General features: G+C 35.0%; 2 protein-coding genes across 2 annotated transcripts in view; one reads left to right on the forward strand and one right to left on the reverse strand.

The window, feature by feature from the left end:
• LOC110466990 (cartilage intermediate layer protein 1-like) overlaps nucleotides 1-7,051 on the reverse strand; it is a 13,903-nt gene extending 6,852 nt beyond the window's left edge. The window contains exons 1-7 of the mRNA XM_021523832.1: nucleotides 6,740-7,051; nucleotides 3,886-4,263; nucleotides 3,446-3,541; nucleotides 2,302-2,466; nucleotides 1,699-1,863; nucleotides 977-1,270; nucleotides 615-723 (exon numbers count right to left, since the gene is read on the reverse strand). Of these exons, the coding sequence (XP_021379507.1) occupies nucleotides 615-723; nucleotides 977-1,270; nucleotides 1,699-1,863; nucleotides 2,302-2,466; nucleotides 3,446-3,541; nucleotides 3,886-4,263; nucleotides 6,740-6,986 (1,454 nt within the window). The 5' untranslated portion in view covers nucleotides 6,987-7,051. The remainder of the gene's footprint in view (nucleotides 1-614; nucleotides 724-976; nucleotides 1,271-1,698; nucleotides 1,864-2,301; nucleotides 2,467-3,445; nucleotides 3,542-3,885; nucleotides 4,264-6,739) is intronic.
• A 19,431-nt stretch (nucleotides 7,052-26,482) lies between these two features.
• LOC110466974 (von Willebrand factor A domain-containing protein 7-like) lies at nucleotides 26,483-54,764 on the forward strand. Its single transcript, XM_021523809.1, has 22 exons — nucleotides 26,483-26,527; nucleotides 28,366-28,773; nucleotides 31,586-31,708; nucleotides 32,358-32,540; nucleotides 32,882-32,963; nucleotides 33,472-33,566; nucleotides 34,600-34,785; nucleotides 35,473-35,691; nucleotides 36,504-36,623; nucleotides 37,790-37,945; nucleotides 40,181-40,302; nucleotides 41,342-41,501; nucleotides 42,397-42,470; nucleotides 43,297-43,450; nucleotides 44,033-44,202; nucleotides 45,144-45,255; nucleotides 46,362-46,560; nucleotides 47,121-47,190; nucleotides 48,359-48,546; nucleotides 49,354-49,477; nucleotides 50,177-50,406; nucleotides 50,758-54,764. Exons 2-22 carry the CDS (start codon nucleotides 28,533-28,535, stop codon nucleotides 50,867-50,869), a joined length of 3,120 nt encoding a protein of 1,039 aa, XP_021379484.1. The 5' UTR covers nucleotides 26,483-26,527; nucleotides 28,366-28,532; the 3' UTR covers nucleotides 50,870-54,764.
• The last annotated feature ends 6,184 nt before the right edge of the window (nucleotides 54,765-60,948 follow it).

Below are 60,948 nucleotides of genomic sequence, written 5' to 3' on the forward strand. Positions count from 1 at the left end.
ACTGGTTGTAGAGGGTGACTGGTTGTAAAATGGAACTGGTTGTAGAGTGGGACGGGTTTGAAAGTGAGGCTGGTTGTAGAGTGTGACTGGTTGTAGAATGTGACTGGTTGTAGTGTTAGACTATTGGGTTGATGTTGTAGAGTGGGACTGGTTGTAGAGTGGGACTGGCTTAAAAGTGAGGCTGGTTGTAGAGTGGAACTGGTTGGAGAGTTGGACTGGTTGTAGTGTGGGACTGGTTGTATGGTGTGACTGGTTGTAGAGTGTAACTGGTTGTAGAGTGCGACTAGTTGTAGTGTGTGACTGGTTGTAGAGGGTGACTGGTTGTAAAATGGAACTGGTTGTAGAGTGGGACTGGGTTTAAAGTGAGGCTGGTTGTAGAGTGGAACTGGTTGTAGAGTTGGACTGGTTGTAGAGTGGGACTGGTTGTACAGTGTGACTGGTTGTAGAGTGTGACTGGTTTTAAAGTGAGGCTGGTTGTAGAGTGTGACTGGTTGTAGAGTGTGACTGGTTGTAGTGTTAGACTATTGGGTTGATGGTTGATGGTTAAAAAGTCAATAACATTTCGGTGCATTGTATCTCATTCAGTACAAATGGTGTTTAATATGACCACATACCATTCATAACTGGTGATAGCAGGGTTTCCGTACGCTTCACAACAAAACGTGACATTTTCTCCCTGGACACGGACACGTGACTTTGGATTCAAACTGATGGCAGGGTACTCTACAAGTTATTTAATGTTTGAAAAAAACTAATGTCTGTATATACCTTTTCCACATGATAGGTTTACTGCTTCAATTACAATATGTAAATAACACAATATATTCATCGATAAAATAATTACAACAAAAGCAATTAAGAATGATTGGAAAAATGGTTTACTTTTACTAGACTTATTCATGTTGTCTTACTAAACTAATCATCTGAACTAAACAACTAGTACATATTAATTATAAAACACGAAGAAGATGCGTACCTGTAAGGGACATTTTTATAGTGACCGTAGTGCCTGTTACTACAACAGTGACGTCAGCGTAGCCAGCCTTGGTGACGACAACTTCTACAGCCTCACATGTCGTGTCCAACACAAAGCCACCAGTTTCACTGGTTGTTGCTAACGTCTTGTATGGAACGCTAGCGTGTGCAATTGAAGCCTCGTGTAAGGGGACGTTAACATGGTTACGTACAATTCCCTGCACAGTGTTTGACGTACATTCACATGCTGTACAATCGGCGTTTAGGACACCAGTAGTACAAGTCTGAGAACAATCTAAAAAGGAAGGTAAAACAAACAAAATCACTTCTATTCTGTGATCTATTATAACCTAATATGTATGTAACAGCCGATGAAAACAGGACGAAATAATATCTTAATGGCGAGCAGAGTTTACCACCTTCAAGCTTGGGTCAGTGGCTTCATGGGTGCGCGCTCGCATGTTACTGCATAGTTGGACAAACTAGCTTGGCAGTAGGGCATTATAATTATAAATGTAAACACTATCTACAGACTCGTTGTTTTTTTTTCAAAACCAGCTTAACATAGATAAATACTGCATATATCGTCAAAATTCCGAATATTTGATCCAAGAAAATGTATCCTCATGGGGTTTTTTTCGTTTCTCCACATTCTTTTTGTCACAATCATTTTTTCCTAACCCTTAAATATATGTTTGGTTTACCACGGATAAGGGATCGTACCTGGACAGCCCCACGTGTTGCATGTCTGAGACTGTGACGGACTTCCAACACAGTCAAGGTCTGAGGAGGATGACTTCTGACAAACTCTCGTCCTTAACTGTGTACCTCCTCCACAAGTGACGTCACAAACTACCCAGCCTGACCAAGTTGTCCATACTCCGTACACTGCATAAAAACAACAATGATGATATGTTAAAGTTTGGCATGTTTTAAACTTACAACGCAGGCGTTTCAGGACCAATGAAAATTAGCCCAAAGTGCTATATAAAAGGGCTTTCAAATGTTTTAAATGCGTAGACATAGACAGTTCAAAAGGCCTCAAGGGTCTGTTCTGTGACCACGATTATGTTATGACCCTGTCAAAGGGCTAATATATAGTTTACCTATTGACCAAATAAAATCAAAGGAATAAGAACGTCATTGATTGAAGTATTATGTTTTGTTAGAGTTTGCTGAAAAGAATAGCCTAATAATATATCTAGATAATACACGGATGAACTTATTATGTAATCATAACAACCAAAACATGATTTTTTCATTTAGATATTTTGCAATGTCTATTGTTTAAAGGCCGATAGTTGTTTAGATAATTACAGTACGTACCTGGACAAATTGCCACTGAACATGTTGTCGTCTCCACATATTCGCCCTGACAGATCGGGTCACTCGCCGATGTTCGAAGACACGTTCTGTATCTGGTGTGATATCCGGTGCCACAAATGGCTCCACATGACGTCCACGATCCCCAATTATTCCATGTTCCAGGTGCTGTTGATTAACGTTATGTATGTTAATAGAACAACTTGAAAAAAAAAAAATTGTGTTAAATATCTCATTATATAATTGGGATGAAGCATCGATAAAGTGCGTTGGCCTCTCGATTTTATCTACGTGCTCGCGATGAGAAAATTGTTCGAACGACAAACCCTGAAAATACGGTGCGATAATCTATAAATTTATAAGTGCTTCATCCCAATAATAATGTATGATAAACTATTTATCATCTATATACTACTACCTTTTATATTTCTCTTTTAAAAAACTCAACTAAACACCATGTTTTCCAAATGACTTCTTAGGTCAATGGTCAACGATCGCTTGTGGCAAACGTAATCAAATAAAAAAAAATGCGAAGGAATACAATGGACCTTAAAACTACGTAGAAAAAAAAATTAAAACAATCCTATCGTCATTGGCTTTTCCTTTTGCATATTTATACCTGAAATGGTGTTGTTATCCTCACAATATTTTTCTGTAACTTTGTATAGATATATTTATGACGGACTATTTTCTTACGCTGATCACTTTTGTGTAGACACTATTTCCGGTTTCGGACGTCATCTTGCGTGAGCAGACGTTCTTGTTTGAGAAAATACGTTCCCAAGTGCTGGGGAATGGGAATTGTTCTCAAGTCGTTCTCAACTTCTCCTCATAGTGACAACCAATGATAATGATTTTATCATGCTACCGATAGGTGGCAAAAGGTAGTATATAAATGATAAGTTAAGATTTTAACATACGTCTGCTGGATAACCGAACTACTCGGTAGTGAAGCGGACGTAAAACCTATCAATCAATCAATCATTTTAACATATTTTGTGACCGACTTATAATTAACACAACTTCGAACATCATAGGCAATGGATAATGGCATTATTTATAACAAATTCAACCTGAAATGTTTAGTTCTTAATTATTGGGCATGTAAATAGATATATGTTTTTGATAAAGCGTCAAAAATTACTACCTGTTGCCGGTGTGGTTGTCTCTAATCCAGAAGTACTGACGGCTGTTGTTTCGACACCTCCACCTGTATTCTGAGTACTGCTTGAGAGTGGAGGACCTATGTAATTATAAGTACACATATTAAGTACGTTTCAAAATAGGTAAAATATTGAGAAGAAATTAGGATCAATTCGGACTCTCGAAATCGCTCAGTTACAATCACCTGGACTTGTACCAGGACCATGGTGTGTATGAATGAGATAATTGTTACCAAACCAGGGTATAAATGTTAGAACTATTTGGAAACTTTACTATCGATATAGTCCCACTTCTTGCATTGGTAAAAACATTGTCATTGCTAGGGTACAGGAAATGAATCCATAACACATCCTGTCTTCTCCATAACGAAATATTATCACAAAATCAGTGAGAAATTATTATCAATGTCAATTACAGTATTACCTGTTGTAGTGGAACTTGCTGTGGTCGTAGCGGAACTTGCTGTGGACGTAGCGGGGGTCGTAATGGGACTTGCTATGGTCGTAGTGGGACTTGCTGTGGCCGTAGCGGGACTTGCTGTAACCGTAGCGGGACTTGCTGTGGTCGTAGTGGGACTTGCTGTGGTCGTAGTGGGACTTGCTGTAACCGTAGCGGGACTTGCTGTGGACGTAGTGGGACTTGCTGTCATCGTAGCGGAACTTGCTGTGGACGTAGCGGGACTTGCTGTGGTCGTAGCGGGACTTGCTGTAACCGTAGCGGGACTTGCTGTGGTCGTAGTGGGACTTGCTGTGGTCGTAGCGGGACTTGCTGTAGTCGACATTGTTGATGCTATTGTTTTACCTAAAGAAAAAAAAAAGGTTATTTAGATCATACAACCAGCATTAGTATTCGGATGTCGTTAGCCCAAACACTAATCAAGAGGCTTTCAACAAATAGGGAGTTTTGATTTTATGGAAGTCCACGATTGCCAAAGAGAGAAAAAGAAGAATAAAGTATTACATGCAGACAACAAAATGGAACTAAATTTTGGTTTAGCGAAATCTAGATGAAGGAGTGACTAATGCAAATAAATACAAATAGTTTAACATCTGATTGAATGGTTTAATTTAATTCAACAGGACTTTGATTTATTGATATTTATTGATAGATCCTAATTCCAGCAATGTAAGAAGACAAAATATAATGAAATAATTCGATCTGATCTTCAGCAATAATGCATAGCAGTCCGACTTTATTAGAAATCACTTGTTTAGCTAATAACCCAGCTATCGTAAGATATAGTAACTAAGTTGGGTTACACCGGCCGCTACAATAAGACAATTTTACTGATGATCAAAAGTAGCAACAGAGACAACCTCAAATACATCAGAACTCTCTCTCTGACGATGGTCATAAAGTCACCATTGGTTTGCATGTACGTAAGACAGGAGTTGACACCAATGGAATAAATGGTTACTGTGAAATAACTAATTTTCTTGTTGTTTTTTGTCATGGATCTATGATTTCGTGGGTTATCGCATCCACGAATTCATAGGTCCTTGAAGTAATTACAAGTTTGATATAAAGCATTTTCCTGTTTGAGCTGGTACTCGTATTCCACGAATTTATGTACCAACGAAATGGTGTTTTGTCGGAAAAAACACGAACTTTCTTCCATACGGAATATATCGATTTTACATAATGTACTTATCCCTACACGTGTTAAGTAAATATCCTATTTATTGTCATAGACTTAATTTGGGTTTTAAGCAACAGTACTATGAACGAGTTAACACCCTTGCATTGTACCCGCCGTGTAAAGGTAAGTAGAAACTCATTGTGGAACTGACCAGGACGTTTCGTATTTTTTGCAGCAAGTATTAATGATATATATTTGCATAATAACACCAAGAATCGCGTTTCTGTTTACATTACCATAATGCATATTATGTGAAATCAAGTCCTGAGATGTGACTGTCAATGCAGAACTAATCTTCCTGGTTGAGTATTAATCGGTAGGCATATTTAGTTAATATTTTTTTAAAAAAATCCATATGTTAAAGGTATATGCTATACGCAGGAATACTGGACGAGGTTGCATTACTGTTATGTATGCAGAAGGAAAACCCAGTGAATGATTTTAATTTCGGGTTATGCTTTACTCGTCATTGGTAACTTATTGAGTTAGAGAGCCCAAAAAGTATACCAACCAGCACACATGCACTGTATAACACACTACGTGTTATCGGTATAGAATGTCAATTGTGTCAAAAGCCTGACTTGATAAGGACCACGCTGATGCGTGACAAAACAATCGCTTTAGTAAAGCAGTTGCCATGACAGTTACCTGCTAACTAGGGGTAACTCCTTATTACTAAAACAGTTGCCATGACATGTACCTACAAAGTATGGGCAACTTCTTATTACTAATTTAAAAGCAGTTGTCATGACAGTTACCCACTAACTAAGGGAAACTCCTTACTACTAAAGCAGTTGCCATGACAATTACCTCCTACTAAATATGGGCAACTCCTTATTACTAAAGCAGTTGCTGTGACGGCTGCTGTGGGCATTTGTGTATACATCTAAGTCAGAAAAGAAACCCTCAAAACGCTTTAGGCTAAAGCTTTTAGTTAAAAATACACGATAAACATAATCTAGATATATAAGATAAGAAAGCATCTATTCAGACATTTAGTTTGAGATCATTTATTTTGAACTAGCAATAAAGAAATAAATATTTTACAAACATCAATACTGATATTTTGTAGACATCATTAAATCATCAATAAAAGTAGTTTACGCACATCAATAATAATATTCTAGGCACATCAATAATAACCTTCTACTTACATCGATAAAAATATCATACAAACATCCATGATAAAATCATACACATATAAATAATAATAAAATCTTACAAAACAAAGTTATGTTTCGACCTTAACACAGAAAGCAGTATTTTGGCCTTAAACACGGAAGAACGTTCGACCTTACAACACAAAACAATGCTACTGTTTAAAACCTCAGCACAGCGATATTGCGACCTTACTAAAAACAACGTGCGACCTTAAACCAAAAAGCAGAGGACCTTAAACAAAGTACAATGTTATGATCTTAATACACGGAGCAATGTAACGATCTAAGTATACAAGGAACGTTCGACCTTGAACCACAAAGCATTTTTTCAAACTGAACACATAGAGCAAAGTTTTGGCCTTAACACAGGGCTATAATAAAAAAACATAAAACAATCATCGACCTTAAAACACAAAAAGATGCTCCATCTTAAAACACAAAGCAATGCTACGATCTTAAAAAAAACAATGTTACGTACCTAATTTTCCCAGTGGTGGGTTATTCTTGTTAACCATATCCGGGGAATTTATGGTCAACGCCATGGCAACCGATATTGCTACAACGAGACATATGTCTGTGCTGACAGTTGCAACAATAAGGAAAGTTTTAAGACGACTCGTAGAGGACACCGGCTTTGCTGCAATTTGGTACACATCGGATCGCTTTCGTTGTAACTTCATGAAGACACTTAAAGGCCCCAACTTTTTGTTTCCCTTGGTATCCATGACGACTAGTCAGTCAAAGTGATATGGTTAATACCACGAATAGTAACCGATGTTCATGATGACTTACGATAGGCTTACACATACCAGGAAGTAGAGATAATTGGTTGTAAAACAGATTGCAGAATATGACGCATGATGTTATTTAAATTACAATAGGACGGGTTTCGTCACCAGGTGTTACATAATGTCATTATGCAACAATTGATAACGACAGGCTTTAAAACGCTCAAATTAACAACAAGCCAAAAACATCAAGATATTTGTTCCAATGATGAAACACTATTATCTTTTACATGGTATACACATGTATATGTCTTATACAGATGCGATAAGGCAATTTCGATAGACTTTTTGGTATCAGGACGTACTAATGTGTTATTTAAATAAGAATAGGACAAGCTTTGTCTTACACCTGCACCATGTGTTCTTTAAAGGGGATATCTTGACCTGGGTTGCAAATATTGGTTACAGTGAGTTCATATTTCAAAGCAGCACAAGCACGAGGCTTACGTCATTTTAAACGTTCCACTTTTGTAGTGATTTAATCAGTAACTGTTAGTTTGTAACGATTATGTATAGAGATTACAAGAGAATAGGGTAGGTGTCTTCTGTGTAATAACCAACACCCGTCATTTTAATATACTTATATGAAACCACTTTTATTTTTATATTAAAATTTCCTTGTTTCGCGTATTATTTCAAAAATTGACTATCTTGAAATTGAGACAATAGACATGAGTCAAAATTTCATCTTTGAATAATTATTTTATGATGCATGCACTTCTTTAACAAGGTCACCGCCCTGTCGTCATCAAATATGGGGTTTAGTTGTTGTAATTTACACACTTACATACCAACCATTTTGCCCTTTGTCAAGATGTAAAAACATAATTTTGTTCAACACGTTTGGAAAAATAAGGATTAATCGGCGAAAAACATTTGGCATCAATTCTAGATACATAATTAGATAAAGTTCCTTTGAATTACAGGTGGTCTATAATGTAGATCTCCAAAGCGGCTGTCATATTGACATCTTGGTGTCCCCCTTAACGTTGATATACAGATACGCCTGATTAAAAAATGTCCCTCCTATAACATTTGAGACTTCTTCGAACATTTTAAAATGCTTTGATCCACACACACAATGTTGAAACGCGTTTATAACAGTATAATACGTATAGCGATCCGTCTATAACTACCACCTGGTGGTCACCAGTTATAACATATATACCACCTGTCTATAACACCATGCGCATAAAACAAATACATGTGTATTATTAACTTTCACTAATCCATAACATAGTTATCACGTGTCTCATCCTCTAAACTACTACCACCTGTCTATAACGTCCATATGTATACAACTACGACCTGCCTATAACTACTACCTGACGTTAACTACAATCAGTCTATTACTATCACCCGTCTATAGCTACCACATGTCTTCACCTATCACCTGTCTATACCTACCACACGTCTATAATTACCACATGTATATAACAACCTGTCTTCAACTACCACATGACTATAAATACCATATGTCTATAACAACCACATGTCTATAGCAACCTGTCTACCACATGTCCATAACTACCACCTGTCTATAACTTCCACATGTCTATAACTATCACCTGTTTATAACTACCACCTGTCTATAGCTACCACATGTCTTCACCTATCACCTGTCTATCCCTACCACACGTCTATAATTACCACATGTATATAACAACCTGTCTTCAACTACCACATGACTAAAAATACCATATGTCTATAACAACCACATGTCTATAGCAACCTGTCTACCACATGTCCATAACTACCACCTGTCTATAACTACCACATGTCCATAACTACCACATGTCTAAACCTACCACCTGTCTATAACTACCACCTGTCTATACCTACTACATGTCTATAACTACCACATGTCTATAACTACCAGATGTCTATAAATACCACATGTCTATCACTACCACCTGTCTATAACTACCACATGTCCATAACTACCACATGTCTATAACTACCACATGTCCATAACTACCACATGTCTATAACTTCCACATGTCTATAACTACTACCTGTCTATAACTACCACATGTCCATAACTACCACATGTCTAAACCTACCACATGTCTATAACTACCACATGTCTATAACTACTACCTGTCTATAACTACCACATGTCTATAACTACCACATGTCTATAACTACCACACGTCTATACCTACCACATGTCTATAACTACCAAATGTCTATAACTACCACCTATCTATATCTACCACCTGTCTATAACTACCACCTGTCTATACCTACCATCTGTCTATATCTACCACATGTCTATACCTACCACCTGTCTATATTTACCACCTGTCTATAACTATCACATTTCTATAACTACCACCTGTCTATACCTACCACCTGTCTATATCTACCACATGTCTATACCTACCACCTGTCTATATCTACCACCTGTCTATAACTACCACATTTCTATATCTACCACACGTCTATACCTACCACATGTCTATACCTACCACCTGTCTATATCTACCACCTGTCTATAACTACCACATGTCTATAACTATCACCTGTCTATAACTACCACCTGTCTATAGCTACCACATGTCTTCACCTATCACCTGTCTATACCTACCACACGTCTATAATTACCACATGTATATAACAACCTGTCTTCAACTACCACATGACTATAAATACCATATGTCTATAACAACCACATGTCTATAGCAACCTGTCTACCACATGTCCATAACTACCACCTGTCTATAACTACCACATGTCTATAACTATTCCATGTCTATAACTACCACATGTCTATTACTATCACCTGTCTTTAACTACCACATGCCTATACCTTCCACATGTCTATAACTACCACATGTCTATAACTATCACCTGTCTATAACTACCACATGTCTATAACTACCACATGTCTATACCTACCACCTGTCTATAACTACCACCTGTCTATAACTACCACCTGTCTAAAACTATGCCTATTCATTGAAATCATTTCATCGCTATCAGTCGTGCTGATAACTGTAGTTACACTCACTGTCAAAAGAATAAACAAATCAATGTCACCAACAGTCATTGGCAGTCAATGTAACGTTTGAAACACAAATGAATATGAGTACCAATGTCGTATTCAATGTATTAAACGAGTTAAAATAGTATCATCATTATAAACTATAACATAACCATCATTAAATATCATATATACATTGTTTCTGTACTACGGTATAATGGGCTATGTACATACCTAATCATTAAATATCATATATAATACATTGTTTCTGTACTACGGTATAATGGGCTATGTACATACCGGGGTCATTAAATGTAGCTAGCACATATTTACCTGGCGCATTTTCGCTCCCCTTTACTTCGTTAACTCCAGCACGTAAAGCTTCCTTTACCGATGCTATGTCGTTTCCCATGGACCCGCTAACGTCGATGGCAAATGCAAGGGAAGATGTCGTTTTAGTTGCAACCCAAGTAGTTTCGCAACAGCTGTTTGAACCGTATCAGTGAGTATTATATTTGCTTTAAAGACAGGCAGGGTTATATTTATTAGAGGTATGGTAAGGTTCAATGATATCTCCTATCAATATCACTAACATCGAAACCAGAAGGTCTTCTTTGTGTCCCCAAAGTTTGCGGTGGGACCTATGTTAACAGGCTTTTCTGGAGTTTCATTTCACCTGCTATCAGAAAGTAAAAATGCTTTCCCTCCACCAGTGTTTTGGTTTTAGTTTAAAAACTAATTATATTTCTTGGTCTTGTAAAAAATAAAATTGTGAATTGAAATTATTCTGGCTTGATTTACATGTTTTGAATAACAAATTATGTGGTTTAAGTATCGTTATGAGTGCGTATCATAATTAAGGGTTATGTAAGTCCTCTATTGTTTCAACTTAACTGATTTTGCAAAACATATTTACACAAAAGTGAATTCGTTGTGACTTTCACAACACTTGATGAATTCTTAATGATTAAATTGGCCAAATGGTGCATTTAATATTTCTTAATCTAAATGTTAAAATGTTCGTATTGTTAGCGATTACCATGGAAATGCATGCCGAATAGTTTATGATGTACTTTGAACTGTATTTCAGATTGTTGAAATGTTGAGATAAATATATGTTTTGTGTTATCGTGAACTAGAATCTTTAAACTAATATTCTCACTTACTTGAATTCATAGAAAATGCCACTGTTGCCCTAATAGCAGCTTCAGAGGCGTCGTTATGCAGATGAGCATGAGGAGATAGGTCCCAGTTTGTGGTTTCTTTGTTGATACCCCCGGCTGCCGGAGTAGTCCTCCCGGAATCCTTTACGCCACCATGACTGCATTTCCCTGAAGTATGAGCTGGGTTAGCTACAAAGTAACACATTTACATGTAATGTTATACACCGCTGTATAAGGCCAAGAACTCCGAAAAGAATCACATTATTCCGCATAATACAAATGCGTGTATGTTAGATCGCCAGAATAAGAAAATTATATTTTTAGATAACAGTTCAATTTCTTTTGCAGGAGGTTGATTAAGACGGTCCATCATTTTCTTTCCATCAATGTCTTTTCTGTATGATTTAAATATTGCACCATCTCGGAATACGTGTTTGTCTTTGAAAAATTCGTTGGCAAACATCTGTTTGAAATAGATAATGCTGGAAAGAATGTGACATATTGTATGAAACGGTTATATTCATAATGTAACTATATAACTCATATTACAATTCAAATAATGAAAAATTACTATAACCAATAACATTCGACTTCATTTAAGAAGACATAGACGAACATGCAAGGTCCTTTCTTACGGTGTATTGTACGTCCATACTGTAACCTGGTTAAGCTATATCATTTTCCCGAACTTGCGAATGGTTTGAGTCGCTGATGGCAACCTTTCATTAGCTTTATCGTTAACTGTATTTTGCTTGGATATACCAATCTCCCCTGTGTAGTTTCTGTTACCTGCCATACAGCTAGTTCAATAATCATGATTTCCTCGACAGATCATTTCATTTGGTTATTTGGTCAAGTTCTTTCAATTGCTTGTTTTTCTCTCCCGGTCCTGGTTCCCTATTTTGCATTGCATGTTGATGACTTTGGATATATTTCCCTTTGTTTTTTATATAGATGTATGCATTCAACCTTTCATCATAATTGTTAAATTCTATTTGAACGGATAGTTACCTGTTGGTTTTGGGGAGTGAAGCTGCTGACAAATATCCACTTGTGAGCCGATCAGAGAAAACTAAGTTGTTGTTACAGGACCCGAGTTTAAGCCTGCAAGATTGTGGTAATATATATAAGTTTTTGATTAACATTTTAAAGACATAAAACACAAATTGGTAGAAAAATATCCATTACCTTAACGTTTTCTCTTTTAATTAAATATTACTAGTAACACCGATGTACACCATAGTATGTCAAATGCAGACAGTCATATAGAGCCTATAAGTGAGTTGTTGTTCTATATCATATCTATTATATTTACTTAAATTCTTAAAATTGGTAATTACATGTACTGAATTTAGGGAAAACACAACAACTAGCCCGTCATCAGTATTATGTGACGTGGTGCAATACTGTGTTGGATACATTTTAGTGAAGTAGCACTCGGCAGTCGGCATCAGATCGGAGTAAATGCAAGAAAGTAAATACCTGAGCATAGTACCTCTAAAACATGTGCATGTTACACACATGTAGGAATGTCCTTAATAACCTTATCGTTTGAAAGGATACTTAACCATATTAACCAAACTGAACAAAATTGATTTTGATTTTGTTTAACTTACGCTGCACTTCTGTCGTCACAGGTCCAACAAGTTGCATCACTGGATGAGGCTATCTGCATCAAGTTCCGTGCCGCTAGTGAACCTAAACCAGAAGGGGCGGAACGAATCGTGATCCGTAGCATATCATTTTTCCTTGTCAAAATAAACCCTATATCACTAACACTACTAAGGTCAAGGCCTGAAAGTCCTAATATATTGCTTCACTAAAGATGTAAGGGATGCAATGGAATATATTCACATTTGTTGAATAAGTTCTGTAGCATGCAGTGACATTTACACTGTAACTACATGTAAAAATCGATGACAGTGAACAATGTTTTATGGTATAAACCATTCATAAGCAATGAAATTAACAAAAGATAAAAACAAAACAGTACGCAATCGTCACCAGATTACCTAGACTGGCCCCCATCGCAAGAATATAGAATCATTTAGAAATAAATAAACTCTAATAATTTTGATCATTTTAATGTCTGATTCTAGGTTCTCAAACTAGAGGGAGATAAGCTAGTAGTACAATGCAGCCAGGAAATTCTTCATGAAAACTGTATACGCTACTCCGCCATTCATCTCGACCCAGTTAGTGTTACTGTAGAATGACTGGACGATCATCAAACATTTCCCAATCTTCTCCACCAATAATGTTATTGCTGTATCACCTAATGTTCCTGATGAAAAGATACTTGCTATCTCTAGTCGTGTGTCCTGGACTATTGTATGTGCTACAAAGGAGACAGTTATGATTGACGTATACGTACCATAATAATGTATACAAAACCGTAATACAATACCGATTAATAAACGGTAAAAATATTAACAAAGAGAGATTTATTTGTGGATCATTATAAAGTACAAGGATATTAAGATCAGGTGTTCCAAAAGCGAAAGTTTTTTTTGCTGCTTTTATGTTTATATAACTTAATTATGTTAACAAATCGTTACTCAATATCGATTAATAGACGGCAAAAATATTAACAAAGAGAGATTTATTTGTGGATCATTATAAAGTACAAGGATATTAAGATCAGGTGTTCCAAAAGCGAAAGTTTTTTTTGCTGCTTTTATGTTTATATAACTTAATTATGTTAACAAATCGTTACTCAATATCGATTAAAATACGGTAAAAAAAAAATGAAAGAATTAATTACAGACGATTTCATAAGTACAAGGATAATAAGACCAAGTGTTTCGCAAGGGAAAGCACATGTTGATATAGGTCAAATCCAAGTATACAAATGTGTATACAAATATCCTGCAAGGAATACATTCATTTCTCAAGGAGATGGTGACCATAAAGGCTTCCCTATCGACTTCATCAAAATAATATATCCTTCAGGGTGCGGCATCCTCCATTTACACTATTTCAAGTCTGTTCATACATATTTAACGAACTTTAAAAAAAAATAAGAAATTAAATAATATATTTTCATTAGTTCTATTATATTGATAAATCAATAAGGTGATTTGACATCTATTAAAATTAATTTCATTACCAACCTTCGAGGATTCGTTCAGAGTTGACGGTATACTCTGGATTGGTACGATAACTCTGATACACCTTTGACACTGCGTTGGCAAATTGCTGAGCCCTGTTTTTGTAGAATTCGTACCTGTCAGAGTCTGGTTTGAATTGAGATTAAAAAAACATATAAATACAAAAGGAACTCATTATCCGGCAGATAGGATTTTTACCGGGTAAAAATATAGAGCATTTATAAAATAGGGTAATATATCAATCCTACTTTATGTGCATTTGTGTTTTTTTGTGCATGCAAATCTTTTAAGTTATCGGGCATTTTTAACCAATGTTCAACACTCCAGGCAGATTTTGTTTCTGTGCCTTCTAATCTACTGCAACCACGGTAACATTTGGTAATTTCTGCTTTTTTGAACTCCTCTGTCGTTGCCGAACGCTTAACTTGGTGATACGTCACTTTTTTACTTTATTTTAAGCGTTCTTTGAAACTGGAAAGGTTCAGGCAATTGTCCAAGGATCGAAACAAACCATCGTCCTAAATATGCTTAATATTAAGCAATAAATAAGTGGTAAATGTGTTTGTTTCCTTGTTAGACTTTAACGGCCGATCGACAACTATGGTCATTTAGCACCGGACTTATATTTTAGTATGGGGCAACAGTATAATAAAATCTAAATTAAAATCCTATAAAAAGTTGTGTATCTTATAAAATCAGCAGCAGAAAAGGCCTAGACAGTTTAAATATTGCGATGGGATTTAATATGAACATTTCGTTTAGGACATCGTGTAAAGATTGAAATGGAAAGAGATTTGTATAAATGACATACAACAGACATGTAGGTCGGGAATCACAATTCATTAAACAAACCAATGTTTTTTTATATAGTTAAATATGCCTCAGAGTCTACGGACGTGAAAAGGGTTTTCCTGTCAAAATTGGTAAACAGGTGGTACGAAATGATTAGCTACACAGTTGTCATTATAATGTGACCAGACCATTCTGTAGTATCCTGGCTATGACATATCAGTGAGATTGCACTCTCAAGTAATCCCATCACCCGGAGACACCGTCTTCATGTGATCTTAACTATTGTGAGGACGTAAACCCAAAACAATCGTGAATTTGAAATGTAAGGTGTCTCATTGTTTCTTGTTGTTATGTTTCTATCTGCTTTGAGTTCCAAGTTTATTCTTATATATTGTGGTAACTTTGTTTTGTTTTACTTTGAATAACAAATAAATGTAGGTCAAAATCATAGGTTGAAATAAACTTGATAGCCTTTCGCCAAACAATATCAAAAATAGATGGAATGTCACTGGATACTAGTATTTAGAACGAAACAGACATCTGGAAGAAATCGCTCGTACATTTTTTAGCATATTCGACCAATGGACCTCAATAAAGGTCAACTTCATATTTTAACAATTTGATACTCCTTTATCCCTGAAGGCACTGTAAAGGAAGAAAGCACCAAGTGTATGCCTAATAGATTATCATTGCACAATAGGTTGACCTCTGTGACCTTGCTTATCAGTAAAGCTCATGTATTTGGTTGATTGCCCTTAATTCCCAGCCAGATAAAAAGTAAGAGGTTGTGATTAGCTGTTATGCACCTGTCCCTCTATTTCAAGAGTAGTTTAGACAATTTCGATTTTCTAACTTTTTGGTCCCTAGATTCAACGATGAGTCCTAGAAGAACGAGATAGCTGAAAGTAATTGTTGACATATTGTATCTCTTACTAAACTGTAAAGTCGCAACCAATCATGTGCCTTAAGGTTCATCATATCATTGAACTGCATATGCAGATTAAATAACTACTTGATTTGTGTTTTACTTCACACATAACATGTAAACCCATACACACTTATACACATATTATACTAAATGGAACATTCCTGTAATGTAATGCAAATGTGTTCATGTAATAGTATCATTGTAACAGCTCATTCGTTCACGAAGGCGCCCTATGTATCACATAATGATAGTCACACTATCAGATAAACCCCACTTACATACAACAGTTTGCATTGTATAAATAATAACTACACGCTAGTGTACGCATGTTGCTACGTTAAAAACAGATAAACTGTGTGTATCTAACCTAACAAACTCTATAGATTGTTTAAGACAATTGCTGGTTTGAATACGTTCTATCTGGTGAGTCCTACACAAAATACTGCAATGATCGTATGATCTCATTGTCACATTATATTAATTGTTTGCAATGGATAAGCGATGGTGTGATTATAAGAAGACTTACAAGTATGAAACATTTTACACCACAGAGTCAATAAATAAGAGCGGGACTGGATATCAAAATACTTACAGCTAAGTTGACAAATCCAATGATACAAAATGTTATACTTGGAAAATTTGATCAAATCATCGGCATAAAACTACACACATATTCAACCGTGGCAATACACAAGGAAACATTACACATCAAAGCGTCAACACGCAGGTAACAGAATACACAGAATCAACACACAGGTAACAAAATACACAGAATCAATACACAAGTAGTAAATGCAGTAAACAGCCAACACACAAATACCTGATGTACCACAGATTCGACACACAATGACAAAATATAGCAGAGCGTTAACTAACACTGACAAAATGTACCCCCCACATCGTAAACGCAATGGCACAATATACCACAGCCTCAAAACACAAGGACAAAATATACCATTTTTGCAACGCTCAATAGCAAGACATTCAACAACATTAACAATGACAACATATATAACAGAGTCAACACTCAATGAAAGATTATAACACAGCGTGTACCCAAAAATACCAAAAATACCACGGCGTCAACACACAAGGCCAAATATGCAACAGTGTAAACAACACAACAAAAATATATGCTACATCAACAATACACGAGAAAAAACATATCTCTGCTTCAATAGATCAGGACAAATTACACATCTTCTTCCATTAGAAAAAAACAACAGGAGCTGAAGTGATATAATAACCAAATGAGAGAGAAAGAGAGAAGACAGACAGACAGGCAGACAGACAGACAGATAGATAATAATTACAATAAGTTTATATAATAATACTAATTATTTTATGAATGAACCTAGCGACTAAACAACGACTGTTCTGAGTACATCTTGACTAAATTAGATGAACAGACCACATGGGCTTTGTGAACAATGTTTACTTGCCGAAATATACGCAATTTAAATTCCAATTTAATCCGCCTTGCTACTTCCAGTCGCCATTTTGTAAACAGGACCTAATCTCGAGCTGATGCGCGTTTGAAAGAGTTTAAAGTATTGCAAAGCTTCTAAACGATCGTGCCCAGAACATACTCTCTAAGGATGATGTTTTTGATAAATTTACTATCAATTATTTACTATATTTCCTTCCTGTATCACTTCATTAATTCATAAAAGAACAAATTTATTTTTTACCGTTCAAACTTTTTTCTTTCAAATGTTAAAACACATTTTTTTGGAAAAAAATGTACTAGTTTCCAGATTATGATCAAACGTCGTCTGCTTCGCAAAAATTCAAGAAAATAATATTTACAATGTATTAATATTGTTTATGTTAACTCGTTTATTCTTTAAACTATCTTTAATTAATAAATTTTCAAGATTTTGTGAAAAATTGCTTTTTTTACGTAACCGGAAGGTTACGAGAACGTAACCCGGAAATACCTCGCAACATAATCAGGATGGTAAATAAAAAACTGACGTGTATCGAACATTAACATATTAATACCGTATGTATTGAGACACTGATGTGCTAGAATACAACACAAGGTAACATTCATTGAACCCATTGCCATCACATCAAGTACTAATTGAAATTTATGCGAAAATATCAGCATTAAATGTTTGCGATCGTGCAGACCTACTTTCGTTTTACCCGTTTACAGTTTACATACCTTTGTACATGTCGGCATCAACAGCAGTGGCGGATCCAGAGACCTATCGGGGGGGGGAGCCATGAGGAGAAAAATTGAGGAATATGGTGAAAATACATGATTTTTAAAGAAAATTCTCAGGGAGGGGGGGTTCCTGAAGCCCAAAAAAAACCTCTGGATCCGCCACTGAAGAGTATACCTTAACTTGTGTCCTTCATCGTGCCGAAGTTTATACATAGGCGCGTTCGAGGAAAAGTTTGTGATTAAAAGCTTGTGTGTGTTTTTTTTTTATCTTAAAACTATTGGTTAAAAGCATAGTGGCATGTTACATCAAAATACAAGATACACTGCACTACATACACTTCATTTTATTTGTTGACATTTTTCTGCTACAGTACATGGAGTTTCCTCAAAAGATGCTGATAACCGAAAAAGAGTCTGAAACTTTAATCATATCTTTTAGAATACTGTTTAAAAAAAGGTTATACCGGTACAGTACATTTCACCTGATATCACGTCTGTTAATGTCACTTTTCGGTTATTATCATATATTATTGATGCTCATGTATCTCTTCAATTCACTTAACATCAACAACAACAACATTTAAACCCTAAATTTGTGATTAAAAGGATTGTAAAAAAAAAAAATATGTGTTCCGTAAATGTTAAAATATATCTGTTCAACATTCATATTTACAGTGGTGTTCAAATCCACTAATACATAAGTTAACATAAAATTGTACTGCAGTATTTTTCGGTCTGATTTTTGACAGCTTAATAAGTCTCATCAAGGGTCATTGACCTGTCAGAAGTTGAAGTAGCCAAACTTATTTGACTTTGGTGAAGAAGTATCCTATAAATAGAAGAAAGTAAGGGCTGGATTTTCACGAACTTGAAGAGTTGTGCCCCTTTGTTTGTTTTCCTATACATCTTATTCTGGCAGTTTATCATTCATATTTTTATTTTTCCATTTGTTATGCACTTCATATACATCTGATGAGAACGGGAGATATTTAAAAATGCACAAAATTCACCAAGAAAGCTGAAAGTCACAAAAGGTGAAACTTTACACCATGCAGGCCAGGTTTGAACATTTTACTGTAATGTTTGTTTTACTTTCCATGTGGGGAGGATTTTGAATGCATCTCGACTGTTATATCAATCAATTAATTTTCATTTAGATGGTGTCCCTGAGAATTATCTCTTATATAATTTAAAATTTGTTTCAAGTGATACTCATACTCTCTGTTTTAAACTAGGAACACTTGCTATGTACATGTACTCTAAGTATTTGTGCAGTTATGATTGATTGTCTTCCTTTTGATAATATTCCTGTGAGTTGTGTCCCTCACATGATTTCCTCACATTCCTTTCTGTTATACATCGGATATATAGTTTGTTACTTTGATAAGTTCCAAGTTTCCTTTTAGATAAAATATGTCATGTTTAGGTGATTTTTGAGAATTAGTGGTTTTGCAAAATTTGCTTATTGTTTTGTAAAGAACCAATATTTTTATGTTTATTACATATATAGGGTGCTCCCATAGCTACCACTTTCTTTGAAATGTAGATTTTCTTCCCGTTGTTTTTGGAAAAAAATATCCAGAAATTTTAGATAGTTTTGAACTTTTGCTTAAAACTTACCATACTGAGAATGTCAGACAATTTCAGACATGCGAAATATATAATAATGTGTAAATCTTCTTGAATTTGGTGTACAGATAGATCCTGAATTGACAGATCTGTCAGATCAGCACAAATTACTTGAATTGGAGTCTACATGAAGAGTTATGTCCCTTCACTTTCTTTTCAAGATTACATGATTCAAACAATTTTTATACTTGAGTCATCGAATCTGTCAAAATCTGTCAAACCATAATTTAATTTACATACAATGTACATAGGATGGGGGGGGGCTAAAAGTTGGCCCCCTGATGCTGAAGAATCGGGGATTTTCTTTCATGTCTACTACTTGGGGGACATTGAACAGACCAAAATAGATCTTCTGCCCCTATTGCAACACACTTGGGATCTTAAATCTTTCCTTTCTGTCTTCACTGTTCTGCCTTTCTTTGTCCTGCCACCTGAGAAGCATGGCAAACAATTAAGGATCACTCTGTCCGTTGTCGTTGGCGGCGGCAGTCACATTTAAGTTTCCCAGACTTTTTTTTCGCCACCATTTACCATATCAATTTGTAACTTTGTGTGTGGCTTAATCATACTAGATAACAGATCAAGTTGTAACCACGTGCCAATGTTTTATTTTTTGCTGGAGTTACATGTATGCATGGCCCTTTCTTTGCACATTGGAAGTTCTCATAATTAACTATGTGTCATACTTTGTTCGTTACCACTTGCCACTTTAATAGTATGTGGCTTTATCATAATGGATTACAGTAAGAGTCCAAACCCTGTGTCAATATTTCATTTGTTGCTGGAGTTATGGCCCTTTGCAAATAAGAAATCTCATAATTAATGTTTTCCCAGACTTTTTTTCGCTACCACTTGCAACATCAATTTGTTACCTAATATGTGGCTTTGTCATAATGGATTACAGTTTGAGTTCGAACCTCGTGTTAATATTCCTTTTTTTGCTGGAGTTATGGCCCTTCGCACATAGGAAATTATCAAAATAAACTTTTTTTGGACTTATTTCGCTACCGCTTGCCATATCAATTTGAAACTTTGTTTGTGGCTTTATCAATAATAGATTACAGAGTTTGAACCATGTACATGTATTAAAATTCCATTTTTGACTGGAGTTATGGCCCATTTGCACATAGGAAATTCTCATAATTAACTGTTTTCCATATTATTTGTAACTTAGTATACATGTATAATGGATTACAGTTTGAGTTAGAATCCAGTGTCAATGTTGTATTTTTTCTGGAGTTATAGCCCTTTGCACATAGGAAATTCTTATTAGTAATTGTATTTTTTCCGTCAACACATGCACTTCCTTCGAATTGTAGTTTTCTTCTATAGGTGTCTCCTTGACACCCGTCCTCATATGACCCTGGCTGTTGCGAGGTCATAAATCACCTAATACAGTACATCCTTTGAAGTCCTTCTGTATGGCTTGATGATGTTTTCAAACCAATGGTCTGGAGCATTACTCGGTTAAGAAGACTGAATGCCGTTTAAAGAGGGTCTCTCTCATAATACCCTGGCTCCCTAGGGGGAGGAGTGGGGTCCCAAAGGGGGATTCTCCAATTCAATTTCACAATTTGTTGTTAGGACCCCTGCACATCTATAGTAATCAGGTTTTCTGTCTGTCTGTCCTTCTATCTGTTTTTAGCTCACCTGCCAAGGACAAGTGAGCTTTTACCCTGGTGCGGCGTCCGGCGTCCCGTCCCGTCGCGTCGCATCCCGATTCAATGTAAACACTTAGCAACTTCATTCTTTGACAGTTTTTGGTCAAACTTTAAACAAAGGTCAAGTATGAGTAAACTTCATAAATTGTTGTATTTCAGGGATCCAAGATCAATGTCAAGGTCACACTTGCTATACATAGAAAATCATCAACTGATTCAATTTAAACACTTAGCAACTACATTCTTTCACGGATTTTGGTCAAACTTTATACATAGGTCAGATATGGGTATACCCTTGTGTTTCAGGGTTCCAAGGTCAAGGTCAAGGTCACTTGCTATATATAGAAAATCAACAACTGATTCAATTTAAACACTTAGCAACTTCATTTGTTCATGGATTTTGGTCAAACTTTATGCAAAGGTCACGTATGAGTATACTTCGGACATTGCTGTGTTTCAGGGTTCCAAGGTCAAGGCAACGGTCACTGTTGCTATATAAAGAAAATCATCAACTGATTTAATTTAAACACTTAGCATCTTCATCCAATATGTTATGGAGAGGGTAATAACATACAGAAAAAACATAAGAATATTAAAATCAACTTAAAGTGTAGTACCTTGTGTGTGAGCATGTTTCAGGTTATCAAGATCAAAGTGGTTGTAACTTTTTATAGAACACTTAAACTAATTTCACATGGCAGCGGGGGCATTTATGTCTTACAGACCTTTTCTAGTCTCTTTTAACATCTTCTCAATAACCTAGAGGCCCAGAGACCTGGTATTGGGCCTGTAGCGTGCTGGGGTGAAGGGCTATCAAGATTGTTCAAATGAGTGACCTTGCCCGACTTTTCCAGGTCACAAGGGTTAAATGAGGTAAAATGTTTATACAACTTAATTTCAATAGGGGCCCAGAGACCTGATATTGTGCCTGTAGCATGCTTGAAAAAAGGACTACCAAATTTGTTCAAATGAATTATCTTGCCTGCCTTTCAAGGTAACAGAGGTCAAATGTGCTAAAATCTTAAAACAACTTCTCAATAACTAAGAGGACCATGCTATTGAGCCTATAGCATGCCTGGATGAGAGGTTACGAAGTGTGTTCAAATGAATGACATTGACCGACTTTCAAGGTCACAGGGGTCAAATGTGCTAACATCTTTAAATAACTTCTTCTCAATAACCAAGAAGCCCAGAGACCTGATATTGGGCCTGCAGCATGCTTGGATAAAGGACTACCAAGTTTGTTCAGAGGTCACATGGGTCAAATGTGCTATGTTTGAATAAAGTGGTAATGAGCTTAGCATCCACATAAATGACCTAGATCAGCTTCAAAGTTGCATTAGAAGCAAATGAGCGACACAGGCCCATTGGGCTTCTTGTAAAAATAATAATAATAATAATAATAATAATAATTCGAGATTCTTATATACCGCTTTATCACAACCTATTTGTTAGGTCGTCTCAAAGCGGTTCACAAATTATTATCCGTGATTATAGGGCCTTTGCAACCAGTCAAGGTTTCTCAACTCCCTGGGGAGCATACAGCCGGTGCTGCCATTTCGGCGCTTACAGCTAACATTCTACAATTCTAGCGCTGCCCAACCACGTACTCATTTACAGCTGAGTAGACTGCAATAAAGCGGAGTAAAGTATCTAGCTCAAAGATACAACACAGTGTTGTGCGTGACTCGAACCCGCAACCCTTCGATCACAAGCCCGGTGTCCTACCAATAGACTACCGTGCTTCCTAATGAGATAGACACACAGAGAGAAACAGAGAAACAGAGACAACACCAGTGGTCTGTTATCATATTTTGAATGATAATATTGAGTGTTTTATGATTTATCAAATAGAGAAGTTCCTATAAGAAAGTTATAAGTGGTATCGTTTTCATTTTGACGTCATGTCAGTCATGTCTATGTTAGATAGATTCATTTTACATAGCTTTCTATCATTGGAAAACAGTAAGAATGTCTAATTATTGTATGTCCGAGGTGTACGAAAGGGAACGTCAACCAAAAGGGGTTTTCAAAATCGGTTTGACTTGAGGCCTGCCGAAGGTTTTGCACCAGTTTGAAAATCTTATGAACGTTCTCAATCGAACATCCCAGGGCATGACAGAGTATCTTCATCACGTTGCAATTACCAAAAACAGTTCAGAAACCAAAAAGGCGTCTCAAATTACGCCATCGGAATGTTCCAGACTTCATGACGTCACGTCATTGTTATCCAACTGTGACATCACGTACGCGAAGCATTCAGTTGAGTCCATACAGGGTGTGAGAACATGTTTTAATATGAGTACCTTATCGATTTTTATATCACATTATTTGACAAAAATAAATAAAACTTACCTGATCCGAAATACTCTTTGATAACGTAATCATAGTCTGTGGTCTTTGGCGTCGTCACCTGGTTACTGGTCAATAGAAAGTCTGCTACAATCCTGTCTATAACTCCAAGGGTTATTCGTTGATGTGTGTACGTGGCTGTATCATCGCTGAGTCCGGTGTTAGGGTTAAAAGCTTCAATAAATGTTACAGCCGAAGTTAAGCACAGACACAAAGAATACATTGTCAATCGTCCGCTCATCATTTTATATAACGACTAAACCGTAGGATTCCCAAAAGTCCTTATAGTATCTTGCCATCAAATGAACGGTGTGTCTACACAGACGTATTGCTTTTGTCGTTTGGATCCTTTGTATTTGTTGTTCTGTAAATATAGCACAAACATAGAGTCAAACAATGATCAGTGACGTCACTAAATGGCCATCCATTAAGTAACCTCTGTATGGCTTGAATAACATATTTATCACAACGTATATAAATTAATAGTGTGAAGGATTACTATTATTTATTACTTTCGTAATTAATATATAATGCACCAGTTCAAAAAAAAATCATTTGATCTAATATAGATGCTATATCATTACAGTTTTTCTATTACACAGATATCATCAAGATATTCCGGGAAATATTAACTTTCGCCTTTTTCACCCTCCGTAACGAGGGCGAAATTCGCATGACAGCAAACATTAGTAAACAATCGAATTTACATAGAAATCATATGTGACGGGCTAAATTAATACTGGGCTAATATACGTTGTATTGGTGTAAGGCGAAAGTGTGTTTTGGCGAAAATTTCCCGGTTTAAAGGTAGCATGTATAATTAGTACAAATATTGTAAGGAGTTGGCTTGCATAGGCAATGCCTGTTGCCCTATTCCGATTGTATTTAAGATCTGCGCATTAATGATTCACAGCGAATACATCAAATAAAAGACGATAGACTTTAACATTGGTATAAATCGACCTCACACATCATAAAATCCACAAAAGAAATAACCTAATAGAAAGTTAAAAACATGCTCATTTGTAATTGGAAGCCCATTGACCCCTCGTACGAAAATTTGTAACCATGAGTATTTGCATATATTACATATATATAGACATGTATCATATATGTTGTTTTTTTAAGAATGCACTCAGCTGTATCGCACGGTATTGGCTAACCTCTAAGTTGCTATATATACATGATCTGTGTACTAAAGGGATCTGTGAGTGATATAGGGGAATATGCACGGATAAACATTATCACTATAGTTGAAATTCATCTGTCATTTACTGTTGAAAGATTCCTGCAAACAAACAAACGTCAAAAATTGGTACCCTACATGATTGTAACGCTAGTAGAGTATAACCTCTGTTTGATTTTATTGTCACATATATATTATAACAGTTACTAAATGAATATTTGCATTTTCATCACATTAAATATATGTCATATATATATATATTATCACATAAATGACCCATTTTACTTTTTCATACGGCTATGTCATAAATATGGTATTGCACACATGTGAAATAAAACCTAAAGGTGCTGCGATTGGTCAAAAACGTGGGAACATATTCCTACGCCCCTACTGGTACTTCTTTTATTTTGTATACCACATGATACATTGACTGTTGTTTAAATAAATTTGAATGAATGTTAATTTTGTCTTCATTATTTTTATTGCTTTCAATAAACTGTTAATTCTTTTAAACAAAACAAAAAGAGAGAAAAAATCTGGAAATACTTTGCATTGCGCCGAACTACAATACTATGCTAGGAGTGCTCTGGTTTTAGTTATATAGAGTTAACTGAGAACACACCATGCTTTTTTTCAAATTATGAATATTATATGATAAATATATTCTTATATGAGTATTTATTACATATTGAATCTATTAAACTCGTTCCATAATTTGATATGACACTTGCCTACCGGCTCGTTAACTTCAAATGACATGGACACTCAAGTAAGATCTCTATATCATAATGTAACACAGATAAACTAAACCTTTATTTAGACAAAACGCCTACAAGGACCACTTATTTAAGAAGAATGCATGTCGAAACAAAAAGTCTATTATTGTCTATTATTGTCTATATGAGGACAAGGTATATCTGTTCTCCATAATGACGTCTCAAAGTACAACTGTTCATTCATACTGGGTATTGTTATCTTGTTTGTGTTGTAGTGACTTTACACTTGGCTGATTACCTGTATAACAATGATAAAAATTCGAGATTCTTATATACCGCTTTATCACAAGTTAGTTCGTAGGTCGTCTCAAAGCGGTTCACTAATTAATGTTCGTGGTCATACAGCGTGTTTATACAGCGACACTAGCATGCTTTCCTTATAACCGTTCTTAATCGCGGATACCTAGATGTTTCTTTTCGGATATCAGTGTAATATTGTTCTACTAGAATATTAAAAAAATAAATGCATGCTCTAGATTCGGTGTAATGAGCGCAAAGATCGCCTAAAACTGGAGAAAATGGAATGGAACAAATAAGTTACGTGTATAGTAAATATAACTGTGTGATTCATTCGAAATTTCTAATCGTGTTTACTTATCATAAACATTTCAAATGTGCCAAGGCAGATTAACAAATGTGGTTTAGGTAGTAAAGAGGGGTGTATACAATACCATTAGGTGTTACACAAGGGGCGGGAAGGGGAGTTCTTTATGGCGAATATGGTAAGCATTGGATAGAAAAATGTTTCTAAATCTCTGTTTATGTATTAATTTATTTTGGGGTACTTGATAAGATTATAGAAACGTATGTTAAAAAGATACATGCTATAAACAAAACTATACATTCATACTTAGGCTACTGATGATAAATATGATAAATTGAATATTTGTTAATTGAACCATGAAATCATGAACTTTTGTAGACTAATTATGTCGTTTCCCTAAACAAATGGGTTTGCAGCGTAGCAGCTATTTTCCTGTTTTTCATAACTTATCTTTCACAAATTTACATGAATATTAGCTAAAGCTGTTTATCAAACGAATAATTCAGACAAATGCTTTAATAGAATGAAAACATTGCTTTAAAAATTCTTAAACTCGTAGTTGTATATACTTTGTTTATTTGTAGCTAATTTCATTATACTCTTTGTGACGTTTTGTGCGAATTCTCGACATGCTTGGCGTCTTAGTTTATAGACACTGGTATATCATCCTACTGGATTGATAATGGTTAGAAATGTATCTATTTTACTTAATGCATACAAAGGCCGTTGAAATGCGAAATAGATTGTCCAAGAACGATAACTCTGTTATTCATATAATGAAACAAATTAATGACCGTGGGACGTAAACCAATACCGTGCGCTACAGGTGAGTGCATACTATAAGAAAAAACACATGTCTGACTGTTAACACCTGACTATAGTGTTATATATATATAGACACAAATTGTGAATGAATAAACAGGGGCAGTTTAGATCATGTTGCAACATATGCGATTGTGTCTTATTATATGCAAATACTCATATTTACAAAATCATCAAATTACAAACGAGCATGTTTACAACTTCCAAGTAGGTTGTCTTTTTCGTAGAAGTTATGATATTTATTTATTAGGGATACTTGATCAGATTATAGAAACATATGTTAAAAAATACATGCTATAAACAAAATTATTTATTCGTACTTGGGCTTCTAATGATAAATATGATAAATTGAATATTTGTTAATTGAAACATGAAATCATGGTAAGATACGTCATACATACAAAGGCCGTTGAAATGCGAAATAGATTGTAAACCAATGGGACGTAAACCAATACTGTGCGCTACAAGTACATTCTATAAGAAAACAAATATATATCGATGTATACACCCGACATGGTTAGTTTGTAATGTATACACACACCTTGGGGAGGAATTATAATAGGAGCAGGTTGGTTATATTGAAACATATCCAATGGGGTCTAATATATGCCATTCCAAATACTCATCATTACACACTATCGTGCTAGTGGGCCAAAACATCCAATAACAATTGAGCATGTTTAAAACTTCCTGGTAGGTTCTATCTTTTTCGTAGAAGTGATAATAATACTCTTTTCTTTTAATCTTAGTGTGAGGTCGATTTACATAAATTTTAAATTACATAGTCTTTGTTATGTTGTATTCACCATTGATAAATTAATATACTTTTTCGAACTGTATACTGTTTTCCAGGAAACTTTTGCCCCAGTGAAACTTTCACCTTAACATCAATAAAATGTATATTAGCCCAGTTTTGATTTTGCCCTACACATATGATCACTATGTTTATTATGTTGCTTACTCATGTTTTATTTAATGCGAATTTCGCCCAAAATACAACATATCAAACACTTGACGGTATTCATGCAGGAACTGTAATCTATCCTGAATATTAAATAACGTGAGTGATAAATGACAATAATCCCTCGCACTATTAATATCTGCACATTTTGTTATAATGTTATTCAAACCAATCCTAGGTCATTTTGTTGATAACCTTTATGTGACGTCACTGATTCGGTACTATGTTTACAGACTAACGGAATCCAGGAAGTAATCGGGTACCTGGAACCTGCTAGTTTATTCGACGGTATACATTGCCAAGAGGATGTTGTCTGTGTAGATGCACCGTACATTTGATGGCAAGTTATTATAAGGACTTTGGAGAATATAGCGATCCTACGGTATAGTCGTTATATAAAATGATGAAGGGACGATTGACAATGTTATCTTTGTGTCTGTTCTTAACTTCGGCTGTAACATTTATTGAAGCTTTTAACCCTAACACCGGACTCAGCGATGATACTGCCACTTACACACATCAACGAATAACCGTTGAAGCTATAGACAGGATTGCAGCAGACTTTTTATTGACCAGTAACCAGGTGACGACGTCACAGACCACAGAATATGATTTTGTCATCAAAGAGCATTTCGAATCCGGTAAGTTTATATTTAATTTATTGTCAAGTAATATGAAAAAACAATCGAGTAGTGTGAATATAAATTTGCTATCGTTCATTTCACGTCCATGACGGCACAATGGTATAACGATAACGTGATGTCACGAAATTAGGAACATTCCGATACCACAATTCCATGTTCTTATTGCAATTGGAATAAGAACAAAATACTCTTTCATATGTGAGTGTGTTAATAAAGGATAGGAAAAATGCTTCTGTGGTTTACTTTTCACATTACACATTCCCAGGAAATAGTCTTAAACTAAACCAGCTCTGGTCTTAAGTCGGCGTTCAGGACATGTTTATACATGTCGATATTAGTACCACTTATACCTTTCTGTTAGAAACTGTTCTATTTTATAAATCATAATAAATTCAATATTGTTATTCGAAATATTATAACATAACACTTAACACCATTTTGTTTGTTTTAGATTGGTTTTGTTTAACAAAGAATATTTATGTGGCATGAAGGATCTCTCTCTCTCTCTCTCTCTCTCTCTCTCTCTCTCTTTATTTTGTCCTTATACCTTGAATCTGTGATATGCTATGCTCTTGTAAGTTACAGTTGTAGTATATTGTTGTTGTGTTTCCTATGCCGTTGCATATGTTGTCCTTGGGTGTTGACGTTGTGGTATATTTTTGCCTTGCTTGTTGAATCTGTAAATCATTTATTGTTGTTTGGTGGCGCAATGGGACATTTTTTACTTCTTACTTCTGTGTAAACGCTGTAATACTGTATACCGGGTTGATATCACTGTAGTTTAATTTTGCCTGTTTAGCCCTCCCGAATTAATCATTACAGTGAAGACTTGTAAACAACACATTATGCATATTAATTAGATGTGAAGGCCGAAATACAATATATTCTGTCATTGTGTGGTAATTCTGTGCTATATTTTGTTTTCGTGTGTTGACATTATGGTATATTGTTATTCTTTTCACGATGTGTGGTACCTTTTTTCATTATGTGTTAACGCTGTGTTATATTTTGTCATTGTGTTTCGAAAATGGGGTATGTATTGGCTTTGTGAACGAATGTACTGCTACAATGATACTGTTAAAAGAATACATTTGCATTTCATTACAGGAACGTGCCAGGTAGTATGTGTTTAGGTGTGTATAGGTTACATGTGTGAAGTAAATTATATTCAAACAGTTATTTAATCTGCACTCTGCATTTGATGACGTAAGACATACACAGGTGATTGTACCTTTAAATTTGGTAATAGTGACAGTATGTCAAACATGAATTACACTGCATCATACTGCTGTTTTGTCTTTCAATGACTCATCGATGAATCTATGGGCCAAAAAATTAGAAAAATCGAAATTGCCTAAACCACTCTTGAAAAAGAGGGACAGGTGTATAAGACACATTAAATTTCATAATAACAGATAATTACATGCTCTTAAAACTTATCTGATTGGGAATGACGGGTAATCAACCAAATAAATAAATTTACTGATATGTGTAATGACAATCCATTAGGCATAGACTTGATGCATTCTTCCCTTGTAGTGCGTTCAGGGATAAAGGACTATCAATTTTGTTAAAATATGAAGTCGCCCTTCATTGTTGTCCATTGGTAGAATATGCTTAAATATCAGGGCAATTTGTTCCACATGTCTGTTCTGTGAAGAGTCTGTATGTGGAATGTATCATCTTGCTGCGAGGAAAGATATCCAATTTCATTTTTTTTATTTTAGTTTTAAAGTTATTACTTTTACAATTCCATGCTAACATGGTTCAAAGGTGTGAAGACTTCAATCAATTTCTTCTAAATACCAATATCCAGTGCCATCTTACATGTTTGAGCTTGTTTGGTAAAAGACTATCAAGTTTATTTAAATATATGATTATGATGGGACTACTTTACAGTGTCATCTCGCTATGATGTCATTGCCAGGACACGATATAATGACCTGATCACATTATAATGACAACTGTCTAGCTAATCATTTCTAAAGCCTGTTTACCAGCAGGTAAACCTTTTCACTTCCGTAGACTTTGAGTCATATTCAACTATATAAAGACATTGGTTTATTTTATGAACTGTGATTCCATTAGCTTACATGATTCTGTTTTACGTCATTTAAACAAATCTCTTTCCATTTCAATCTTAACACGATATCTTAAACGAAATTTTCATAATAAATACACTCGCACTATTTTAACTCTCTAAGCCTTTTCTGCTGCTGATTTTAAAAGATAAAAAAGTTTTATACGATTTTTATTTTTATTTCTTATTTTGTTGCCCCATACTAAAAGATCATTTTGGACCTAATGTTATCACCTATCCATTGCTGAATGTTAGGCAGTAAGTACTCGTTTTTAGGAGGATGGTTTGTTTCATTCTTTGAACATTTGTCTTAACATTTCCCACGTCAAAGAACGCTCAAAATCAACGCAAAACGTGACGTATCACCAAGTCAAGTGTTCCTAAACGACAGAGGAGTTCAACAACAGACAACATATCAAGTTTTCAAATGTTGCTGCGGATGCAACAGATTAGTTTTAATCGCTTTTACGTTACCGAATAGAAGGCAAAGAAGCAAAATCCAAACTCTGCTGGGCGTTTGAACATTGGGCAAACACATGTGTGTTATTTTCTAAATGCCTAACGACTTAACGGATTTGCTTGAGCACAATAAACAACCGCACATAAAGTAGGTTTGATATATTACCCTATTTTGAAAGTGCTATATATTTTAACAGGTAAAATCTATCTTACCGGATGATGTTTTCCTTTTGTATTTATATGATTTTTTTTAATCTCAATTCAAACCAGATTCTGACAGCTACGAAAACTACAAAAACAGGGCTCAGCAATTTGCCAACGCAGTCTCAAATGTGTATCAGAGTTATCGTACAAACCCAGATTATACCGTCAACTCTGAACGAATCCTCGAAGGTTGGTAATGAAATTAATATCAATAGATGTCAAAGCATCGTATTAATGTATCAATATAAAAGAACTAATGAAAATATTATATTTTTCCTTTCTCAAATTTTATGATACCTTTTTCGCGAAATATTCTTGACATGTTAAAAATGTATTAACATACTAAAAATAGTACAACTGTGGGATGTTGCATGCTGACGGGAAAAAGTAATACATTGTTTTGATGAAGACTATAGAAAAAACTTTATGGTCGGTATTTCATTGAGAAATATATTTATTCCTTGTGGGATATTTGAATTAACATTTGTAACTGCCTTTACATGCAAGTGGTTATTGTGGATTCCTTGTGACTTCCTCAGTTCGAACTTTAAGTACGCGCCATACTTGGATTTGACCTATATTTGCATGCGCTACACTTGGTCTTATTATCCTTGTACGTTTGGAATGGTCTGCAATTAATTCTTTCATATTTTAACCGTATATTAATCGATATTGAGTAACGTTTTGCTAACATTATTAAGGTATATATACATAAAAACAACAGAAGAATCTTTCTTCTGGAACACCTTGTCTTATTATCCTTGTACTTTTGAATGAATTGCCAGTAGTTCTCTTTTTACTAATATAGATAAACTTAAAATAACTGTCTTCTTTGTAGCACATAAAATAGTCCAGGACACACGACTAGAGATAGCAAGCATCCTGTCGTCAGAAACATTAACTGATACAGCAGTTACATTATTGGTTGAAAAATTAGGGAAATGTTTGATGATCATCCAGTCATTCTACAGTAACACTAACTGGGTCGAGATGAATGGCAGAGTAGCGTATACAGATTTCGGTAAGAGGTGCTCTTGGTAATCTTGTGAAGAACGTGTACTATCTTGAATTTATATTTTGTTAACTTTAATGTTTATAGATGGTTTATACCGTAAACATTGTTTACTGCCATCGCCTTTTACATAAATTAGTTCTACCGTCGTGTAAATTTGACGTAACTGCCTGATAATAACATACCCAACAAATGTGAATACATTTCTTTTCTTCCATAACATCTTTAATAAAGCAATGTATTAGGATTTTCAGGCCTTGAACGTAGAAGAGTAAGTAATATAGGGTATATTTTGACAAAGAAAAATGATATACTACGGATCACGATTCGTTCTGCCCCTTCTCATTTAGGTTCACTAGCGGCACAGAGCTTAATGCAGATAGCCTCATCTAGTGATGCAACCTGTAGGACCTGTGACGACAGCCGTGTAGCGTAAGTTTTAAAAAGTTTTAAAAATAAAATTAATTTCGTTTAGTTTAGATTGTATGGTTTAGTTTCCTTTTATAAGATCAGGTGATTAAGGACATCCCTACATGTGTAACATGCACATGTTTTAGAGGTACTATGTTCATGCATTTGTCTTTTTGCAATATCTCGGATCTGATAGCTACTTCAGAGTGTTATTATTTTACTGCAAGACCATACCGAATGTACCACATCCCATTATACTGATGGCGGGCGATCCAATGGCTGTGTCTACCCTGAATTCTTCCAAAGCAGCTACCATTTTTACGAACTTTAGCATGACCTAAATATTACATAGAACAAAAGCTTGATTATCAGCTCTTTATGATTGTCTGCTTTTACATAATATGGTGTTTAGTGATAATACCGATAATATTTAATTAAAAGAGAGAAAGTTTAGTTAATAGATATTTTTCTACCGTTTTGTGTTCTATGTCTTTATAATATTTCTATACATAATGCCACAATCTTGCAGGCTGAACCTGGGTTCCTGTAACGACAACTTAGTACTCACTGATCGGCTCACGAGTGGATATTTGTCTGGGCAGCTTCACTCTCCAAAACCAACAGGTAACCATCCGTTCAAATAGATTTAACCATTATGATGATAGGTTGAATGCATACACTTATCTAAAACAAAGCAAAATATAGACCCAATATCCAACGTCGTCAACATGCCATGCAATATCGGGAACCAGGACCGGAAGAGAAAAATAAGTAATTGGGGAAAAAAACTTGTACAAATGACCAAATGAAATGATCTGCCGAGGAAATCATGATTATTGAGCTAGCTGTATGGCAGGTACCAACAACTACACATTGGAGATTGGTATATCCAAGCAAAATACAGTTAACGATAAAGCAAATGAAATGTTGCCATCTTTGACTTAAGCCATTTCCAAGTTTGGGAATACAGCATAATTAAAGTACGGTATGAACGTACGATACAACTGAAGAAATCATCCTGCATTACCTTCTATGTCTTCTGGTGAGGAGACTGTGAAGAATCCAAATGAGATCTACTGCAAATATGAAAATAATTTAAATCGTTGTATCTGCTGTTTATAACCTTTCTTTATAAACTGTTTTGCCCCGTTGTCATCATTAACACATCTACCGTTCACAAACTTTGTAATCAAAGTCGTGAAACACCTTTTGACAAACATGCTTTTTCTTTAAATGCAGTCGTATGTTATCGTTTTATAATCATTTTATCATTACTTGGTTAAAGAATCGTAATATGAGTTATGTAATTACATTACATTAAATATTGCCGTTTTATATAATTCATGTCACATTTTTGCCAGCATTACTCAATATTTATGTCAAACAGATGTTTGCCAACGAATTTGGAACACGCATTCATAGATGATGCAATTTTCAATTCATACTGAGAATCAAAAATTCTTGGAAAGAAGGTGGTGGACAATCATTAATCAACCTCATCCAGTTAAAATCGGACTGTTATCTAGTAATAACTTTTTCTTATTCTTGCAATCTAACATACACGTATTTGTATTATTTGGAATTATGAGCTTCTACTTCGTGTTCTTGACCTCGTACAGAGGTATATGAAATTAATTGTAAATCTTTAACTTTGTAGCTAACCCAGCTCATACTACAGGGAAGTGCAGTCATGGTGGCGTAAAGGATTCTGGGAGGATAACTCCGGCTGCCGGGGGTATCAACAAAGAAACCACAGACTGGGACTTTTCTCCTCATGCTCATCTGCATAACGACGCCTCTGAAGCTGCTATTCAGGCAACCGTGGCATTCTTTATGGATCCAAGTAAGTGAAAATATTATTTTATAGATTGTAGTTCACGATAACACAAAACAAATATTTCCCTCAGCATTTCTGCAACCTGAGATATAGTTCAAAGTACATCATAAACTATTCGGCTTGCATTTTCATGGCAAACACTAACAATATGAACATTTTAACATTTAGAAGTTTATTGTTGCAGAAATTGAAAGTAAATTTTAAATGCACCATTTGGCCAATTTAATTATTTAGAATTCATCAAGTGTTGTTAAAGTTAAAACGAATTTACATTTGTGTAAATGTGTTCCTAACATATGTACATTTGCGGCAAAATTACATACCCCTTAACTGCGATATACACTACGAACGATGCTTCAACCACTTAATTTGTTATTCAAATAGTATGAGATGTACTGAGCCAGATTAAGTTTCATCTACAATTTCAATTTTCACAAGATAAGAAATAAAGTCAGTTTTTAAACTAAAACCAAAACACACTTGGGGGGTAAAAAAGCATTTATTACTTTATCATCGCAGGTAGTAGGATATTCCACAAAGTCGCTAATACTTTTCAGAGAAGCCTGTTACCATCGGTCACACCACTTTGGAACACAAAGAAGACATTCTGATTTCGAAGTCAATGATATTGATAGGAGATATCATTTAACCTTACCATACCTCTAATAAATATAACCCTACCTATCTTTAAAGCAACTGGTATACTCACTGACAAAGTTCAAACAACTGTAGCGACACTACTTGGGTTGCAACTGAAATCGACACCTTCCCTTGCATTCGCCATCGACGTTAGCGGATCAATGGGAGACGATATAGCATCGGTAAAGGAAGTGTTACGTGCTAAAGTTAACGAAGTAAAGGGGACCGAACGTGCGCCAGGCAAATATGTGCTAGCTACATTCAATGACCCCGGTATGTACACAGTCCATGTTACCTTACTACAGAAAATATATCATCTATAATATTTAATATTATGTTATAGTTTATAATGATGATAACATTCTTAGGTTCATATATCTGTGGAAAAAAACTAAAGGTTAATTATAATAATAATAATAATAATATACAACATGTCTATAGCGCCCTATATAATTTGTAAAATTACTCTAAGGCGCTTTACAACATATGGATAATAGTAATGGTTATAATTGTGAAAACAAACAAAAAAGGCTTGCAATCACTTTCACATTTAACAAGCAATGTGCACATAATTGAACAAATAAAAGGGTGGTATTTACATGACGTCTTTGCAAAGATTCTAAAATGCAGACGTGAAGAGGTGAGTTTTGATGTCCCTCTTGAACTTGGCCAGGGTATTTGACTTTCTAATAGCAGATGGTAAGCTATTCCACAACGTAGGCGAAACCCTACCAAAAGCATCTGTTTCCGTAGGTCACAGTACGAAATTTTGGGACACACAACAAAGATTCTGACTCCGACCGCAGTGATCTTGACGGCTGATACAGGGTAACAAGCTCCTGTAGGAGCTGTTCCATTCAGTGCCTTGTATGTGTATACTAGAATTTTGTACTGCGACCTGTATCTAACAGGTAACCAGTGCAACAAAAAAAATATAACACTCGTCTAAAGGCTCATGTCATATCAAGTTATTGAACTCGTTTAATAAATTCAATATGACATTGACACTCACGAAATTTGTGGCTAAATGTCAAATTGACTGGCAACGGCTGTTGATGAAATTGATTTGTTTATTGTATTTACAGCGAGTTTAACTGAAGTTACCAGTACGACTGATGGCGATGAAATGATTCGTTTGATAGACAACCTTATCATAAGTGGAGGCGGCGATTGTCCGGAATATGCAATATCTGGAATACGAGCTGGTTTGTTAACAAATCTTTGCCCTATCACGATTTCTCTTTTTTAATTGAATTACTTGTGTTTGTTTAAGATTCCTCTATTGTAAAAGATCAAGATCTTTTATGGACTGACATTTTATTAGACATACCTTATTTTATAGAGGAGATTACGACAAAATGAAAAGTACAATGAAAATGATATGTCCTTGCGCTGTTGATTTTTTTCTAAGGTCGGTTAAACGAACGAATTTTAAATAATACTTGTTTTTTAGTGATATTAGTGTTTTGATAACATGCAGAGTAAATTAATATCACGTTTTTAAAGTGTGTTATCAGAAAACTATGAATGTCTTTGATACCAATAGGAGTTTTTTTCTTCTAACTAACGGAAGTAAAGAGTCTTGAAATTATATTTAGATCTCAGAAAAGCAATTTAGGTAACGTAACCGATGCGTTTCTCTATTCAAAACCAGTACAAAAACTTGGTGATTATTGTACTTCCTTTTAATAATTTTATATTCATATCTTTAAAAGATATATTTTATCTTTATCTTTTAGTTGTGCTATTTTCAAACTTTTGCGGGATCAAAAAACAAAACGGCTTCAATTTATATAAATGAGTAACACAATTCCTATATTGTATAATTTCCCACTTGAAATTGATCTACATAATATTGAACTTGAACAGAAAAAAAATCAACTGGCTACAAAGACAATGGCGGCACAAAGACAGTTTTTGTGATCAATCTAGTATGAAAAAGGTGAACTTCGGCATTGCGTTGGGATCAAGAAATACGTATTTTCAAAATGGCTGCCGAATTGGTCATTTAAAAAAGCAAAAACCTTAAAATTTTAGATATCCATTTTTTTGGCACATTTTCAGATGCATGTTTGCTTATTAGATTGATCATAATTTGTTAATTTTTACACCAGAAAAAAACGTTAAAGTCTTTACCTGATGAGTTGAGACCTTTCTCAAAATTGTAACTGCCTCAGGTTGTGGTAGCTTTCGATGTTAAACGCTGGGGTATTACTGCCAATATGACAATTTATAGGAAATATGTTTGGAATGATAAACCATCGAACTATTGAAGCAGCGACTGTCTTTAACAAGTGCCACCATTCTTTGATACTGTTGTCAGTATATGCTTTGTATCAACATACAACTTACTATGTATCTTATGTTACAGCTATTCGACTCTCGGAACCAAATTCAAAAATAATTGTTGCCACTGACGCCGACGCAAAAGATTCCATTGATACATTCACTGCTATTAGTGAGGCAAATGCGAAAACGATCAGGATTGAATTTCTCCTGACCGGGTCATGCACTCGACGACGCAGAGGTACGTACTGTATATAGTATACTGTCGACGCAGAGGTACGTACATAATATACTGTAGACTGATGACGCAGAGGTACGTACATAATATATTGAGATAGACAACACAGAGATACGTACATGATATATTGTAGACTGATGACACAGGGATATATACGTACATAATATACTGTATACTGATAAATCCGAGGTACGTACATAATATACTGGGACTGACAACGCATAGGTACGTACATACTATACTGAGACAGACGACTCAGGGGTACGTACATACTATACTGTAGAATGATAACTCAGAGGTACGTTCATAATATACTGAGACAGACGACGCAGGGGTATGTACATAATATACTGTAGACTGATAACGCAGAGGTACGTTCATAATATACTGAGACAGACGACGCAGGGGTATGTACATAATATACTGTAGACTGATAACGCAGAGGGACGTTCATAATATACTGAGACAGACGACTCAGGGGAATGTACATAATATACTGTAGACTGATAACGCAGAGGGACGTTCATAATATACTGAGACAGACGACTCAGGGGGATGTACATAATATACTGTAGACTGATAACGCAGAGGGACGTTCATAATATACTGAGACAGACGACTCAGGGGAATGTACATAATATACTGTAGACTGATAACGCAGAGGTACGTTCATAATATACTGAGACTGACAATGCAGAGGAAAGAAGTTAATATAATGTAGACTGATAACTCCAGGGTACGTACACAATATACTGATACTGACAACACAGGAGTACGTACATGATATACTGTAGAATGATAACGCAGAGGTACGTTCATAATCTACTGAGACAGACGACTCAGGGGTATGTACATAATATACTGAGACTGACAACGCATAGGAACGTTCATAATATACTGAGACAGACGACTCATGGGTACGTACATACTATACTGTAGAATGATAACGCATAGGTACGTTCATAATATACTGAGACAGACGACTCAGGGGAATGTACATAATATACTGTAGACTGATAACGCAGAGGGACGTTCATAATATACTGAGACAGACGACTCAGGGGAATGTACATAATATACTGTAGACTGATAACGCAGAGGGACGTTCATAATATACTGAGACAGACGACTCAGGGGAATGTACATAATATACTGTAGACTGATAACGCAGAGGGACGTTCATAATATACTGAGACAGACGACTCAGGGGAATGTACATAATATACTGTAGACTGATAACGCAGAGGTACGTTCATAATATACTGAGACAGACGACTCATGGGTACGTACATACTATACTGTAGAATGATAACGTAGAGGTACGTTCATAATATACTGAGACAGACGACTCAGGGGTATGTACATCATATACTGAGACTGACAACGCAGAGGTACGTTCATAATATACTGAGACAGACGACTCAGGGGTATGTACATAATATACTGTAGACTGATAACGCAGAGGTACGTTCATAATATACTGAGACAGACGACTCAGGGGTATGTACATAATATACTGAGACTGACAACCCATAGGTACGTTCATAATATACTGAGACTGACGACTCAGGGGTACGTACATACTATACTGTAGAATGATAACGCATAGGTACGTTCATAATATACTGAGACTGACAATGCAGAGGTACGTAGATAATATAATGTAGACTGATAACTCCACGGTACGTACATAATATACTGATACTGACAACACAGGAGTACGTACATGATATAGTGTAGACTGATGACACAGGAGTACGTACATGATATACTGTAGACTAATGACGCAGAAAAATTAACAATAAAAAGTACGATGTAGGGGAAGAAGCACATATTCAATACTTTAGTAAGTTTATGTGTAATGCCAAATGGTGTAAGCAGAGTAAACATTTATATCAAATTCATGTTGAAGGGGAGCATATATGTTCAAAAATACAGAGAAAGAGAAAAATATCCACAGAACCCTTTCAATAGATAAATATAATCAATTTCATATTTTTAACTTCAATATCAGATCTATTATTGGATGAGTATTTCATATTAAATACAAAGGGATCCATATTAGTTCATATGTAGTTACCTCACAAAAAAAAAGCATTTTCTTATAAATATTTGAATCGTATGGTAAGTACCTTCTAAGTTTAATTATCATCTATTTCCACCGTCTTCATATGATGTAGGCAACTGTAAGGAATATTCTATGAACGAGCGAATTGTTTTTAATTTACTTGGTTGTAGTCGCTCCGGCAAGGTATAAGAGAAACCTGGCAACGTTCCAAAGTATCGCGGCCAGTACCGGAGGGACTGTATATCAAATTGGCAGCGGTGAGCTTTCAACTATCCTAAATCAATTACTCCAGGTAAGATGTCACGTGATTAAAAGTGTCTATGATATGCTTTGACACGTGATATAGTCTTCATATGTAATAAGTATTGGTAATAAATCAATACTTTTCTTCACATAGTGCGCTAGAAAGGTAATTGTCCATTGATGTTCCCTCATTATTGGGTCCTCAGTTTTGTTACTTTTTAATTTGTGTATCCAATCAATTTTGTTAAAAAGAATTTAATACTTGAGAGTCAATAAAAACTTTGGTCAGTAAACATGTTTTATTTCTTTGTCTGTCCGCTTATAATTGCTACTTTATTAAACATATCCTTCCTTATTTGATATTTCTAGTAGTGACATGCGCAGAAAGGTCAAATTTAACCCCCATACAATCATGCGACCATACTGTGACCCTGACGATAAAAAGATATCTCTCTAAATGAAACGAAGATATCTTTTTCTGAAATTAAGATAAAAAAAGTCAGATATCTTTAAGTCAAATAGAAATATCTTTAATTTAATTAATATCTTCCAGTAAACTACGGAAAAACTATTTGTTATTTTGGGGTTATACGGTATATAACGGAACATTGTGTGCTCTTTGCATAAGACTGCGAAGCGGTTAATGAACAAAAGTGTACAAAGGTTTTGTGGTATATACCATATAACCCAGGGAGCTATGTTGGTTATTCCTTTTCTGGATATAAATATTGCACAAATTACAACATTGCCCAGCAGTATCATCGCAAAGCAACCTAAACTAATCAAATACCGCATCAAAAATTGCTGTATACGACGTTTTATCTTAGTTGTTATCTGCTATACAGTGAAATCTAAATTTACGTAAATCAACTTGTAAATGTTATTGCGATATCACCTATATTCAGAAATTTGTTAGATTTTTTTATTGTGTATTAAATATATCATTTATTAATGGAGATTAATCCATTACTTTATGAGACATCTTATATTCACGAAACAGCGCTTTAATGTTTTATTTTTAGTAAGCCTGCCAAATGCTCGCATACGTTTAAAGACAAAATACGTCATCCTTCCCTTTCCTTTATTAGGAGGACTTTGCGTCATCAACGGCAGTGGTGGATTATTTTGTACAGACCACGTCAGAGAGCAACTCAATGGATGTACATGTGGATAGTGAAACTACCAATCTCGTCATCACTATCTCAGGTCCGTACAGCTCAACGCATGCAACGTTATCGGATCCCACAGGTACGCATTCTTAAATCCTTTTTACTTTTGAAAAAGGTTTAAACTATCAACAAATTACTTTTGCCATTGTTGTTATATACACATTATTACCCTTTTACTGTTAAACGATGCAATGTTTAATGAAGCCATGGCTGTGGTATATTCAGTCCCTGTTTGGTGAGGGTGTGGACAATTTTGTCCTGGTGTGTTGAAGCTGTAATTTGTTTGTCCCGCTGACTTGAAGTTGTGGTATACTTTGTCCCGGTGACTTGAAACTATGGTATGTTTTGTCCCTGTGTGTTGAAGCTGTGGTTTATGTTGACCCTGTGTGTTGAAGCTGTGGTTTATTTTGTACTTGTGTGTTGAAGATGTGGTTTATTTTGACCCTGTGTGTTGAAGCTGTGGTTTATTTTGTACTTGTGTGTTGAAGATGTGGTTTATTTTGACCCTGTGTGTTGAAGCTATGGTTTATTTTGTTCCTGTGTGTTGAAGCTGTGGTTTATTTTGATCCTGTGTGTTGAAGCTGTGGTTTATGTTGACCCTGTGTGTTGAAGCTGTGGTTTATTTTGACCCTGTGTGTTGAAGCTGTGGTATGTTTGTCCCGGTGGCGTGCATCTTTGGTATATTGTGACCCTGTGCGTTATTGTATTGATTTATTTTATCTCAGTGCGTTGAGGAATGTTTTTCTTTCAATTTGTTGAAAGAAAGGAAATATTTTGTTCTATTTTACCATACCAGGTGTTAATATGACAATTTTTACATTTTTAGAAAGCAAGGAAAATGGTTTAAAGATATAGATAACATAAACCGCTCGGTTCCTATTGATACTTACGTGAGTCGTAAATATTAAATCATGTACATCTGATATAACAAAAACTGAACAAATATTGTAGTTTTGGTTTTGTCTTGTTTTCAGGAACCGTTCAAACATTTTCCACAGAAGGTACCACTCGGTACTATTCCAGTAACACGATCACAATGACAATTCAGGTTAGACATGCATGCTAACTCGCGACAACTGTCGTCATTTATACCGGCGCACGTTGTCACGTAGCATAATTTTACGGTATTCCCGAAAATAGATGTGTGGTCTTATCTTAATGCGTCTTTTTGTTTCTTTAGTTTTTCGATATGAGACATGCGTTGAATTAAGGCTATTGTAAAAGCATCTCAATTTAAGATTTTGAGCACTAAACTATTAGATTTTCACTGAAGATAATAACACGCGGGAATGTTTCTGTAATAATGTACGCATGAACACTCATTATAATATCTACTCTGACACAATATCCAAGATAATTTGGAGGTTAATTTTACTGTCGTTAATTTTTTAATAAATGTGTTTTGCGAAATCGATTATTGCATAAAAAGAGGAAAATATAACCACTGTAAAAAGATCCGATTTACGGGATATAAACGGACATAATATATAAATGTTTATTTCCTGTTTATAATGAAGAGCGATTGATCCTTATCAATATATCACCTTGGTCACTGAGACCGACCGATTATGACAAACAGACATTATTTGATATTACCGTACCTTCATAAAACGTATTGTGGTACTATATTTATACACATGTTTTGTGGTATCTACAACCGCGTGACTTCACAATAGCAAATCATTGAATTGTGGCTGTGATGTCAGTGTTTCGAGAAAAAAACTAAACGAGAAAAAACAACTTAAAGTATTGTGTTTGCAATAGAAATCACTGTGGTATCAGACATACGTGAAAGACGTATACAAAGACAGACTAACAAAAAGATTAATTAAATGATAAACACTGCCATGATATAAATAACATTTCATCTGTAGAATCCGACGCCTGGTACCTGGGTATTGACCCGCCTTCTGAGTAGACGATGGGAAGTCAACGTCACTGTCTCCAGCGCTATTGACATCGATATTCAGCTGATAGAAACTGACGACACCGGAATATATTACGTGTCTAACAGGAACCCGATAATAGGTATTGTATGACGTAACATGCTATGTTAAGATGTAAAATAACGTTAACGATTGTGTTACTTTATTTAGTTTGAAAGGATCAAAACCAACCTCTTTTCAGATCGTCCAAAGTCCGTTACATGTTCTCAATTCCTTCAAGTTAAATCAGCATCCAGATATTTTGAAAATTAAATAAATTTCTGGAATAGTTTTAAAAATGAATCCATTCAATAACACATTAAATTTTCTACTTAATGGATTCCAATTGCTTATTTATGAAATGGAGTTTCCCAATGGTACTGACAACACATACGACGTTGTTTAGGACGTTTATTGAACCGCTTCCTGATTGCATATTTAGGCAACAACAATGTTTACTGTAGTTAATTTACACTATTTGTCCTTTTCCCTGTCATTCTGTTTGCACAAAAGTGTTATCTCTAATAGTTAATTTTATATTTAGGGTACAATAGCATTTGTTTGATAAATAGAACCACCGTTTGACAGTGGTAGGAAACGTTTTCATTTCATAATAAGTATGACGTTCACAGTTGGTCATAGGAACAATCCGAAAGATATGTATTGTAAAATGCAAATTTTACAGGTAAAAACTACACGATTGCTGTCGTAGTGTACAATTTGAACTCGTCGTCGACATCCTTTGCTCTGAACATTCTAGACGAGGAGGGGACAGTGAATTACAATACACCCATAGACCTCAATTTTGGACCTTCTAAGATCACTGGTTATACATCGATTGTGATTCCATCCACGGTAGGTAGTGTCCATTTTAATCTAGTTCACGGTAGGTAGTTACCATTTTAATCTAGTTCACGGTAGGGAGATTCCATTTTAATCTAATCTTTGGTAGATAATTGTGACAAGGTGCTCGGTAGATAGTTTCCTATGTGATTCTGTCTACGGTAGAAAGTGTACATTGTAATTTCGGCAAATGTAGGAAATTCGGCATTGTGGTCTGCCATCCAATGAAAGTCGACTTAATACGTTAAAGTTCACTTCCTTATTATCTTAAACCCTCGTCAAATGAAAATGAAGTCAATTTTCACGATTTGCCATGTTTTCTGTTCTATTAAGTTTGTTGTAAAACGATGAACGTGTATATGAAGCTGGGCACAATTGTTTTCACTCTAAGTTGTCTTATTCCTGCTAAAATTAGCAACAAATGTCTCATGTTATAAATCGCATATCAAATGGAAACTCTTGAAAAAGCCTATATCTATGTCACAATTTTTAATGTAAAATTTAAAGTTTACATCAGTGGAAAGCACACTTTAATATTGTGAGAACTGAAATTAAAATCAATAATACGATATGCAATGCTTCAACATTTTATATGGTATTTTTATTTCCAATATTTGACTTATGTAAAAAAAAATCACATGATATTTACGAAACACAGAAAAGCTTGACGTTGGACCAAATGTCAAATTTGATTCCCATAATAATCCACGTATCTTATTTGTTCTTGTTTCATTATTTGATGAAATGATCAAACCATGGATGATTCATGACTAGATATTTTTTAATCATGATATCTTTTTATCGCGCTTTGAAATATTATCTATAGGTATTGATTTGAATGGCAAATTATAATTTAGGGTTTTTTTTGTAAGGATGTTTTAAGGTTTTCTTCACACGTTAGATTTGCAACAATTGTATGAGTATGGTTTATTAGAGACCAATCACATTTGCAGAGTTTCTACGTCCAGTTAAGTGGGACCGACCAGGATGGGTTCCAGTTCAAGAGAACATTGGGAACATCGATAACACCTGTTGGTGTGGATTTATTTATTCAACCAATATTTGGTGAGTTTTAGTAGTCTGTTCCTTTTACTGCTTATAATGAAACCGGTCTTTTATTCACAGCGATCAACTCATGTTCCAAATATCAACGACTTGATAATTAATAAAACTAACGTTTTGTAGAAGGGTGCCATGTTATATTGTCAGAATGTTGACGTTAAGCAAATGTGGTCGTATTTAATATAGGTATTTTCATTTTCGTTGAAGAAAAGAGTACTTCTCTGAAGCCAAATTGCCAGATTATGCTTATAAGTCCATACATAGATATGTAAGTTGGATCAGTAAATTACATTAAAATGAAATTAATACAGTTTGTTAGAAAATATTCATCTTGAAACTATGTAGTTTTACATCAGCTGTTGTTAGTAGTCACATAGCAATAAGTAAAAAAAAAACGATAATATTAGTCTCTGTTATGAATTTAACAGTTGAAATTTTATAATTCTTTAAAACCATGTTCTAATAGTTTGACGTTTGCCATTGCACAATATTAACATTTCTACTGAACTTGGACTCAATATACCTACTTAACATTTAAAAGGTTATTTTTCAATGAACTTTCCAGTTGGCGTATGAATACATCAGCATATTATCAACCTGATCATTCAGCGGAGCGCGGGAAGTAGTTCTATTAATAGATTGGGGGGAAGGGGGGGGGGTCATAAGTTTTGAATTAAAAGAAAACTACTTTACATCTTATTTTTTTTTTTTTGTAATCAATGCATACAGGTTATTCATCTAACTAGAACGACGTCTTACTGTGAGTGATGAAATCATAAGCTTCGGTACCTTTCGATTATTAAAAAAATATCAATATCGAATTTAATGTAAATATAAGGATACAATCCTGTTTTGTTGAGATTTATGGGGTATAAACCTAAATGGGTCTTGAGACAAATTCAATATGAACTGCTACCTCAACAAAACAGGATTCAATCCTTAAGTAAATTTGGCTATAGGAACACCTCATGACATTACCTATACACTAAATAACCTGGTTAAAGATTTGATATTATACCTCATACAGGAATACTTGCCATCGAACACCTCAGGATATTATCTTTACACTACGTAACCATGTTAAAGGTTTGTCGTTATACATAAAACAGGAAACCTTGCCATCGGAACACCTCAGAACATTACCTATACACTAAGTAACCAGGGCAGTACTACAGAGACGTACACGGTTAGCATTGTCGACGATAAAGGACGAATTCTATCGCCAACTTCACAACAGCACAGCGTTAGTGCAGGGAATGATACAACTGGAATATTTCAGCTGACAAGCACCATTGAACTGGAATACATGTTTGTATTTATTAATTCGAATCTTCATTAGTTTTACCCTCAAAAATACCTGATCTTAATTTCCTCGTGTTTTGCCAACGAACTCCGTGTTAATATCTTCTTTGTTCGTATGATTTGTCTTTGGTTTATCGTTTTTGAGTTCAAAATACGCTTTTGTTAATTGAAGCAAGTAGCCCAATTTATCATGACTTTCTACCCGATTGGAAGTAATCGACACTACGTGCACAATAATGTGTTTTCAAAACAGTTTTAACGTTGATGTTATAGCAGTGTAACACAGCGACGAGTACGGCGTTGCTTTAACTGATACTTGTAATAATACACAGATATGTTTTCGATGTAATACAATGTTAAACACAGATAAATTCCTGATTTTGTCATTTGCTAGTCTGTGATCCTAGCCGCTGCACTGTGCAACTCAAACCCAATCAACCATGATCGTTTCTCCCATTTGCAACCTTAAAATCCTAAACAAGCAAGCAATCAATATAATACTCTCCTTACGAAATGTCATTGTATGTTTGATATTCATATTACGTGTTTATACTGTTATATTGTAGTACCTACACAGTAAGCGTCACCACCTTCGGATCGTCAACTGTTCTACAGTCTACGACATATACAGCAATGGTATAACCCATTTACAGCTTAATTACTGTTATAGAAGTAATGTACCTAGACATTCGTATTCAGTAGTTTGCTTCCATGCTAACATTTACAGTTTCAATAGTAACTGAATATACGGAAAACAGAGAACATATTCAAAAATTGAGTATGTGTATGCAGGAAGCCAGAGTTAATATCCCAGTTTACCATACGGATATTTCTTCCATTAATGGGGAACATGTATGTTGATGTCTAGTAAAACATTCGAATGCACCATATGACTCTTTCGTCCATTTAGGGTTCATCAGTGATAATTTAAGTCAAAAGAATGACATTTCAATCCACAATGTTCCGAAACATATGTTGAAAAGGTACTAAGGAAACACTTTGGAACTGTCGATTCCCGTTCTGCAACAAATGTAAATTACAACAGAAGGTAAAGGGTGCCAAGGAAATCCTTTACAATTGTTGATTGTTTATAGCTTCGGAGTTCTTATATCATTGGTAACGATCCTTGTTTGATTTATCTTCGACATTTTATGTCTATAAGTATTGGAATTTAACACATTACAATTTGTGAGGTTGTACCCCTTAGTATTCCTTCATGCTTTATATTCAGTAATTAATATACAGTTATCTAAATACTACTACATGTATTTATATACTGTTATTGATATACAATTATCTGTATACAATTATATTTGCATTGATATATCTTGTGTTGATTGGATACTATTTCTTATTACACTTTATACAATTGAGTAAATTATAAATGTTGTTAAAATAGAGGAAAAACCTCGATCCCTGTCTTATAATTCTATTCTTGTACTTGTTGACATTTTCTTTTTGCTTCCTTCTCGTATATTAATGAGTTTGACGCTTTGGCGCAGTAGCATTGCTGGACACTTTTTTTCAGTCGCAATATTCATTACATTGTATGAAATTTCAAAATACCTTGCGTAAAACTAATGATGTTCTCAAAACCGGCATCAACTGTACAATATATATCTGTTTACATACTAGCTTTTACAGCAACGGTTTACGTCTCGATGATAATCGTTACATGACTAGGAAGTAATTTCAAAAATATTAGACACAGAAATAGATCATTAGTTGGATAAGTTTTAAATTAAGTGACCTCGAAATGAATTCAAATAATAATAAATGATAATGTATGATTTAACATTCACAGTTTGCTGGATCGTACTGTTCGGCATTCATGACGTCACAGTGCAGCGGGGGAAACACCGGAAGTAGTAATTGCTCGCTATCCAATTGGTCTGCTAAAGCTGCTTTCTCATTTGACGTCACGACCTTCATCGTCACGGATAATGTTACCGTATCCATTGACGGCACCGACAGGACACGACTGCTCATCAAGTAGGTTTTAATGTCTTGTCATGTGTGCGCAATGTTGTTTTTTTATATGAGGAAACTGGGTCATTATATGAGAATATGACAAAATTCAGATTTCGACTTCTTTGAACATGCACTTTGATGTCACGTGTCGTCGATGTAGCAGAAGACGCTTACCATTCCGTAACACCTGGTCATATTCTCCTCTTACAATCTCAAGACAATCTTTCTTGTTTCATATTTTGCCGTATTTCTATTAAACATTGAGTCCAAAATACGGTTTTGTTGGCGCGTCAGTATTCTGTTGTTGAATGTTTTTTAAGTCTGGATTAGCAAGAGATCAAATACTAATTACATACAAGTTTTCATGACTTTATATTGACATTAGTTGTCAATAAGCTGGTTTGCTGTTGAGTCAAACCATAATCATGCACTATTAATATTGTCCAACCGAGTTTGTATTAATAGTAATTTACGTATCGTTCATTAATTCAATAAAGACTGTTAGAAAACAACACCGAGGTACATGTTTCTTAGGAACAACATTCTGTCTTTCGTAGATAAAAATTCATATCGTAACCTCCATACTCAAACAAAACCTATTAGGTATCGAGTAAACACCAAAATAAAACGAAATGCTTCTTAATCGTCTGCTTTACACAGCGTATATTACAATTATTGGCAACGTTACATTTTATAATGACTTGTTAAGAAAAATCAAATGTCTTCCTCTGAGAAAGCAGTTATTCGTTGACTCCATTAAATACTATTTAACAAGATCAACACATATGAAACATATTGTCAGTAATAAATGGTTGTACTGTGTTTCAGTGGCACTTGCTGTATAACAAATTTCACAGTCAATGCATTTCCTACAACCGGAAGTGGTTGCCAAGCGTCGCAATCGGTTGTTGGATCGGTATTTCAATCATCAACTGACGACGTTTCCGATCAGGTAGTTACGTTGTTGTAATATATATAGGATTTTACATGAGTTTCCATTTCATATGAGATTTATGAAACGAGTCTAAGAAATTTTCAATTTAGCGAACCTCGGAGAGCTTTAACGAAAAATTCATGACAAGTTTCATAAATTTCATATGAAATGAAAGCGAGTGTAAGATCACGTTTATCACATTATCCAGATAAGTGGCATTTAATAGTGTAAAACGACTATTTTCATGCAACCAAGAAATGTAAAAAGCCGCCATTTTGACTCCAGTGCGTAAGACTGTGACGTTATGTTCTTGACCTAGGCGTGACGTCACAATTGGACAATTGAAACTTACAACCAATCACAGAGCTCATAGGTATTACATGGGTTAATACGCAAAAAAATATAACATGGGTATATTTACTGGATAGCACTGTACAATATATGATAACAGTACTTATTAAACAGATTACTAGATTTTGCATTTTACTTCAATGCAAAGTTTTCATTTTAATTCTTGATGCGAAACTTAAATGTATTATTATGTTGCAAACCATTCAACAGGTTTTTGTACAGTTGGACGATTCAATTTTTGTATCGCTATATTTCCCAACGCAACCGCATAAATACGTCAAGATCGTGCATTTGAAGTAACAAAATATTTTACAGATTTAGACATCACTCTCCTGCGTTTCTCTAAATATATATACACTTGTACAGGAAGATGCTGACGTCACTTCCGCTATAAGCACAAACATCGGACTGATCGTTGGGGTGTTGGTTGGTGTAGCGGTGCTCATTATCGGTGCCACAGCCTTACTGAAGCATGTAACGTCGAAACAGACCGTTGTAAAAGATGATGGTGTAATTGCTTTTAATGACGACAAACATGCTGACATTTCAGGTCGAACGCACTTCGACCCAAAGACACTGAATCCCAAGTCACTGGAGTAAGTAAGAAAGAATTATCTATCAAAAAAGTATCAGCTGTGTTGTTATTTATTCTCGAGATAGATAGATATATATATAGACAATTTCATGAAATGTAGCAATACTTCAAACGGATAGATAAATATACCGGAAGTATATCAGGTTGTATTAGGAAGTTATGGCAAATATAATTTGATATTCTATTTTTATTTTAAGGCAGTGATTTATTCGCAAGAATTAACCAAGACTTACCCTTACCCTTATCCAAAACATAAACTGGATTGTTTCCATGTTAAAGAGATATAGGTAATTTGGTTATCAGATACCAAATATTATTCTGTCTTTTATGAAATTGCATTTCGATCTTACAGGATAATGCTGTCACCAGCTCCGCCTCGGGCTACAACGCTGAGAATAAATGTGCGTAGCAGAAACCAGTTCTGGAACAACAAACCAGATAAACTTCGAACTGTGAAAATGTAGAGGGTCAATATGTGATATAATGTGGCTATACCAAACATTAAGATATATAACGCAAATGCTATTCAACGTCACTACATTAAGAAAATTAGGAATAAGCATATTTTGAATGTTATCTGTGTGTAATTCCTATATAAAATAATATATTCATTATTTGGCAAATGATAAGTTCCATGTTAATCTTATATATCAGCCTACAGAAAACACTGCACAAGGAGAGTTAAAAGAATCATTGTTAATCGATATATTTAAATCTGGTCTAAATTGTTCTAACGGCAAAGTCATTGCATGAATAGAAAAAGAAAATTTATGCGAAAAGTATGTTGCTGTACCTATGCCTGTAAAAATATATGTATTTCTGTAACATCATCTTTGTTGTTCCACAAGAGTTGACGTAAAAGTCTTGTGTTAATTTTAGCGTCACTTTGAGTAGGTTGTATTATGACGCCATAACGTATCATGACGTCATCATTTTCTGTGTTTTGTTGATGTCCTGTCAACATAAATAAGCATTCCCCTGAGGAACCTTTAAATGTGAAAGGTCTAGGGAAGTGCTAAGAAACACTTTTCTCATTTCTTTTATATTTAACAATCAAAAAGACTTTGGATGTTTTTTGTGTATGTTTTTAAAAGATATTTATTGTTTATATATCTTATATGAAAAGAAAAGGTTGAAGCCGGATGATGACGGACGAAGGATGCTGCATAATAGCATAAGCTCACTTGGACTTTCGGGCAGATGATCCAAAACAAACGAATTCAATGTATATTTTTATCAATTCCCTTTATATAAAAACAAAAATGTTGATATTCATTTAAAGTATTATGTCGGGTTACTTCATAAAGTTATATTATAAAATATATTTTTCTATCATTGTATTTTGCTATGTACAGGTTTGTGTTGTGTGTGATTTTTTTCAAGAAGAAAAACAAATGAAATATTTCAATAATTATGTTGTTGATTGTTTGACAAACGTAAAATCTTGTGACCGAATGAAACCAATAAGGTTTTGTTCACATTGTATACTAAAATGCAGGTTGAAGACTATGATATCGCTTTTTTTTTGGCGAGAAACCTTCATGCTTACCAGATATGTCTTTTTGTGACGACAATTGTTCATTGAACTGTGGTACTTGTTTCTATTTCCATGTTGGTTCCAAAATATGTGTTTATGCATGCATGCGTTTAAATATCTTATTTGTTCATTTTGACTTCAATTCAGAGGTTGAAATATACATCTTAATGAGAAATACTGTCTGTGGACATCTTGATATTTGGAATATATTCAAATAGTTATCCAATCAGGTCGGGAGAAGAACTGTTTTGTCATTACATTATTCAAAACCTGAAATCCTCTGGCTGTCAACACAAATATTGTTAGCTTATTACTATTATTAGGTTGATACATTTTTGATGCAATGTTCAAATAGATCCCATTAATGTACTAAGATCCCAGTACCTAGACCATCAGTTTCAATTCACCCTTTAACAGACCTCTTACTACATATCCTTGTTATAAAACTATTTACAATAACATGTTTTTGTTATGTAATTATTAACAATTACATATCCGTGACATGCAATTATAATTTCTATACGACTTTGGATAATAGAAGTCGAGCCGTGTCTGTATCAATATAATCCATGCGCGCGAGTTACTAAGCTGTGCGCACGAGTTACTTATCGGTGCGCACGAGCTACCAAACCGTACGCATGAATAAGTAACTTCTGCTCAGGGATTAGTAAGCATGGGCTCCGTAGATGAAGCTTCATTCTTTTTGTTCATTTAATGTTAAGGAACAAATCATGTCTTTTACATCTATAACCTTGGAGCACGTGCTATATATTACGATATATTAGGCTCTGTTTGACTATTTGATTATCATGTGACAGGAACCGGGTAGTTAATATAAACGGATAAAACAACTATTAATGTTTTACAATAAAATAATTATTTTATACTACTTTAACATCAAATATTAATCAAACAGTTTATGATAATTACAGAGATTTTTTTTATTATTATTTAACTTCATGCACTTGTATCCATATTTAAATTTTTAACATTTTTGACATCGGAAATAGAATATCTTTACGATGTTTTGGTACATAGACATCTTGTTATTTGACATGCAGTAAAACAATTATCTAGTCAGATCGGGAGAAATATTCTGACATAAAACTTAAAGCTAAATATGATCGGTTCTGTCTGTCAATAGAAACATTAATAACGTAATGTTACCACTATACTTCTGACGTCATCCTCTAATAGAACTCATCAATAAACTCAGATCCCAGTACTTTGATTAAGTAATAGTGTCGTATTGTATCATGTGTAGCATTTTAACGGTTTTTAATTTCTCAAGTACAAGCATCCAATCTTCTATCAACGTTAGCTCAAGTAGTGTCAATTACAACCACTCTACAAGGGCCCAGTTGTTCGAAAGGTAACAAGCTTAATCAGTAATTAGCGCAAATTTTACTTTTTGTGTATCTTTAAACACAATCATTAACTGAGTGAAAATAATCCATACGGCAAAGGTTGAAGTAAAACTACATGCAAACTTATGAGTTTTATCTCGTACACTAGTTTATGACATAAAACTTTACTCAATATGAGCGTCTCTGTCTTAATAACGTATTATTACCTCTATACTTCTGTCATTATCCTCTAATAGATCTCAACAATAAACTCAGATCCCAGTACTTTGAGCTGTAGAATGAATACACCTGTTCTCGGTCCCGTAAACTCGATTATGTAATTATAAGTTATAACAGTCGTTTTCCTATCACGTATAACGTTTTAACGGTTTTTAAATTACCAAGTACAAGCATTCAATCTTTCATCAAGTTTTGCTCCCGTAGCGTTAATAACAGCCGATCTACAAGGTCCCAGTTGTTAAAAAGGTGACAAGCGTAATCAGTGATTAGCGCGAATTTTACTTTTTGTGTATCTTAAAACCATTAACTGAGTGCAAACATTTCATACAGCAAACGTTTTAGCAGATTAAATTTACATGCAAAATTATGAAATTTTTACCTCGAATATTGATCAAATATAAGAGGTTAAAAATGTCATTAAACAGTTAAAAAACTAATAAAAGAAACAACTTACCCCTAGTTTACGTTTATTTCATTAAAGAGATAAAATTATATAGAGCGCGCGCATAATGTAGCTTTAGTGGCTTTAATGGCTTTAATGGTTTTAACATGGAAGTTTAACAGTAAACGGGAAAAACAGAATATTTGTAAATTTTTGATATTACTCAAAAATCACTTTAGGAAAATGTACATGAATGAATGAATTCCCAACAAGGCTGTGATGTTTTATTTTTATGTGCATTACACGTTAAAGTGACACCGTGAAATATACAGACGGTCACGTAGGCGGATTTTAATTATCGATCAACATAGTTGTTTTCTCAGAGGTCACGCCTGTCTGTCAGCCACCCGACACTTTAAATCGATACCATTATCATTCATCCTTTTCTATGTTTGGGCCAGAATAAGGTTTAAGTATGAACCGGCCATTTTGGGAATAAAATATTAATCATATACAACGTCGTATGTCTTATAAAATCAGCAGCAGGAAAGGCTAAGAGAGTTAAAATTGTACAATGGAGTAAAATTTAAAAAGTTAGTTACAAATATCGTGTAAAGATTAAAATGGAAAGATATATATATATAAATGCCGTAAAAGGAGTCATATATGTCAATGGAATTACATTTTGTAAAACAGACTATTGTCTTTTATATAGTTGAATAATGCATCTAAGTCTACGGAAATGAAAAGGGTTTTAATGTCCGTGGCACTGAAGTATTTATCACGAGTGTATCTAAAGACTGAACATTCTTTTAAAATATGCTCCGCTGTAAATGGAGTCATATGCGTTGCATGTAGCAGATAAGCATGAGTGTGATAGGTATGAGTGTGATAAGCATGAGTGTGATAAGTATGAGTGTGATAAGTATGAGTGTGATAAGTATGAGTGTGATAAGTGTGAGTGTGATAAGTGTGAGTGTGATAAGTATGAGTGTGATAAGTATGAGTGTGATAGGTATGAGTGTGATAAGCATGAGTGTGATAAGTATGAACAGTACGGAGCCGAGAGAGGACAACTCTCTCTCTGCACTCTCTCCGAATGGGAAGACAAGGTTTAAGTTTTGATTACACTTTTGAATGTTTGTTGTTGGTCTCCAGATATCATCGTATAATGGGTTTGAAATATGTATGTGGGAGTTTGATATTGATTTCCTGTGGGTTTAATGCATTTTAGTTATTTAAACTGACACGACACGATATTGACATAGAGTGCTGGGTCTTTTGTATCAACTAAAATCTGTATAACTTCATTAACACAAAGCTCAGTATAAGGCATTTATTCCTAGTGTTACTGAATAATTAACAAATGGAAATTTCTTGTATTTCGCTGAAACATATTTAGAATAACGTAACTTTAAATAGAAAATGTTCCCTGCCAAATCTGATTTGAATAATTCGTATCTCGTGTATGTATACATACATAGGTAGCATTGTGTTTTGTCGCCTGTATGGGTATCAATGTCAACACCAACAACCTCAGGTATGTAGTAAGGTATCAATGACATCTTAGACATAAGTTAGTTTAAAAATTACTAAAACAAGAGCAAACTTTATTTAAAACATATATTATTCATGTCAATCAACATGTACACTTACAAAAGACATTTGATTCTGTTGATTGGGAAACAAGTACTTACGTACCTATACATAGTCCTTCTCGTCCTTAATAACAAGCCTTGATGCTTGATGGGAATGAAGATGAAACATGATATTAAGGAGAAAAATGAAAAGGTAACTGATTGAGTTTTACCTGGTTGGAGGGGCAGTACAGTTTACATGCTGCCGTAATGTAGTTAAAGTCTAACTGCTTGTAAATATTTCAGTTGATTTGATCAAATTATGAGTAAGTACATGTTCATACGGTAGAGGCAAACCACCTAAAGCAAACTTTGATTTACATTACAATATTGTTTAGATTTTGAGGAAAACTGATGAAATCTGCAAAGGATAAATGTAACAGATAAATACATAAATGAAATATACCACAGCGTAAACACACAATTTGCCATAGACATGTTTATTACTGCGTCAACGCACGATTTATTATGAATGAATAATAGCTACTAGACAATCTGATAATAGATTTAAAAGTCCTTATTACATGCTATGTGTTTTGTGTCCGATTTCTATTCAACAAAGGTTGTGATTGATGTGTACATCTATGTCTTGATGACCTTTTGCCACGTGCCAATTATTGTTGATCTAATCATCTGTCCATTGTGTTCTTGACTGGCTGTGACATCTTGACACAATTAACAAGGACGTAAGTTAAAATTAGACACAGCCTTAACTCTAGAAAAACCTATTTAATTGTGGATGTATATAGTACATAGTTAATCACGTTCACTGTAGGCGTACTGACTTTAGCGCACTCAAGTTTTAGCGGAAAGGAGAAAATAGAACCTATTAGCGCACTCTCACGTAAGCGTAATCGCAGTACTAAAATTCATTAACTAGAGCGAATGTAGTTTTCTGAAATAGACTGTAACATTCATATACTGGGTGAACATCTTATGTATCGGAACAAACCCTTCAGAAAAGAGAGTCAAGTAAATCGGTCGAGCACCTTAGAATAACAAAGTTTTCTTTCACGTTTTATGCAGGTAAGTTGTTAGCATTTAGTCTTCATGGAAATATTGTAATAATGGAATGACTATCGTGTGATTAATAGTCTTTTTTTTTGCAGCATCCATGGATTAGCGGACGAGAAGTAGCTTGAAAGCCGCTAAAATAAAAAAAATACCGCAAAAAATGATATGCTTACAGCATACGGAACATTGTGATGTAAGTGTGATGTTTCATACTTCATAAAGCACCACACAATATTCACAGCAACGGTGATCTGATGTGATATATTTAGAGGATAGTTAAAATTTTAAGCCAAAAAAGGATGCAAAGTTAAAAAACAAAACAAAAACAGGAACAAACAAGAAATAAAACACAATTTAACCAAATAACTGTTAATGGACCGGATGGTAACTTATAATAGATTGTCAATTCAGGAATGATCTGGACCAACATGAGATAGACAACGTGGTCGAAACGACAGAAACATGTACTATAAGGTACCTTAAAGAACTTAAAAAAAGTAATTAACATTAAAACAGAAAAAACGACCGGACCTGTTCATCTTTCTTGTCGATAGCAGTAGGTAACCACGATATATAAGTAGTAGGAGGTGGCCGTCTGTCTGGCCTATAGGTAACCCCCGATATATAAGTAGTAGGAGGTGGTCGTCTGTCTGGCCTATAGGTAACCCCCGATATATAAGTAGTAAGAGGTGGTCGTCTGTCTGGCCTATAGGTAACCCCCGATATATAAGTAGTAGTAGCCGGTCGTGTGTCAGGTCTATAGGTAACACTCCTGTATGGGTGCCGGAGACAGCGTATGTTGATGTTGTTGCCTCCCTGTGATAGCGACGATCTGATGCAGACTTTAAAGTGCAATTTCACTGAAATGCCACGCAGGCGCCCAGCACAACATTCATCCCTGTCACATTATACTGACAACGGGTGAAACAGTTGTTGTCATTCCCCTTACTGCTGAACGTTAAGTAGGGAAATAACAACCAACATTGAACGCTCAACATTAAAGCCAAAAGTGAGGGTTTTCCAAGCAAGGCGCTAAGAATATTATATATTAGTAATAAAAGCTGCCTAAAATTTGTGTCGAGATTATAAACAGAGTATTGGAATAATATAAATAAATATACAGATACCTATTAGGTCAGACACCCCTAGCTGATGGTATCGCTCGACTACGTCTAATTAATTGTTTTAGTAGCATGTGTATAAAATCAATAAAAACACATAGACATGAAATTTAAATATCTAAAATCACAAATAAAAATGAAGATATAAACTGGAAAGTTGGCTTGAACACAGTACCCTCCATTGCATGCCTATAAATAGATCTTTGTCTTAAATGGATAAAGCTTTATCAATGTGATTTTAACGATGCTACCATGTTGTTATATGAAATGGCAAAATATATTAAGTGTCATTCCTGATTTTATGCGGCTCTCCTTCTGTTCAGTCAATTTAGATATATATCTTCCTGGCCGATATTGGCATAGTGTATGTATCACCACATTGAATAGGTGCATTAACATCTGTGTGTCATTTAGTAATATACTGTTATCTCTAGAGGCTGGAGGTAGTGATAGACGGGTTGTTATAGACAGGTGGTAGTTATAGACATGTGGTAGTTATAGTCAGGTTATTATAGAATGGTGGTGGTTATAGAAATGTGGTAGTTATAGTCATGTGGTAGTTTTATACTGTTATATCTACAGGCTGGAGGGAGTTATATACTGTTATATCTACAAGCTGGATGTAGTTATAGACAGGTTGTTATAGACAGGTGGTAGTTATAGACAGGTTGTTTTAGACAGGTGGTAGTTATAGACAGGTTGTTTTAGACATGTGATAGTTATAGACAGGTTGTTATAGGCAGGTTGTTATAGACGAGTGATAGTTATATACTGTTATATCTACAGGCTGGAGGCAGTTATATACTGTCATATCTACAGGCTGGAGGTAGTTATATACTGTTATATCTACAAGCTGGATGTAGTTATAGACAGGTTGTTATAGACAGGTGGTAGTTATAGAAATGTGGTAGTTATAGACGTGTGGTAGTTATAGACATGTGGTAGTTATAGACAGGTTGTTATAGACAGGTGGTAGTTATAGACATGTGGTAGTTATATACAGGTTGTTATAGACAGGTGGTGGTTATAGAAATGTGGTAGTTATAGACATGTGGTAGTTATATACTGTTATATCTACAGGCTGGAGGTAGTTATAGACAGGTTGTTATAGACAGGTAGTAATTATAGACATGTGGTAGTTATAGACAGGTGGTATTTATAGACAGGTTGTTATAGACAGGTGGTAGCTATAGACATGTGATAGTTATAGACAGGTTGTTATAGACGAGTGGTAGTTAGAGACTGTTATATCTACAGGCTTGAGGTAGTTATATACTGTCATATCTACAAGCTGGAGGTAGTTATAGACAGGTTGCTATAGACATGTGGTAGTTATATACTGTTATATCTACAAGCTGGATGTAGTTATAGACAGGTTGTTATAGACATGTGGGAGTTATATACTGTTATATCTACAGGCTGGAGGTAGTTATAGACAGGTTGTTATAGACATGTGGTAGTTATATACTGTTATATCTACAGGCTGGAGGCAGTGATAGACAAGTTGTTATGGACAGGTGGTAGTTGTAGACATGTGATAGTTATAGACAGGTTGTTATAGGCAGGTTGTTATAGACGAGTGGTAGTTAGAGACTGTTATATCTACAGGCTGGAGGGAGTTATATACTGTCATATCTACAGGCTGGAGGTAGTTATACACAGGCTGTTATAGACAGGTGGTAGTTATAGACATGTGGTAGTTATAGACAGGTTGTTTTGACAGGTGGTGGTTATAGACTGTTATATCTACAGGCTGGAGGTAGTTATATACTGTTATATCTACAGGCTGGAGGTAGTTATATACTGTCATATCTACAGGCTGGAGGTAGTTATATACTGTTATATCTACAGGCTGGAGGGAGTTATATACTGTTATATCTACAGGCTGGGGGTAGTTATAGACAGGTTGTTATAGGCAGGTTGTTATAGACGAGTGGTAGTTAGAGACTGTTATATCTAAAGGCTGGAGGTAGTTATATACTGTCATATCTACAGGCTGGAGGTAGTTATAGACAGGTTGTTATAGACAGGTAGTAGTAATAGACATGTGGTAGTTATAGACAGGTTGTTATAGACAGGTGGTATTTATAGACAGGTTGTTATAGACAGGTGGTAGTTATAGACAGGTGGTAGTTATAGACAGGTTGTTATAGACAGATGGTAGTTATAGACTTGTTGTAGTTATAGAAAGATTGTTATTTACAGGTGGTAGTTATATACAGGTGGTAGTTATAGACAGGTTGTTATAGACAGGTGATAGTTATAGACATGGGGTAGTTATAGACAGGTTGTTTTAGACAGGTGGTAGTTATAGACATGGGGTAGTTATAGACAGGTTGTTTTAGTAAGGTGGGAGTTATAGACAGGTTGTTTTATACAGGTGGTAGTTATAGACAGTTTGTTATAGACAGGACGTAATTATAGACAGGTGGCAGTTATAAACATGTGTTCTTTATATGCATGTGCCTGTTATAGACAGATTGTTATAGACAGGTGGTAGTTATATACAGGTTGTTATAGACAGGTGGTAGTTATAAACATGTGTTCTTTATATACATGTGGTTGTTATAGACAGATTGTTATAGACAGGTGGTAGTTATAGAAAGGTTGTTTTAGACAGGTGGTAGTTATAGACATGTGGTAGTTATAGACAGGTGGTAGTCATAGACATGTGTTAGTTATAGACATGTGGTATTTATAGACATGTTGTAGCTATAGACAGGTGGTAGTTATAGACAGGTAGTAGTTATAGACAGGTAGTAGTTATAGACAGGCCGATTTAGACAGGTGGTAGTAATAGACATGTGGTAGTTTTAGACAGTTTGTTATAGACAGGTGGTAGTTATATACATGTGGTAGTTATAGACATGTGATAGTTATAGACATGTGGTAGTTATAGACAGGTTGTTATAGACAGGTGGTTGTTAGAGACATGTGGTAGTTATAAACATGTGGTAGTTATAGACATGTGATAGTAATAGACATGTAGTAGTTATAGACATTTGGTGGTTATTGACATGTTGTTATAGACAGGTGGTAGGTATAGACATGTGGTAGTTATAGACATGTGGAAGTTAAGACAGTTGGTAGTTATAGAGAGGTTGTAATAATAGACTGGTGGTAGTTAAAGACATGTGGTCGTTTAAAACAGCTAGTAGTTATAGACAGGTTGTATTTACAGATAGGTGGTAGTTTAAGACAGATGGTAGTTATAGACATGTGGTAGTTATAGACAGGTGATAGTTATAGACATGTGGCAGTTAAAA

This window comes from Mizuhopecten yessoensis, unplaced genomic scaffold (genome assembly GCF_002113885.1).
Source record: "Mizuhopecten yessoensis strain PY_sf001 unplaced genomic scaffold, ASM211388v2 scaffold11151, whole genome shotgun sequence".
NCBI lineage: Eukaryota > Metazoa > Mollusca > Bivalvia > Pectinida > Pectinidae > Mizuhopecten > Mizuhopecten yessoensis.

What these genes read in the sequence shown, in the direction of transcription:
- LOC110466974 (XM_021523809.1), top strand. Translation starts at nt 28,533, where the DNA reads ATGATGAAGGGACGATTGACAATGTTATCTTTGTGTCTGTTCTTAACT. An exon ending in CTCTGAACGAATCCTCGAAG is followed by an intron (nt 31,709 to 32,357) that starts GTTGGTAATGAA and finishes TCTTCTTTGTAG; the next exon opens with CACATAAAATAGTCCAGGAC. An exon ending in TCACTCTCCAAAACCAACAG is followed by an intron (nt 33,567 to 34,599) that starts GTAACCATCCGT and finishes TTAACTTTGTAG; the next exon opens with CTAACCCAGCTCATACTACA.